At 38.8% G+C, this 72089-nt stretch overlaps 1 protein-coding gene and 1 non-coding gene across 3 annotated transcripts; both read right to left on the bottom strand.

The window, feature by feature from the left end:
- Positions 1-26097: 26097 nt before the first annotated feature.
- Positions 26098-64409, bottom strand: HNRNPLL (heterogeneous nuclear ribonucleoprotein L like). Of its 2 annotated transcripts, XM_044261721.1 has the most exons (13): positions 63915-64408; positions 53862-53980; positions 48715-48952; positions 47203-47288; positions 45426-45522; positions 45268-45340; positions 40984-41055; positions 35917-36134; positions 33288-33409; positions 32627-32828; positions 30033-30090; positions 29852-29950; positions 26098-26837 (listed from the first exon to the last, which is right to left on the bottom strand). In XM_044261721.1, the coding sequence occupies exons 1-13, from the start codon at positions 64101-64103 to the stop codon at positions 26782-26784; spliced, it is 1629 nt and encodes a 542-aa protein (XP_044117656.1). In that variant the 5' UTR covers positions 64104-64408; the 3' UTR covers positions 26098-26781. The 2 variants fall into 2 exon arrangements, with proteins under 2 accessions (XP_044117656.1, XP_044117657.1); XM_044261722.1 differs by lacking the exon at positions 40984-41055 and having other exon boundaries at positions 63915-64409.
- Positions 34004-34110, bottom strand: LOC122916657. Its single transcript, XR_006386278.1, has one exon. It is a non-coding gene; the product is annotated as a U6 spliceosomal RNA (small nuclear RNA).
- Positions 64410-72089: the final 7680 nt, after the last annotated feature.

Raw genomic sequence — 72089 nt, 5'->3', positions numbered from 1 at the left:
ACATCACACATTTGACATGACATGAATATTCTTTTAATTTTGGAAATGCTCATGATGTCTCCTTTCCATTTGCTAAAAGGAAGGCAGTTCTTAGGATGAGAGGCTCATATTTGGCACATCTACTGAGCAGGAGGAGATAATTTTTAATTTCCTAATCCCATATGGTCCAATTTTTCTCCATATGTCAATCTCCCTCCCAACCCGTGCCTCAGATTTTCCCATGGAAATACTGTTGTATCACTACAGAAATCATTTAAATTCAACCCCTCGTACCATAACATCATTCAAGTTTCGGAGCAAGGCTGCCTAATCGAACACCCTGTTTTAAAGGCTAAACCGGGTGAGGCTCGAAGGGATCGAGAACTTGTCAAAGTCACGTGGTGTCTCAGCAGAGCAGCTGGGTTACCATGGCCCCAAGCACCCCCCCCACCCCGCCCCACTGCAGGACGCACGCCCTTCAGGGCTCCGGGGTGGAGGCGCCCGCACCCAGGCAACCGTATTTTTATTGGAGGATTTAATGGAGTCTATTAATGTTTCTCAAAGACTGAAACAGGCAACGGTGACACTTGCTGCCTGAAGAGGGAACTCTTGCCACCAGACACCGAGTCCACAGCTTGTTTTCCTCAGGGCTGCTCTGGTCCTGCTTGCAGTTTTCTCTGCATCTGGCAGTGATTCCGGGGGTGAATGCGCCTCTTCCCTGACATGCCCACATGATGCCTGGCATTCCAGCGAGCCCTGGCCTGGAGTTGGAGCTGTTTACTATCTGGTTATATAAACGTGAAATCCACCAGGCATGGACAGAGAGGAGACCCTGGTCAGGAAGGATCCAGCTTACAAAATTTCCGAGATAGTTTTTACTGGGAAACAATACCAAAAAAAAAAAAAAAAAAATCTTATTTTTGCTATTTATCCAAAAACATATGAACCCATCATCACTAGGCCCATAGTGCCTTAGAAAAGGCCAGGCCCTGGCAAGTGAAGGGTGCCGAAGAATGATTTCCATTAGTTTCAGGGTAAGATCGCCCCTGGGCCATACACAGGGTAAAGTAGGACATACCAGGGGCACGCTTTCTGATCCCCCATGTGTATTTGGAGAAGCTGCTCAGACCTTTTGGGAGGTAGTAGCACAGTAACCAGAAGCCTCCAGAGCATTTGGGACAGTTCCTATTTCAAATATTGGACCAGACCTTATGTCAAATGATGCCTCTTCACTTTTCAAAAAAATAAAAGCATTATACCATTTTCCAAAAAATGTTATAGAGTGGAAGTACAAAAGACAAAGAAAACAAAGCAAACAAAACAAAACAAAAAACCAAAAAAGCCAACTCTCTTCCCTTTCCCCACCAAATGAGTATAAATGGAGAGAGAACTACCAATTGTTTCCTATGGATATTTTGTTTCCTGTCCCAGAATGGAAAAAACAAACCCAGGAAGTATAAGAACAGAACAGAACCTCTGCAGAGACAGAAGTTGCTGCCTGCTAGGAAAACAGCAGGAATCTTTCAAAAGAAATAATCTTTATTAGGTAGCAATAATTATGTTGCCAAGAAAACCCTGCCTCCTTCGAGTTACCTTGGATAAGAAGGAAAATGTATCCAGAAAGGGAAAATTGAATTCCAAAGACTGGAGAACCTTCTTCTAGTCTCTGTCCTCAGCTTTCCTTTCTGCGGTAACCGGACCCAAGATTTCAGAGCAAAAGACTGAGGCAGCTGCGCTGTGTAGGTCTCCCCTCCCCAAAGACACAGGCCCATTATTCCACGGACTTCTACGGGCCTGTCGGGGAACAGACTTGCAGTGAGAAGCTATTCTCCAAGCATTTATGCATCAACCAGGAGGGTCAGGGAAGAGGAGCTCCTTTTGCTTTCCAGGAAACACCCTCTTGCTGAAGGGCAGGTGATACGTATGTAGAACTTCCAGAGTTAGCCCAGAGGATTCCCAGCCCCTTCATTACAGTAAGAGTGATAATAGTCACAGCTGCAGTTTTTAGAGACGTTCTATGTGCTGTAATTGTATCATCTTGTTTCATCCGCATAACAACCCTATCATTATCCATTCCTATTTTACCTACAAGAAAATAGATTTAAAGATGTTAAGAAACATACCTAATATCGTACAGCTAGTAAGTGCTAAATAAAGCTGGTACTCAAAGTACTTCTATCAGACTGCAAAAGCCATTCATTTAACCACTGCGTTTTCCTATCTCCTTTAATGGACACGTGATGGATTTCTGAGTGATTAACTAGAAAAACAGAAAAACAGAAAAGGAGGAAGGGAGATAAAGAAAGGAAGAAAGAGAGAGAGTGAGGGAAGAAGGAAGAGGAAAGAAGGGAGGATGGAAGGAGGAAAGGAGGGAGGAGGGGGAGGAGGGAGGGAAAGAGAGAGAGGGAAGTAGGGAAGGAGAAAGAGGGGAAGAAATAGAGAAAGGAAAGGAAAAAGGAGAGGAGAGAAAAAAGATAGAAAGAAAGAAAGAGAGGGAGGGAGGGAGGGGAGAGGGAGGGAGGGAGAAAGGGAGGAAGGAAGGAGGAAAGATTCAGTTAAATATATCCACAAAGATTAACCAATCCCGGCTCAGTGGTGGTGTCAGCAGAAACTGCTGCGGGCCAGCTTGATTCCCTCACCCGTTCCAGCATCAGAATGACCTGGGCACACTCTGGAGAACAGCATGGCGGTTCCTCAGAAAGTTAAAAATAGAGCTACCTTATGACCCAGCAATTGCCCTACTAGACATGTACCCAAAGGATACAAAAATTCAGATTTGGAGGGGGCACGTGCACCCCAGTGCTCAGAGCAGCATTGTCAGCAATAGCCAAACTATGGGAAGAGCCCAAGTGTCCGTCGACTGATGAATGGATAAAGAAGACGTGGCAGATACACAATGGAATAGTACTCAGCCGTCGAAAAGAGTGAAAGCTTGCCCTTTGCAAGGACATGGATGGAGCTAGAGAGTATGAGAGTATGATCCTAAGTGAAATCAGTCAGTCAGAGAAAGAGAAATACCGCACGGTCACTCATACGCGGAATTTAAGAAAGAAAACAGGTGAGCATCAGGTAAGAGGAAGGAGAGGGGAGGGAGGAAAATAAACCACAAGACTCTTAACAATAGACAACAAACTGAGGGTTGATGGAGGGAGGTGGGTGGGGGATGGGCTGGATGGGTGAAGGGGATTAAGGAGGCATCTGGGTGATGAGCGCTGGGTGTTGTGTGTAAGCGATGCATCACTGAATTCTCCAGAAACCAATATGCTCTCTATGTTAACTGAAATTTAAATAGATGATAGAGATAGACAGATGATAGGAAGGAAAGGTGGGGGGGAGGGTTGGAAGGAAGGAAGGAAGGAAGGAAGGAAGGAAGGAAGGAAAATAAACCTGGGCAGTTAGGAAAAAGGCCAATTGTTGGGCCCATTCCGAACCTACTGAGTCAGAGTCTCTGGGGTTGGGGCCTAGGAATCCTCATGCTCCATGCTGCCACGATCTGTCCCCTACCCACAGGCAATTCTGCTGTGCTGCTGCTTGTGGGATGTGCAAGAACAGCTGCTGGCGGATGGCCATGCCTCCTGGTTCACCTTAAAGACCCACTTGTCCTGGTGTAAGTAGCAATAGATTTTTACTAATCAGCTGCGGCCATTTGGTTACCAGTTCCTATCGGAAAGGCAAGTTCTTTTCCTCTGCCATTTTCCAATTAAGGAGCTAGTTTAACAGTCATTGGGCCGAAATTCTGGAGTCCTTTTTGCAGTATCTGTGTCTGTGCGCTAACATGATTGGCAACCAGAAATAGTCCACCAGAAAAAGTAGCCATGATAAGTGTGGACCTAAGCTAACTAAAATTTTCACATCTGAACCTCAAGCCACAATCCTGTACTGCATTTCTTTAAGCTCAGGAAGTGCTTAAATAGCACTCAGTTTATGATAAAACACACTCTGTTGTCTCTCAGAAATGAGCTTTCATTAAGCAGAAGCAGAAGTGTTCTAGTTAATGGGCCTTCAACAAACATGAACACTGTGCCAAGCTATGGGACAATGATTGTGTTCAGAGTTTGACCTGTGGTAGAGTTCTTTAAAAAGGGTAACATCAGGGGCGCCTGGATGGCTCAGTGGGTTAAAGCCTCTGCCTGCAGCTCAGGCCATGATCCCAGAGTCCTGGGATTGAGCCCCATATCGGCCTCTCTGCTTGGCAGGGAGCCTGCTTCCTCCTCTCTCTCTCTCTTTCTCTGTCTGCCTGCCTCTCTGCCTAATTGTGATCTCTGTCAAATAAATAAATAAAATCTTAAAAAAAAAAAATAAGGGTAACATCATCACACAGTGTGGCATGTTCAACAATATGTGTCATTGTATCTGCCTTTCTTACATTGTCACTTTGACACTCCTGCCAGTGGGGGGGGCGGGGGGCAGTGTTCCCTTCCCTTGAATCTGGGCAGGCTTGTGGCATGACAGAAGTGACGCTGCATAAGAATATACCACCTTTCTTTATTCATTTGCTTGTTGACCGACATTTGATTGTTTCCAATTTTGTGCTATTACAAATAAAGCTGCTAGGAACATTTGTGTAAGTCATTGTGTGGACCTCTACATCCTTTTTCTCTAGGAGTAAATGGCTGGACCATATGGCGGGTGTATGGTTCAACTGTTAGGAAACTGCCAACTAGTTTTTGCAAAGTGTTGTACCATTTACATTTCTGCCAGAAGTATATGAGAGTTCCAGTTCCTCCACTTCCTCACCAACATTTAATTTGGTCAGTCTACTTAATTTAAGCCATTCGAATTGGTATAGAGTGGTATCTCACTGGGGTTTTAATTTCCATTTCCCTAATGACTAATAATGTCAAGCATCTATGCATGTGCTTATTGACTATTCATGTATCTTCTTTGGTGAAATGTCTATTCTAACATTTTTTATGTTTTAATAGGGTTTTCTTTCTTTTCTTAAAAATTAATTAATTAAAAAAATTTAAGATTTTATTTACTTATTTGTCAGAGAGAGAGAGAGCACAAGTGGGGGAGTGGCAGGCAGAGGGAGAAGCAGGCTCCCTGCTGAGCAAAGAGCTGGATGCAGAACTCAATCCCAGGACTCTGGGATCATAACTTGAGCTGAAGGCAGACACTTTACCAACTGAGTCACCCAGGCATCCCTTTTTATTTTTGTCTTAGAGGGAGGGAGAGAGAGTGCACATGTGTGCACGAACAGGAGCTTGGAGAAGGAGAGAGAGAATCTTAAGCAGGCTCCATGCCCAGCATGGAGCCCGATGTGGGACTTGATTCTCATGACCCTGGGATCATGACCTGACCCAAAATCAAGAGTCCAATGCTTAACTGACCTAATCACCCAGGTACCTCAGGGCTGTTTTCTTATATTGAGTTTTGAAGGTTGTTTGTATTTTCTAGATACAAGTCCTTTATCAGATATGTACATTGCAAATATTTTCTCCTAGCCCACGGCTTGTTTTTTCATTCTTTCTAAGAGCAGAAGTTATTAATTTTTATGAAGTCCAATTTGTGAGTTTGTTCTTTTATAGATCATGCTTTTGGTATCATAACTAAGAAATCGTTACCTAAACCAAGGTCACAAAGATTTTTCTCTTATGTTTTGTCTACAAGTTTTATAGTTTTAGCTCTTTCTTACATTTAGGTGTATGACACTTCTTGAATTAATTTTTGTTTATGGTACAGAATATGGGTTAGAAGTTCTTTTGTTGTTTTTTCCTTTTGTAAATCCAATTGTTCCAGCAACATTTGTGAAAAGACGATCCTTTCACCACTGGATTATCTCCCTTCCAAGTACTAACCAGCCCCGACCCTGCTTAGCTTCCGAGATCAGACGAGATCGGTTACGTTCAGGGTGGTATGGCCGTAGACATCACCACTGGATTATCTATTCATCTTTGTAAAATAGTCATCAATGTATGTGTAGATCTCTTTCCACAGTCTTCATTCTGTTCCACTGATTTATTTCAACCTTGTGCCACCACCCACTGTGTTGATAAGTTTGAAACTTAGATAGTTTTAGTTCTCCAATTTTGTTCTTTTTCAAAGTTGTTTTGACTCTTCTGGGTCCTTTGCATTTCATATAAATTTTTAGAATCAGGTTATAAATTTTAATTGGAAAAAAAGTCTGCCGGGATTTTGAGAGGGATTGCCTTAAATTAATAGATCAGTTGGCAAGAACTGACATTTTAACTATACTGAGTCTTCTGACCCATAAAAAGGACAGACTTCTCAATTTTAAATCTCCTTTCTCTCATCAGTGACTTACAGTTTTCAGTGCACAGATCTTAACACATCTTTTTTCAGGTTCATTCCCTAAATAGTTGATATTTTTTATGCTATTGTAAGTGGTACTTAATTTTTTTTCAGTTTCTGATTTTTTTTACTAGTATTTATGACTTTTAAATTTTGAGCTCTACTTTTTAATTTCTTCTTCTTCTTCTTTTTTTAATAGTTCTCTGTTCTTTCATTACTAAAAGCATTCCATGGGATGCCTGGGTGGCTCAGTTGGTTAAGAGTCTGCCTTCAGGGGCACCTGTGTGGCTCAGTGGGTTAAGCCTGTGCCTTCAACTCAGGTCATGATCTCAGGATCCTGGGATTGAGCCCACATCGGGCTTTCTGCTCAGTGGAGAGCCTGCTTCCCTCTCTCTCTGCCTGCCTCTCTGCCTACCTGTGATCTCAGTCTGTCAAATAAATAAATAAAATCTTTAAAAAAAAAAAAAAAGTCTGCCTTCAGCTCAAGTCATGATCTCAGGGTCCAGGGATTAAGTTCTGCATCCAGCTCCTTGCTCAGCAGGGAGCCTGTTTCTCTCTGCCTGCTGCTCTTCCTGCTTGTACACTCTCTCTGACAAATAAATAAAATCTTTAAAATAAAAGCATCCCATAATTGCTTCACTCATACAAAATCTTCTTATCTAAAAGTTTAAGTTTTTTTTTTTTTAAGATTTTATTTATTTATTTGACTCAGAGAGATCACAATTAGGCAGAGAGGCAGGCAGAGAGAGGGGGGAAGCAGGCTCCCTGCTGCGCAGAGAGCCTGATGTGGGGCTCAATCCCAGGACCCTGGGATCATGACCTGAGCTGAAGGCAGAGGCTTTAACCCACTGAGCCACCCAGGCGCCCCCACCACATGTAAATTTTCACTTAATTTTCGTTTTCAGTATTGTGCTTCAACTCTCATCCTCTCTGCTTTTGTTCCTAAGTCTGATGCTTCTCTAGTTGAATTTAAGAAAATAAATTTCCTTTCTTCTTCTGCAGTTTAGGAGAGGTAGTCATCTTTCAGGGTTGGGTATGGAAAGGAATCTGTGTTTAATTGTTCCTTATAAAGTCTTTCAACAAATTATCCTGTTAGGAGCCCTCTCTCCCCTCCAGCTATTGGAAGAATCCGGTGCTCGCACTTTCTGAATCTGACAGCGTTCTGCTGTACAACTAGTATGCCTAGTGGCATTTTCCTCTGTAAGCTGGTTGCCACTTGTCCATCTGCTTCCCATTTTCTCATGTTTATTGACATCTCTAATTCACTAGCTTCTCCTGTCCTGTGTGGATTTAAGCATAAACATGTTTATCCTTTGCACAAGTGTGTAGGCCACGACATTTACCTAGAAGTCAAACGGCTTTTGAATTATCATCTAATAACCCTATTTGGCAACAATGACCCTTCATCCCTTTCAATGAGGTCGTGGGGGTAAGTCTAATGGAAAGTGCGAGGCTGAAAGGTAGAGTCTGGGTCACTCATTAATTAGCAATTTTAAAACAGTATATGGTAGTTTGTAAAGATAGATAAGAAAATGTAAATCACTGTTTACACAACCTTTCTATAATGACAAACTGGTTAAAAAAATTGCAACAGAATGGCCCCAATATAAAAGGAATGAAACTTGTTTACAAGTTAATAAAAAGATGAACACCCAATAGAAACAAAGATGGTTAAAATATATAAAAATACATTGCAATAAATATGCAAATAAAAATACTATTGAACTAATTTTCACCTATAAAATTAACAAAGTTTAATAGTTCAGCCTTTCCTGGGGCACCTGGGTGGCTCATTTGGTTGAGCATCGGACTCTTGGTTTCAGCCAGGTCATGATCTCATAGGTTGTGAGATCGAGTCCCTGCTTGGGGCTCCGCAGCACTCAGTGGGGAGTCAGCTTGAAAGATTTTCTCCCTCTGCCTCTCCCCCACTCGTGCGAGCACACTCTCTCTAAAATAAACAAATCTTAAAAAAAAAACACTTCAATCTTTCTTGGGGTGAGGAACTCAATTTGACAATTCTGTCAAAATTGGAAATGTGATACTTTTTGACCGAGAAATTCCAATGCAGAGTATCATGAACATATAAATGAGTGCTTGAAAATGTTATAAATCCAGCACTGAATTAAATAAGTCACCATTCTATCTTACAGTGAATATTCTGCAGGAATCAAAGACAGTGAGCTTAGAGATGATTTTCTTTTGGCTACACTTTATTCGATTAGCATTTTTTGTAATAAGTATGTCTTACTTTTATAATCAGAAAAACTAAGAAAGCCATTTTTGATTCAGAAGCAATTTAAAATCGTGGTTAAGAGTACGACCTGGGGGGACGCCTGCGTGGCTCAGTTGGTTGGGCAGCTGCCTTCGGCTCAGGTCATGATCCCAGCATCCTGGGATCAAGTCCCACATCAGGCTCCTTGCTTGGCAGGGAGCCTGCTTCTCCCTCTGCCTCTGTCTGCCATTCTGTCTGCCTGTGCTCGCTCTCTCTCCCTCTATCTCTCTGACAAATAAATAAAACCTTTAAAAAAAAAAAAGAGTATGACCTGGGTTCAGATCCTAGCACTACTCCCTTGTTCAGCCTTCATCAAGTTGCCTCGTGTCTCTGTTGTTTAGTCTGCCATCATTATGTAAGGTTGTTTTAAGGAGTAAATAAATTAATATATGCAAAATGCATAGGACCTGTCTGGTATGCAACTTGATATGCACTACTTCCTATTTCATTTTGGAAAAACAAAGATTATTTAGTGATTTGTATTTAGATTGTGTCAAAACGTCTCCGATGTCAAAACAGCTGGTTCAAAATGTCAACAGTCAATGGGACAAGACACAAGCAAAATTAGTTTAAATATTAGAAAGAGACAAAATTTATTATGTTCAAATGCTTACAATTGTCTACCAAAGGAAATCCAAGATACTCAACTAAAAAATTATCAGTAAGAGAATTCAATACACTGGAAAAATAAGGGTTAAATATTCTGAATTCAGTAGCTAACATTACAGCAGCAGTAATTAGTCAGAAAGTATAATGAAAGAAAAGCTTCAGTTCACAGTAACAAAATAAATAAATAAATAAATAAATAAGCAAACAAAACACCTAGGAGTAAATTTTCCAAGAAACATATTACGGGGCGCCTGGGTGGCTCAGTGGGTTAAGCCGCTGCCTTCGGCTCAGGTCATGATTTCAGGGTCCTGGGATCGAGTCCCACATCGGGCTCTCTGCTCAGCAGGGAGCCTGCTTCCTCCTCTCTCTCTCTCTCTGCCTGCCTCTCTGCCTACTTGTGATCTCTCTCTGTCAAATAAATAAATAAAATCTTAAAAAAAAAAAAAAGAAACATATTACACTCCTCATAGTGTCACAAAAATATGCTGAAAGACTTAAAAGGAGACCTAAATCTCCTAGATAGAATAATGTAAATAACATAATAATAATGTAAACGTGTATTTATATATTCTATATTTATATTTTGCATATCACATTTACATAAGTATAAATATATAATAATGTAAAACTATGTTGATTCCTCTCAAAGGGTAAATCTAATGCAATTCTAATGAAAATTCTGGACTTAAAAATTTTTTTTTTAATTTTTATTATTTTTTTTAAGAATTATTTTTAAGGTTTTATTAATTCATTTAACAGAGAGGGAGAGTACAAGCAGGGAGAGCAGCAGGCAGAGTGGGAGGGAGAAGCAAGCTCTCTGTTGAGCCAGGAGCCAGATGTGGGACTCGATCCCAGGACCCTGGGATCACGACCTGAGCCAAAGGCAGTCGCTTAATGAACTGAGCCACCAGGCGTCCTGAAAATTCTGGACTTTTTAAAAACTTGACAGGTTGATCCTCAATCTAGAGAAATAAATACTTGAGAATAGGCAAGAAAAGTATAAAAGTAAGATGCATGAGGGTAGCTTATTCTGCCAGATACCAACTTAAAAGCATAGTACTGGTTCAGTGGGACAGATTAGAGAATACAAAACCAGACACAAGCATTATGGGGATTCAGCATATGGTAAAGGCTGTGTGGGATTATTCCAGAAACTGTGTTAAGACAGTTGGTTACATGGGGTGCCTGGGTGGCTCAGGGTTAAAGCCTCTGCCTTCGGTTCAGGTCATGATCCCACATTGGGGGCGGGGGGAGGTCGCTGCTCAGCAGGGAGCCTGCTTCCTCCTCCCTCCCTCTCTGCCTGCCTCTCTGCCTACTTGTGATCTCTGTCTGTCAAATAAATAAATAAAATCTTTAAAAAAAATTTTATACTTTGGAGATGTCTGACTTTTGTCTGATTACCTTTGAAATCAGGAAAAAAAAAAGGAAATAAAAAGTATATTATGTATTTGGATGAAATATATCAACACTTTCAGAAGACAACGAACTAGAACAAAGCTATGTGAAAAACGCTTCCATTTCCAATATATTAAAATTTGGTGAATCCTACACTTACCATTCTGCCATGTTCATTATGCTTGATTTACTCGGATTTGCTGATGACTTTCCAAATACAGCATTCAGAATTGACCTAATATTTCAGAAACCGTCTGGCCAACCTGCAAAACAGTGGTACCATCTGAAAACTAGCTGTTTCTCTCTCCTGATGTTGTTAGCGCTGTTTTCGCCTCATCACGGTGTGGTCTCAGGGGGGCAGCGCTCCTTTTGTTGGCTTCACTTGAGAGCACTTCGCAGGCACTGCATTTCTCACTGGTCGAGGTTTGGGCCCAGCCTGCACCCAGCAAGTCTGTCAGAGCCATTTTTCCAACAGTGTTCGCTCACTTCATGTCTCTGACACGTTTGAGCAATTCTTGCAAGATTTCTAACTTTTTCATTATTGTATTTGAATCGCTGCCATCTCATGATACAACTTGAATGGACGGGATGTTGCTTCTTACGGCTGAGCAAAGAAAGTGGTTTCTTGAGGTGGAAATTACTCCTGGTGAAGATGCTGTGAAGCTTGTTGAAATGACACCAAGGGATTTGGAATATGACATAAACTTAATTGATAAAGCAGCAACAGGGTTTGAGAAGATGGACTCCAAGTTTCAAAGAAGTTTTGCAGGTAAAATACTGTTGACATCACATGCTACAGAGAAATTGTTCGCGGAAGAAGAGTCAACCGCTGGGGCAAATCTCATTGTCTTATTCTACAAAACTGCCACAGCCAGCCACCCCCAGCCCGAGCAACCACCACCCCATTCGGTCAGCAGCCATCAATATCAAGGCAAGACCCTCCACTAGCAAAAAGACTGATTACCTGAAAGCTCAAATGATGGTTAGTATTTTTTAGCAATGAGTATTTTTAAATCAAAGTATGAACGTTGCTTTTTAAACACTTTTAAACACGTTGTTTTTTGCACACTTCATAGACTCCAGTATAGGGTAAACATAACTTTTATAGGCACTACGAAACCAAAAACTTCATTCAACTTGCTCTATTGTGATATTCTTCATTGTAGCGGTCTAGAACCCAAGCCGTAATACCTCTGTGGTATACCTGTATTTAGACTGTGGCCAAAAAAAAAGCCCCCCAGCCGTCCAACCAGGTTTCTGTTGGAAAACTAATGCAACTCTATTAGTTTTCTATTCTTGTCATAACAAATTGCCACAAATTTAATGGCTTAAACAATACAAATTTATTACCATACAGTTCAATAGATCAGAAATCTGATATTGGTCTCACTTGGCTAAAATCAAGGTATCAGCAAATCTATGTTCCTGTCTGGAGGTTCTAGGGGAGAATCTGTTTCTTTGCTCATTCAGGTTGTCGCCATAATTCAGTTCACTGCAGCTGAAGCACGGAGAACATGGTTTTTGCTTGCTGACTGTTCCCATCTTTAGAGACAACCCACATTCCTTAACTTGTAGCCTCCATCCTCCTTTTTAAAAACCATTAATAGCAGGTCAAGTTCTTCCCACATTCAAGTCTCTCCTCCTAAATCCTCCTTCAATGCAGATAGGAAAGTTCTCAATTTCAGAGACTCTTGTGATTAGAAACTCTCTAATATCAGATATACTCTCCCCAACATGAGGTCCGCAAATTTGCTCATATCTGCAAATTCCCTTTTCCCATGAGGCTACACATTGCAGGTGGGGGATTAGAACTTGGACATCTTGGCGAGCAGTTAAGCGTGTGTGTTTTGGAATCCTCAGGGGTTTGAATCTGATTATAACACCTAGGAACTGAGCAATCTTGGACAAGATTTATAAATTATAAATTTATAAATTTCTTCTTTATAACGGTATCTTCCCCAATTGACTCTCATAAGAACTACAGACTACATGTACTTAGCAGGTGCCTAATATACATAAAGGCACAATGAACTGTTCGCTATTATTATTAAATTTAAATGAGGAAACTTTTCTTACCTCGATTAAATTTCATCACACTATTTCCAACCCAAGGCCACAGCCTGTCAGTTTTTAATCTCAATTCTGCGGTCTGCAATATTTTAACTTACTTTAGATTTGTATTATCTTCCCCTTGATAAGCACCACTTGCGGCTTCATCTTGATCACAAAGTTAGTTAAGGAAGGTCAAGCTGTAGCTTTGGCACCATCGGAGACAGCTCTTATCTTTGAGAACAGTTTCACAGGAGAGAGACCCTGACCCTCTGGGTCAGGTGCTGAGAAGGAAAAGGAAATACAAAGGCTCCTGACCTTAACGCATTCCTAGTCTAATTAATGGTGCCTTTCAAAAATAAGAAAAAAAACAGGGTCATTGCAAATGGCATCCAAGGCCCACTCTAAGGCAATTTAATTGTAAGTGGATACATGAGATAAGGAGATATTAACATCCCCATTTTATAGATTAATGAGCAACTAAGGTTCCGGCCATTTTAAAGGACTTCCTCAGGCTCATATAGCTGATAAAGGGCGAGAGGGAGGCCATGAACCCAGGACATCTGACTCCGTACCGCACATTCCTGCCCCCTCAGCACTCTTCCTTCTAAGGGTTTGGAAACCAAAATGCAAACAGCTTCCTCTGAACTGGAGCAGGTACACCACTGGCATACAGTTCTGCTTGCCACATCCTGGAACCTGAGAAGCCCCAGAAAGGAGACAACTAAAGGATGGAAGATATCCTGGGCCTCTGATGAGAGAAGAGCTACTTCATTAGAATTAAAAAAAAAAAAAAAGAAAAAGAGAAACTGAAACTCTTCAGCTTAGAAATGTTACAGGTGAGAGGAAAAAAATCAATGCAGACTGACAGGTTGAAGACTGACAGGCCCTATTAGATCTAATCTATTTGGCACCTTTCAAATTCCTGTTAAAGTACTTCTTCACAGAGCAGAAATGGAGCCAACTCTCTACTTCCATGAAGCAGCGCTAGCCAGAAATACTCAGGCAATCAGTCTTCTTGACAATGGGTTCCCGAAAAAAATTTATAAACTGGTCATTGGGAATTAAAGTATTTTTCCCATTCTTTCCCATTTCCCAGTAGTATGATGAAGAGTCTTGACCAAGGGAGTATTATGTGCAATAAATGACAGATATGGGCAACATAGGTAAAAATCCAATATTATGACTTCAAAATTCCATATATATCAAAAGGATCAATATGTACCACATCCTGGTCGTGTGTGAGATCTCAATTTAATATGAGCATGCAAATATACTTAATTTATATATATTCAACACTAAAAGTGAAATTCTATCCCATAAACTTCTCTTTAATAGTTTAAATTTCATTTTACCTGTCTTTAGAATTTAGGCGGGCTTTTATGGACATCATACGAGTAAGTCAAGTCTTTAAGAAAACAAAAAAAACTGTCCAGAGAGGTTGTAAAAATTCAAACCACCAACTTGTTGGATTTACTATTATCTGAGCTATATGATATTTTAATCTATAAAGTCCATTTTTACTGTTGAAAAAGCCTCAGTGGAGCAGCTGACCATGAATTTGAAAGGGCAACGGCTGTGTTGTGACGGCCTGAATTTCCCTCCCCCGTGCCGACCCCAGGGCAGTGCGAAGGCCCTCTCCAACCGAAGTGCCCCCGATCTGTCCTGAAGATTTATACCACCACCAGAAGCACATTTTATATATATTATTTCATTGTGAGAGAAGGATAGATATTACTGTTCCCATTTTACATAAAAAAAAGACCTAAGGTTTAAAGTACCTTAAATGACTTTGCTCAAGGTCACACAGCTCAGTAGTAGAACAGCTGGGGCAAGAAGTCAGGTCTCACAAGTCCCGTTACACAGCGCTACCTCAAAGTTACTAGGCATTATTTTTGACTCATCCACAACAACCAGAATGTAGAAAGAGTTCTGTTTCTGTCCCTTCTTAATTTCAATACATTGTATTGAAATATATGTATCTTGTGCCTTACTTGAAAAATACCCCTCTTTGCCACAGCGTATCCAGTCACCTGTCTGCTAGGACAGAAAAGATATTTCTTCTAAGAATCGTTGGGAGTTGGCAAGATGTATGCATCACCAAAGCAGGACTTTTGGCTGATAGTCCAGACAGAATATAAAGCCAGGTCTTTCCAGTAAAGTGTCTCCCACTGGAGCTGTTTTTAAAATGCTTATGATCGCTCCCTCTCATAAGATGGCCAATGGCACAGTGAGATTTTATGATCATAGATGTCTAGATCTTTCTCAAAGCCACACAGTTTTGCGGGGGGGAAATCCAACTTCTAACTACTGTGCTTCTTTTTTCAACTCTGAGTTAGAATCTGGTGCACTTCAAATACATTGAAGGTATTTCTTCAAGCTCAGAAAGGCAAACCTAACACTGGGGAGTGCCAACACTATCATTCCCCACCCTCATCACAGCACCCCATCCCATAGCCAGGCCCCGTCTTATCTTTTCTTATTTTTATTTATTTATTTATTTGACAGACAAGAGATCACAAGTAGGCAAAGAGGCAGGTAGAGAGAGAGGAAGGGAAGCAGGCTCCCTGCTGAGCAGAGAGCAGGAGGCGGGGCTTGATCCCAGGACCCTGGGATCATGACCTGGGCCGAAGGCAGAGGCTTAACCCACTGAGCCACCCAGGTGCCCCTGGCCCCATCTATCTTACCCATAACTTGAATAGAGGTGGCTGGTGTCATTAGGGAATACCACGGAACAGGAGCACTGTTGCTTGGCAACGATCTCCTCAGCTAGATGGACACTGGGGAGGGTATGTGCTCTATTTCTTCCTCTTCTTCAAGTTACCTCTGTGATACGTACCAGCTTTAAGGATCCTCACATGAGCATTCATGATGCAAGAAATTGGAATGGCCCAAGCTATTCCTTTATTCACTTTGCTACAAGGGCAAAATTACTAAAGAACAAGAATAATCAATTAACAAAACCTATCTGGATAATTAGGACAAGAAAAAACTGTTATTTAAGAACAATTTTACTCATTTTATCCAAGTAATTTTGACAGTCCCTTTCCCCAAATGATAACTCCTGGGTGACAACCACCACCACATAGAACTGCTTTCTTGAGCAAACAGTGTCATCCAGCCTAAACCATACATTGTTATCGATGCAGAATTAGACCTAGGAACCCTTACTATAATCCAGGTCTCCTTCCTCACTGTCTCGGCCCTTTGCACTATACAGTTATGAGCTCTCCATGGGCAGAGCATCACAGCCCACCAAACAACCCTGGGTTACAGCTCAAGCCAATGTGTCACACCCGGTGGCAAGCAGCTTGAGGGTGGGCTCCAAAGGGGTTTCCCTGCACATTTTCAGCATCTTACTCTACAATTTAAAGACCATTCACACATAATGGAAATAACTCCCCAAAGCAGTCCTACTTTCTCAGAAACATAAATGAACTAAGGAAAATAATGGGTTTTACTGATTCTGAGACTGGTGTTTGGAGCAGAAGCTGTAGGGATTCCAGGGTTATTAGACAGCAGGAGGAGGTAAAACAGGCTATGTAACTATTTTGGGTCTTTTTGGTCCTGTGGTAGAAATTTCAGTTCAAATAATAGCACTTTGCTGAGAAATACTGTGGTATTAAATAATCGTATGAGGCCTTTTTAGAATACATCTAAAAATTATTTTTATTACCACATAATGTATTATTAGCCCCAGGGGTACAGGTCTGTGAATCATCACGCTTACACACTTCACAGCACTCACCATAGCACATACCCTCCCCAGTGTCCATAACCCAGCCACCCTCTCCCAACCCCCCACCGCCAGCAACTCTGTTTGTGAGATTGAGTCTCTTATGGTCTACCTCCCATCCCATCTTGTTTCATTTTTTCCTTCCATACACCCCAAACCCCTCACTCTGCCTCTCAAATTCCTCCTATCAGGGAGATCATATGATAATTGTCTTTCTCTGACTGATTTATTTTGCTCAGCATGATACCCTCTGGTTCCATCCATGTCGTTGCAAATGGCAAGATTTCATTAGAACACGTCTAAACTTGTACTAGCAACAGTACTGTAGGTATTACTTATCCCTACAAGAGTTTACCAAGAAAAGCTCTACCATGATTGAGGTCACTGATAGGGGAATCAGTCCTCTCGATTAATTTGTATTCGGCAGAAAAAGCTCAGGTTTTATCATGTATCCTACAGATGCATAAAACAAGATACATTAGCATTCTCATTATAGATAAAAGCCTCCTAAAGCCCTCTTGAGCATACTGTGAGCAAGAATTTATATACTATATACATAAACATTTTTGGTTTTATGTATTATTTTCTACATAAATCAGTCTCAATTTCTCAAAACTTTGAAGCAGCTATGGATGTAACATATGGATCAGCCTAAATAAAATCAGGTAGACTAGAAAAGATAGTCTATTAACTTTCAAGGAAATTGGGTATATTCATAAATATGTCTGCCTGTAGTCTAGGGCTTATTAAGAGAAGACAGCTCAAAACTTGGTATACTGAGTCCCAGCAGAACCTGAACTGAGCAGCTAATGTACTACTCTGGTTTAGAAATGCAGAAAAAATTCTACTTTTTACTTAAGGAATCATACTCTCCCCTTCTCAAACTCTCTTTCCTAACTGCTCACTGTTCATAAGACCCCAGTGGGTTCTCTTCCCTGGCTCCAGCTCCCCTGCCCCAAAGTGCAGGATGACAGAATAGAAGCAGCCAGCCATGAGAGCAATAGAACCATAAGCCAGATCTAGAATCACGTCTTTGGTTGGTGTTGGGTGAAATTAACCCACATTCTCTCTCACCCCCCTTCCTCAACCTATCTAATCAGCTACATGAATCCCCTCACTCTACTGATGCTTGTTCTAAACTGAAGGGCTGCTGGGCCAGATCTTTTTTTTTCCCCCTCACTGTTGTAAAATACACGCAAAATTACTGTTTTAACCATGTTTAAAAAGTGTACGATTCCAAGGCAGAATCTCCCAATTTGCTTAACCATCACTACCATCTCATTCCAGAGCAGTATCAACCACCTCCAAAAATCCTGTATCCATTAGCCATCACTCCCCATTCATCCCCCCAGCCCTCGGCGCAACAACCACTTAGTCTGCTGTCATTTGCCACAGCAATGAAGTTCGGGCTTCATAGCTAATACTGCCGGTCACTGAGAAGGACCAATTAATTCAATGAAGCAAAAGGGCTTTTTTGTTTATATAAGAATTTTAAGGATTAACATCTGGATTCTAAGCCCAATTTTTTTTTAAAGATTTTATTTATTTATTTGACAGACAGAGATCACAAGTAGGCAGAGAGGCAGGCAGAGAGAGGAGGAAGCAGGCTCCCTGCAGAGCAGAGAGCCCGACGCGGGGCTCGATCCCAGGACGCTGGGATCATGACCTGAATCGAAGGCAGAGGCTTTAACCCACTGAGCCACCCAGGCGCCCCCTAAGCCCAATTTAACTTCAGGTCATAACCTCCCTATACCTTTTTTTAAACTTTAACAGATCACAGTGTCTGGCTCTCATCACTTTGTTTTCCTCCACACTCCATGCAGTGCTAATAATCACTCCTTGACCTCATTTTTCCATCTTACGGAATTCATAAAAGATCAGATTTAAGTTATATTACTCAAAGAATAGAGATTTGCTAATCAATTTTGTTTAAGATTTTTTTTATTTATTTGTTTGACAGATAGAGATCACAGGTAGGCAGAGAGGAGGAAGCAGGTTCCCTGCTGAGCAGAGAGCCCGATGTGGAGCTCAATCCCAGGACCCTAGGACCATGACCTGAGCCGAAGGCAGAGGCTTTAACCCACTGAGGCACCCAGGCATCCCCGCTAATCAATTTTTAGTTCCTCCTTCTTAGGAAATAATGTTTCCTATCTGGGAAGATATCTTTGCCATTCTTCTGTTGGTTCCTTTGTTAAGCTCAAATTAACCCACTGACTTTTAAAAGGTAACTGTCTGCTTGAACTTTCAACATCTGGTATATTCTGTGCACTTAACAGATGTTAAAAAAAAAATAAATGAAGTCAATGTTCAAGAAGCCAAATGGTTGCAAGAAGCCAAATGGTTGCAAAAAACTTCTGGAACGGTTTTTGTAGAAACTGTTATTGTTAGCTCAGATTTTTGTCATTTGTCCTTTGTGACTCTAAGTAATAACAAAAATCTTATAACTACATTAATGCCTTGTGACATCCTAAAATCATAAACATAAACTTCAGGGACGCCTGGGTGGCGCAGTTGGTTAAACGACTGCCTCCGGCTCAGGGCGTGATCCTGGAGTCCCGGGATCGAGTCCCACATCAGGCTCCCAGCTCCATGGGGAGTCTGCTTCGCTCTCTGACCTTCTCCTCGCTCATGCTCTCTCTCACTGTCTCTCTCTCTCAAATAAATAAAATAAAATCTTAAAAGAAAAAAATAAACATAAACTTCAAATGAAAAGCAATGAATATCATACAATTTACTTTGACTATTAGAAACACACATACATAGTCCAATTTGGTCAAAATCTGCAGATGGACCAGGACAACAGTATGATCTGGTTTGTACCAATGGAATCATTTCCCTCCCTCAACCCACCACCACCACCCCACTTCCCCACAAAATCCTCTTTTCTGTTCCAAATCACTGTCAAATATTACTGGGCAACACAAGCATCATCTACCACATGTTCTTCTCCTACTGTCTTTTAAGAAAAGGGTCATTTCAAATAAACAAAACCACATCCATAATCATCTTAACAACCTAAGTTTTACAATCCTAAATCGTAATCAAGTTTCAAGTCCCCAAATTATCCCACTGGTATTCAGCTGTCTAATCAGCTACATTCAAAATTATAGTAATAATCACAATATTTCAGGCCATTTACTGGCTTACTTTCCAGGCTCTCAATAAGCATAACTATTCCCCTGAAAGGACTAAGATTGCTCTTGATTTCTCTTGGTATTTCTGGGGTAGGGGTGGGATGATAACCAAATTAACAAAACCAACTCAAAGCAAGCATTTCAGGGTTGTTGAGCAGCTCTAGCCTATGTGATTACTGTATCACAAAATTTCTGATTTCAAATCAGAAATTGCCACTAATGGGAGGCCTTCGGCTCAGATGATGATCCCAAAGTCCTGGGATGAGCCTGCTTCTCCCTCTGCCTGCTGCTACCCCTGCTTGTATTCACTCTCGCGCTGTGTATGTCAAATAAATAAACAAAATCTTAAAAAAAAAATACCTGGGGCAAATAATATATATGTTAATAAAAATAATTAAATTTTTAAAAATAAAAATAAAAATAGGGCTACCTCTCAACCAATTCCCAGTGTTCTTCCATGTGATTTTGCAGTTTTACATTACAACAGCTAAAGGTGAGATTTAGGCACTTAGACATTCCTAAAACATCTAGTCAAGACTTCAACCTGAAAAAGGAACTCTGAAGACAGGAGTCTACTGAGCATGATCAAACTAGCCTATGCAACAATGCTTTCTACAAGCTGTCTAAATTAAGGGTTCTTTAGTTCTCTCTTGTTACTTTTTCTCCCCCAGCTGGTTTCTCTCAAGGTAGCAAATTGGCAATAGCAGTCTCAGGTCTACTCCACAGATGCAGGCCATACCCCTTTGGGAGAGCATCTCCTCGTCCATCTTCAACAAATCCTAGGCTTCGCTATCTTTGGATCAACCTAGGTTTACCTGTTCAACCCAGAACCAGATTAGTTTAGGGCAACAGTTCCCAACCCAGACAATCTGATATCCTTACATTATGCTGAAATAAAATTCCTTGATAATACCTATCTACTACACACACACACACACACACACACACACACAATTTGAAAAAAAAAACATAAAAATGTAATTCTATTGCTAGAGGGAAATAAAACTTATAATAAATGCATACTGTGATACATACATGATCAGGAATAACTACAATAGAAGGCAAAGAGATGAGTAGGACTGTTGCAAATGGAAACTGACCCTGATGTGCTATAATGTCAACTCAAATACTGTAGTGACGATTACCCAAAATAGCAAACTCTTGGAAATATTCCAAACAAAACAATCATCTTTCCTTGATTTACCAGGCAGTTGCATTGCTAGAAAATTCATTGTACTGTATATAAAAAGACAGTGTTTACAGCTATAAAATAGAGTTTATTCTAAGATCAGATAATATCTGATGAGATACTGGCAATTCATGTAGGACAAAGGACAATTCTTCCTAGTCCCTGCCCATCAAATATTTGTAGTATTATCCCCCAAACTGTGAAAAAGCACTCCTACAAACTGATAAAATGTTCTCCAAGGGGGCATTAAGAGCCACTGGGCTGCAGGAATCAAACTAAGTAAGGATCACTCAAACCTCAATTACTCTACAAAATGAAGAAAGGCAAGAGATAACAAAATTCATACATTCATGAATCATAAACTAAAACTAAGAATCTCACCCAAAAAACAAATACAATTAAAAAATGGGCATAAGACATGAACAGACAGTTCTCCAAAAACATACAGATGACCAAAAGACACAAGAAAAAATGCTCATTATCACTTATCACCAGGAAAATGAGAATCAGAACTATTTCGCAACTTGTCAGAATGGCCAAAATAAAAAACACAAGAAACAACAGGTGTTGGTGAGGATGTGGAGAAAAAGAAACCCTCTTGCACTGCTGGTGGGAATGGAAACTGGTGCAGGCACTCTGGACAAAAGCATGGAGAGTCCTCAAAAAGTTAAAGACAGAACTACACTACAACCCAGCAATCCCACTACCGGGTATCTACCCAAAGACTACAAAAACACTAATTCAAAGGGATACATGCAACCTGATGTATATAGCAGTATTTACAATAGCCAAATTATGGAAACAGCCCAAGTGTCCATTAACTAATGGACAAAGATGTGATAGATCTATATATATATAAAGGAATCTATATATATAATGGAATATTATTCAACCATGAAGAAGAAACCTTGCCATTTGCAAAGACACAGCAGGAGCTCGAGTATAATCCTCAGTGAAATAAGTCAGGCAGAGAGAGACAACAAATAAATGATTTCCCTCATATGTGGAATTTAAGAAACAAATGAGCCAGGGTGGGGGGGGTGGGCAGAGAGAACAAACGGAGGGTTTATCAGAGGGTGAGGTGGGTGGGGAATGGGTTAAACAGGTGATAGGGATTAAGGAATCCACTTGTCATGAAGAGAGCACTGGGTGATTAAAAGCTTAAGAACAAATGAAGAAAACACAAAGAGATTTTCAAGCACTTCCTCAGATGAAGGGCTATTCGAGAAATTTCTACTAGTAAAACAAAGTCTCTTATATTCAAGTTCAAAGCATGTTAAAATTGAGATGGCTAGAAAGATGATTAGCTGAATAAAATGTATCAGTTCTGAATTAGCACTTGAATCTGTATGGTAGACAAGCAAGGTTTTAGGAAAAAAGCAATGACATTGCTTTTATTTACAAATTAAATATCCACTAGATTTCAAATTCCCAATAGTTTTCTTGGCTTTAAACAGGAATCATGTTTGCACATTCACCTGTTTTTTGGTTTACATTGGAAAGCATCATAGTAGAAATAATTTAGAAAGAGTAAAACATGCTGAAGGACAGAACCTATGAACCTTAATTTGTTTTCTCTAAATCCTTTTTTTGGGAGGGGTGATTTAATTTTATGAGCAAACAAGTGGTACTATGAATAAAAGACTTGCTACTTTTTAAAAAGATTTTATCTGAGAGAGACACATAGCAAGAGAGGGAACACAAGCACAAGGAGTAGGAGAGGGAGAAGGCAAGAGAAGGGACTCCCATATGGGGCTCGATTCCAGGACCCAGGGATCATGACCTGAGTCAAAGGCAGATGCTCAACTGAGCCACCCAGGTGCCCCAAGCTTGCTACCTTTTTTAAAGATCTTATTTATTTGAGAGAAAGGGAGGGAGCATGAATTGGGGAGAGAGGCAGGAGAGGGAGAAACAGACTTGTCACTGAGCAGGGAGCTCGACTCAGGGCTCAGTCCCAGAACCCTAGGATCATGACCTGAGCTGAAGGGAGATGCTTAATGAACTGAGCCACCCTGGGAGCCCAAGAAGGCTTGCTACTTTACATGGCCCCTTAATGGACAGTCTCTTGAGCCAAAAGGTCATATGGAGACAGGAAAATTTATTGCAGTTATCTCTTACAAGGACCTTTGTCACCTGAAGAACTTTTTACTTTTTTAGATTTTATTTATTTGTCAGGGAGAGTGAGCACAGGCAGACAGAGAGGTAGGCAAAGGCAGAGGGAGAAGCAGGCTTCCCACTGAGCAGGGAGCCGGATGTGGGACCGGGTCCCGGGACACTGGGATCATGACCTGAGCTGAAGGCAGCTGCTTAACCAACTGAGCCACCCAGGCATCCCTGAAGAACTTTTTAAGCGAAGCAAAGCTCCTTGAGCTTTTGATTCTTAATTATGGAAGAAGGTTCTACGGCCAAAATTGCTTTGCTCTAGAGAGGAATGCAGTATCACTGGTAACTACTAAAAAGCAGTTACCTAACAACCTATCCCTACAAATAAAATGAGTTTAAAATAATGAAACAAAACTGACCCTATTTGGTCATTTTTATTCTCAGTCCAGTCCTAGAAAACAGTCTGGATAACCAAATCACTATGATGCTGGTCAGTCTCATGTCAGCTCCAACGGCAGCTTTGTTTTATTTGGGGTAATACCCTCAGCAGGGAAGTGGGGACCTTAATAAGCAGCTTATATTCCTTAACTCGGTTATACAGACGTATTATCAAATATTTAATAGATATGGAATAGGATTTCAATACTCAAAAAACAAACTCAGGGGCACCTGGGTGGCTCAGTGGGTTAAGCCGCTGCCTTCGGCTCAGGTCATGATCTCAGGGTCCTGGGATCGAGTCCCACGTCGGGCTCTCTGCTCAGCAGGGAGCCTGCTTCCTCCTCTCTCAGCCTGCCTCTCTGCCTACTTGTGATCTCTGTCAAATAAATAAAATCTTTAAAAAAAAAAACAAAACAACAAACTCAAAGCTAGTATTATTTCTTTCTAGCTATAGAATATGCTCTTTCATGTTCTCCTAGTAAAAGTGGAAGGATACGTTGTTGTTAAGGCTAAGGGAAAAGAGAACATTGCCAAAGCCAATTCCATTCTAGAATCAGATAATACTGGATATAAACAACAGTGATGTCCAAGTAAAGTGTCAAAGACAATACTGATAGCAACAGTATAGGGCTGACATACTACAGCCCAGAGCAGCAAGGTACAACTTAACATACTTCAGGGGCGCCTGGGTGGCTCAGTCAGTTAAGCGGCTACCTTTGGCTCAGGTCACGATCCCACAGTTCTGGGATGAAGCGCAACATCGGACTCTCTGCTCAGTGGGGAGTCAGCTTCTCCCTCTGCCCCTCCCCTGCTCATGTTCTCTGAAATAAGTATTTTCTTAAAAAACATACTTTATTCCTTAAGAATTTACTCATGATTTTGTTGGGGGAAAGAGTATTAAGAGAGAGTCCGTAACTAAAAATCAGTATCCTTCAGGGGTGCCTGGGTGGCACAATCGGTTGAGCTATCAACTCTCCATTTCAGCTCAGGTCATGATCTCGGGGTCTGAGATCTAGTCCCCCATCAGCTCCATGCTCACCCTCTGCCCCTCCCTTCTGCACTTTCTCTCTAAAACAAACCAACCTTTTAAAAATTTTTATAAAAAAATTTATTACCACTTAAACCAAATCAAAATTAAATAAGCCCTGTCACAAATTTTTGTTTCCTAAAATTTTAGATACAAAATAACCGTAACTATTACTATTACTTTTCAGAAGAGGGGAAGAGAAGGAGATAATTATTACATGAACTCAGAAGTTACTTTTTTTTTTTTTCCCAGAAAGTTACCTTTTAAAATGAAGACATCTTAATTTTGCAATGAATGTGGAAAAGTATTTATAGGGGAAGGGGGGGGAAAGTTTTGTTTATTGTAGACTTAGGTAAACTTGGGTATTATTTGGCAATGAATGAATGAGGAATGTATGTACACAACCCAGTACCATACTCAGTTCACACACAAAGTTACCCTTGGCAAAACATACTGTGTTCATCATTAAGAGTCTAAAACACCTCTAGACTGAATTTAATTTTTTCTAGGTCTTTAGAGAGCTAAAAGGACACTGGTCCACAGCTATTAAAATTCAAGGGGAAATAAATGTTAATGTGTGTTTAGGTTCCATCTTAATTTTCTATTCAATAGCTCTAAAACTTTTTAGACCCCTGTCTGTCTCACTTTATAAGAGGATTAAGGCAAACTGTCATTTTTTAAAAATTTATTTATTTATTTATTTGACAGAGAGAGAGAGAGATCACAAGTAGGCAGAGAGGCAGGCAGAGAGTGAGAGAGAAGGAAGCAGGCTCCCCGCCAAGCAGAGAGCCCGATGCGGGACTCGATCCCAGGACCCTGAGATCATGACCTGAGCCGAAGGCAGTGGCTTAACCCACTGAGCCAACCAGGCACCCGGCAAACTGTCTTTTTAAAGTTAAAATTCAAAATAAAACTTTTACAAAACATCTAAATGGAACCTCTATTTGTAAAATTTGTTTAAAAGTCTCAAGATCACAAAATTGCTATTGCCAATATAAACTTCTGTTATTTTGGGTAGATGAAACATTCTTCTTTTTTTTAAAAGATAAATATAAAATGGCTATATCACATTTTTATTATAAAAAAGCTATGAATTTGGGATACCTGGGTGGCTCAGTTGGTTAAGCAACTGCTTTGGCTCAGGTCATGATCCCAGGGTCCTGGGATCGAGTCCTACATTGGGCTCCCTTGTTCAGTGAGGAGTCTGTTTCTCTGTCTGCTTTATGTGCTATGTCAAATAAATAAATAAATCTTAATAAAAAATGAATTTGATAACAAGTGTGCTGAAGTCTCTCTTTTTTAAAAGATTTTATTTATTTTTACGAGACAGAGAGTGAGAGAGCACAAGCAAGGGGAGAGGCAGGCGAGGAGAGGGAAGCAGACTCCCCATTGAGCATGGAGCCCAAGGTAGTACTTGATCCCAGGACCCTGAGATCACGACCTGAGTTGAAGGCAGATGCTTAACCAACTGAGCTACCAAAGCACTCAAGTGTGCTATAGTCTCTTAATACCATGTTTACACCTTCCTTATTAAATATTACTTTAATAAGGGAAAAAAAAATATTACTTTAAAAAGGGAAAAAAACAGATCCAGTGGGAGAAAGAATGTTTAATAAATGGTGTTGAAACAAATAGCTATCTGTTCGGAATAAAAATAAAATTAGATCCTTACACCTTGCACCATGTAGAAAAATACATATATTACTCATGGATTCAAGAGTATAAAATAAAAATGCAAGTACCCAAAATTCTACATACAATTTTAAGGGGTTCACGGACTCCCTACAGCCCATTCATGGATTTCAGATTAGGAACTGTTAAGCATTAACTTCTATTAAAATCTTAATGCCAAATTCCAGATGTGTTTTCAAGATCAAGTCACATGCAACAAATGAAGATGAACACATTAACTCATTGTTGTAACTTTATAAAATCTCCAAACTGTAACTAGAAACAGAGGCATGTCAATACAAATGGACAATGACTTAAAAAAAAAAAATACATCAATTTAAATAAGTTTGAGTGCATACTGTACAAGTGTATCCATGTCTGTTAGCCTTTCAGAAATATAAAATCAGCTAAATCTTTAGTACTTAAAATTCATTATGTGCAATGTTATTCTCAAACTTGATTAAAATACTTAATAAATACAAGTTATGTTTAATATGAATAACTGCAACATACTTAAACATCTAAACATATTATAGGAATTCTATAATATTAAAATGCAATACTTTCACCTGCATTAATCTCATACACAATGGAAAAATACTTGCAGATAATCAGCATTAAGAATGCAAATATATTTTCACTGTGGAAGAAAAATAATAAGATTAGAAATCATATATTTGTGTAATCTACAAGGAACCTGTAGATAGTCTACATTATGACATTCTATTTTAAAATGAAAACAATTCAATATTTAACTTTACAACAAATTTACTCAAGGCAAAATATCTGTTTATTACGGAACAGGATCTTAAGTCAAAGTAAGCAAGGCAACATTAGATCAACCATCTTAGAATTTTTTTTAATGAAGTGTAGCTTTAAAATTGTAATAAAGGTGAACATAAATTCTAACATGCTCTTCTCTTCTTATAAATGGGATGATGTAGAAAAGCAAAGCTTCAATGTGTAGGGATTGGAACCATCTGCAAAAATTAAAAAACAAAGTTAACTGTTCACTTCATCAACCTTTCAAGATTATCCTGAATTAGCAGAGTAAATTTTTTCACCTTTTTATAAAATCCGAAGCAGAAACGTAAGAAAGGAAACTTTCTAGGTAAGGTAAAGGTAAGATTACATTTGTACATCTCTACCAGCAGGTAAGTTACATGAAGGCAGGGACTTTGTCCACTGCTACATGCCTACTGCTCTAAACCTTATCTGACACATAGACACACTCAGTATTTCTTAGTGAATTAATCATTACAGGTGAACAGTACGGGATTAGGCTTATGTCCATCAGCAAAGCTCACTCAGCAGAATATATCAGAATGGCAATCGCTCTATAAAAGCCAGTTCAAACTGAAAGGGAAGGAATCAGAGAGGGAGACAAAAAATGAGAGACTCTTAACTCTAGGAAACAAACTGAGGGATGCTGGAGGAGAGGTGGAGAGGTCAGGGCATGGGGTAATAGGGTGATGGGCATTAAGGAGGGCACGTAATATGATGAGCTCTGGGTGTTATATGCAACTGATGAATTACTAAACTCTACATCTGAAACTAATGATGTTCTATATGTCAGCTAATTCAATTTATTTATTTATTTTTAAAGATTTTATTTATTTATTTGACAGACACAGATCACAAGCAGAGAGGCAGGCAGAGAGAGAGGGGGAAGCAGGCTCCCTGCCAACCAGAGAGCCCGATGTGGAGCTTGATCCCAGGATCCTGGGATCATGACCTGAGCTGAAGGCAAAGGCTTTAACCCACTGAGCCACCCAGGCATCCCAGCTAATTTAATTTAAATTAAAAGAAAAAAAAAAAAAAAAAAAGCCCATTCAAACACAGCCTGGAAAACGGTGTAAGAATGGAATGTACAGGAAGATATTAATAAGTTGAAAAAGTTCCAGGAGATCTAGTATTAAATTCTGAAACTTCTCCAAAAAAAACCCAATAAAAACCTCCACAAAAATTTTTCCATTTTATACATTTCTAACTTTTCAGACCAGGCAGATAACTCCTCCTCAATTAACTGTGCAAAGAAACAATCCTGGTATCCTAATGTATTAAAAAAATTCTTAATCCCTATAAAGGAAAAAGCACATAAATTAACAAATACTTGCATGACACTGGAGAGGATAAAAAGATAACCACTCCTGTCTGAAAGGAGTCTAAAATACATCTTGAGTATGTCTCAAATATGCATATAATTTTAAAGCCTTTAAAAACCGTCTAACACATACTAAGCTTGATTTACTACTTAAAATTTACTTTTGTGACAGAAAGTTAAATGAAAGGAGGTATTCCTGGTTTTTATCCTTTAATTAAAATTTTCAAACATAAAAAAATATATAGAATGGTATGATAAACCCCAATTTATCTATCACCTGGCACCATTTAGATCCTGGATCAAAATAAAGTACACAGGGGGCACCTGGGTGGCTCAGTGGGTTAAAGTATGCCTTCTGCTCAGTTCGTGATCCCAGGGTCCTGGGATTGAGCCCTACATCAGGATCTCTGCTCCACCGCAAGCCTGCTTCCTCCTCTCTCTGTCTACTTGTGATCTCTGTCAAATAAATAAATAAAAGCTTTAAAAAAAAAAAGTACACAGCACAAAGCTTCAAAAGTTAAATACTTGAGTGTACTTTGTGTGGTAGAAAAAGAGGCCATTACCATTCTGGAGAGAATAAACTGTGACAAGTTCATTTAATAAAAATTAAAACAATGGAATACCATTTTTCTTCTAACATACTTGTTAAAGACTGAAAATCTGACAAGACTCAGTGTTGGTAAAAAGAGTATTGGGAAACGGGCATTTTCACACACCACAGGCCGAAATGTAAATTGGTGCAACCTTTTTAAATGGCAATCGAGCAACATCTATCAGAATATAAACCTTTATGTTCTCCAGTACTAGGAAATTGCCCTACAAACACAAAATGTGCAATGATAAGGATGTTACAGTAGTAGAAAAAATCAATTGGAAAAACTGTATTCATCAGTGGGGAAATGGGTAAATCAAATAAACTGTGGTATATCTCTACTATGAACAGCTACTCTGGGGTGCTTTAAAAAAAAAAAAAAGTAGTAGCTTTGCATGTGCTAATATAGAAATAGCTCAAAGACGTATTAAGTGAAAACAGCAAGGCACTGAAGAGTATGTATAGAGCAACCATTCTGTGTAACTTTTGAAAATGTAGATATACATGCACTGAGGAGGAGGAATGAAAGGAAGACAAGTAGGTTAGAAGTTGTAGAAAGCTTTAACTTTCATTTTGTACCCTCATGTGCTGTTTTAAGTTGTTTAACCATATAAATGTATGTATGACTTTCTTCTAGAAAGATGAACAGGACCGTGGGAGCCAACAACCAAAGATGGCCCCAGTGATCCCTATCTTCCTGGTATTCACGGCTCTGTAGAGCCCCCTCCCTCACTGTACCATAGTTGGTCTGCGTGACCATAAGAATACAGCATAAGTGACAGTATGTCACCTCCAATGTTAGTTCATAAAAGACACTGTGACTTCTGTTTTAGTCTTTTGCTCTCATCCTTCTTGGATCACTCACTCTGAAGGAAACCAGCTACCATGACGAAATGGCCCATGTAGCTTCACTGGACTTGCAAACCACATAAATTTGGAAATGATTTCTCAATCCCCAATCATGACTTGAAAGGACTGTATACCCAGACAATAGCCTGGCTGCAACCTCAAGAGACCCTAAGTTAGAAACACCCAGCTCAACTGCACACAGAATACTGACCCTCAGTTTGCTGTTTAAAGCTGCTAAATTTGGTAATCTGTTATGTAGTAAAAGGTTAACTAATGTAAGGATTGTGTGGGTTGTGGGATTTATATGCCTTTTTTCTTCATACTTCTCTGTATTTAAAAAACAACAAACAAACAAAAAAACCCCCAAAACCCGTAAATGTTATTTTAAAATTACTATCGATGTTTTTAAAGTAACGCCTACTGAAAAATTATGGCACAATTTTACTTACTTGGAACTCTTATCTGGTAGTGATTAAGTGCTGTAAGGGCTTCTACGGCATCAGTTTTGCACTCCCATTCTAACAACCCAGAAAGCGTTTTGGCAGAAGCTAAAACAAAACAAACACAAGTCCAGTTATTTGCTTGTCATCAGCTTAACCAGAAACCTTAAAAAGAGGAATGTGCACTTACGTTTTGCATCAAACACTTTATATTTGATGAATGTAAGAACTTCATGGTCATTACATAACTGTCAAAGAAATGTGAAACTCCATTAAAAATATGGCCAAAATAATATTCCTGCCTTTTTTCTTTTAGAAAGCAAACTTTATGGGGGCACCTGGGTAGCTCAGTTGGTTAAGTGTTTGACTCGTTATTTTAGCTCAGGTCATCATCTCAGGGTTGTGAGCACTGGACCCCAGCAGGAAGCCTGCTTAACATTCTCTCTTTGTCCAAATGGCCAAGAGACACATGAAAAGTGCTCAACATCACTCAGCATCAAGGAAATACAAATCAAAAAAACCACAATGAGATAACATCTCACACTGGTCAAAATGGCTAAAATTAACCAGTCAGGAAATGACAAATGTTGGTGAGGATGTGGAGAAAAGGGGAACCCCTCCTACACTGTTGATGGGAATGCAAGCTGGTGCAGCCACTCTGGAAAACAGTATGGAGGTTCCTCAAAAAGTTGAAAATAGAGCTACCCTATGACCCAGCAACTGCCCTACTGGGTATTTACCCCAAAGATACAAATGTAGTGATCTGAAGGGGCATGGGTACCCGAATGTTTATAGCAGCAGTGTCCACAATAGCCAAACTATGGAAAGAGCCTATCTGTCCATCAGCAGATGAATGGATAAAGAAGAAGTGGTACATATATACAATGGAATATTACTCAGCCATCAAAAAACTGGAATCTTGCCATTTGCTATGAGATGGATGGAGCTAGAAGGTATTATGCTAAGCAAAGTAAGTCAACCAGAGAAACACAATTATCATATGACCTCACTGATATGTGGAATTTGAGAAACAAGGCAGAGGGCCTTAGGAGAAGAGAGGGAAAAATGAAAGGCCTTAGGAGAAGAGAGGGAAAAATGAAATAAGACAAAACCAGAGGGAGACAAACCATAGGAGACTTTTAATCTCAGGAACCAAACTGAGGGTTGCTGGACTGGAGAGGGGGTGTGTGTGATGGGGTGGCTGGGTGAGGGACACTGGGGAGGGCACGTGCTATGGTGAGTGCTGTGAACTGTGTAAGACTGATGACTCACAAACCAGTACCCCTAAAACAAAAATACACTATTAATAAAAGTAAATTAATTTAAAAAAAAAAGCGTCCGACTCATGATTTCTGCTCGGATCAAGATCTCAGGGTTGTGGGATCTAGCCCCGCCTCAGGCTACATGCTCAGTGGGGTCTGCTTGAGATTCTCTGTCTCCTCCTGCCCCTCCTGTCCCCCACTGAGGTGTGCACACACACACTCAAGTGAGTAAATCTTTAAAAAAAAAAGAATTCTGCCTCTCGCTATGCCCCTCTGCCTCACCCCTGTGTGCACACAAATGTGCTCATGTTCTCACTCTCTCTCTAGAAAAAAGAAAAAGTGATCCATATGGCAGCATTTAAGTCTGGCATGAATGAATGAAATCAAACATGTTTTAGGTTGTTAAGTTCTATGAGAAAATCAACTTTAAAAAGGGATGTTCAATGAACTACGTAAATAACTTCGTGCTATACAATAAAACTACAGATTTATAGATTTATAACTAAAATATGTATTCTCAGAATTTATCTAGTATCTAAGGTAGGGAGTGGAGTTCCAGAAAAATCATTTCTTTTCTGAAGCATTTCCTACAGTTTGGCAAAAAAGAAGGGATACATAAAATTTTGCTGTGGGCAAGATTTTGTTTCTTAAAGATTTTATTTGTTTTCACAAGACAGCATGAACATGAGTAGGGGGAGAGGAGGGGCAAAGGAAGAGGGAGAAGCAGGCTCTCTGAGCAGGGAGCCTGATGCAGGACTTGAAAAAATGACCCTGGGATCATGACCTGAGCTGAAGGCCGACACTTAACCAACTGAGCCTCCCAGACGCCCCCTGTTATGGGCAAGATTTAAGGGCATATAAAAGAGTTGTTTTTTTTTTTTAAAAGATTTTATTTTTATTTATTTGACAGACAGAGATCACAAGCAGGCAGAGAGAGGCGGGTGGGAAGCAGGCTCCCCGCAGAGCAGAGAGCCCGATTTGGGGCTCTATCCCAGGACCCTGGGACCATGACCCGAGCGGAAGGCAGAGACTTTAACCCACTGTGCCACCCAGGCGCCCCATAAAAGAGCTTTCTGAATGGAGAAGTCAGGTATCTCATTCTAATTCCAGCTCTCAAAAAGACCAAGCCACAGGGCGCCTGAGTGGCTCAGTCATTAAGCATCTACCTTCGGTTCAGGTCATGATCCCGGGGTCCTGGGATTGAGTCCTGCCATCAGGCTCCCTGCTTGGTGGGAAGCCTGCTTTTCCCTCTCCCACTCCACCTGCTTGTATTCCCTCTCTCTGTGTCAAATAAATAAAATTAAAACAAAACAAAACAAAAAAAGAGCCACAAACCAACAAAAGACTAAAAAGACTAATGCAGATTGGGGACCAGAAAAGTCCAATGGTCAAAGAGTAATTATAAAGACCGAAATAAAAAACAGAATACTGATAACATCAAATGCAGACGATGAATAAAGCAAGACTTTAAAATGAGGCTAAAATATTATGAATTTTAAAATAAGAAATAGGATTTCTTTACCTTTGTGAAAGTCTCCTCTGTGACACACAATGGGACATTATAATAATGCAACACACATGAGGGTGGTTGGATTATATTCTTAGATGCTTGACCAGCACTTGTAAAGCGGTTATTTTTGCTCATTGCAAAATCTTTGTAGCTACTTGTACCATCCTCCAGCTCAAATATTTGACTGGGAACAACTGAATGTTGTTTAGACACACTAAGGATTGGGAAGGAAAAAGGTACAGAACATACCTTGTTAGACAAAAAGCAACAAGTAGGCAGTGTCAAAATATTAATATCTAAGCCTGCATCAATTCTGACAAATAAGACAAAAGTAGATATTTAAATATGATTTATTTAATATTTTAAACATTTACTTGAATGTTTAAGTTATGATCCATCACTCTTATAGTTTAGGTATATTCTCAAATTGGGAAACTTTACATAAAACTTGCCCATTTTTAACATGCTGTTTTATCATAACATTAAAAACTAGGTGTAGGTGGGCAAAACCTGAATTATATGACCCTAACATATTTTGTCTAAAATGGTAACATTATAGGTGCTAGTTTCAAATGTGCTCTCAATTACACATTAAAATATTCTGAAACTGAAATTAATATCTAGTAAAAATGATTTTTTAATACTTTTTAAATTTACCACTTAAGATAATTACCAAACATTAAGTCTTTTCCCAAATAATTTGACATTGTTAAGATGTGTGACAGCTCTTTCTACAGCATACTCATCACCCATTTCTACCAGTGCTGTACCAGGAATGGTCTTCATAAATTTTACCTGTAAATACAAAAATCCCAAAAAGGTGACTATTTATGTCCCTTCTACAGTCACAGAATTTCTTAAAGAGAGTATGATTTAAGTGGCTGAAGTCAAATACAGAAGATCATCTGGCATCTTACTTTACTCCGCTGTGCTATTAGACCCTTGTAATTCAACAAAGTTAAAAAGGAAGACTATAATTCCATTGTGTCGCACAATGAAGAAGAGCACAGGTTTGCCCTGGCTCTGCTATTTATTGTATGATTTGGGGCAACTTTTTTCTCTGAGTCACAGGCTTCCCTATAAAACAGAGATAATGATAGTATCTGGTAGGGCTCATCAATATTTATTCATTCAACAAGTATTTATTAGGTGCCTAAAATGTTTTGATAAACATTGTGCTGGGTACTAGGGATTAATGGTGAACATAATAGACACGGTCTTCTTGAAACTTTTATTCTGGTAGGTAGGTCAAAAAATTTAAAGTAAGTAATAATTCCCAACTACTCAGAATGCTGTTAAAGCAAAAAACAGGATGCTATAAGAAATAATGCATGATGGCCTGGAGACAGCACTGCCAGCAGAAAGGCTTGTACAAGGTAGGGGCAGTTTCAAAAACAGGCATACTTCACAATATTTCATGACATCTTGGGCAGAGGCCATGCTTATCCTCTTATACCATTCTAATTTTAGTAGATAACACGATCATAATGAGGGTTAAATGGGTAAAGTATGATAATTCAGCTAGTACCTACTTTTTAGAAACTCGTTAAATAGCTATTCTGTACCACTAACATTCATAACACCTTGAACATACTTATTTGTTAGCCTTAAAAGAAAACTACAAATGTATTTACATAACACATGCCACATAGCATTTATATCCACCCTTGCAACTACCAATTTTAATGGGCTCTCCCAATGTTTTTATACCATACCTGTACTTGAACAAAACTTGGTGGTAGCACGACTTTTCAGTCTTACTTGAAATCAGAGCCCAAAATGGGGATCGATCCCAGGACTCTGGGATCATGACCCAAGCCAAAGGCAGAGGCTTTAACCCACTGAGCCACCCAGGCGCCCCTATACGGGTCTTTTAAAGGATTACCATAGCTTAAGTTTCATGTATCATAATTGTTTAAAATACAAAAAAATTTTTGACATGTGAGACTGTAATTGTTCAAGTTTATTAAACAAAGTGATTTAGGTTTCTAAATCTAGAGACAACTAGTTCGTAACAGAAAAGACAAAGATATCCTAAAGATGTTGATTAAACTGATTCTGATTGTCTACAAATGTGAAAAGCACGAACAGAAAAGTAACATTACATGGTAAGATTAAAATACATATTAAAGCCCATTTAGTTAACAAACATGCAGTCTCTAAACCTTAACTAACACCTAGGTGTCTAAGATAAATGTCTGTGTGAAAAAATCTGAACTACTTCTTCCAATGTTGCTAAATCTGTTCAAGTATTCCTGGCAAGTTACGTAAGAAGAAATACCCCATATGTTATCCCTAGACCAAATGTGGGATTTTCTTTTTCTTTTCTAAATGCAGTCAAATGGTTATGTTGAGGAAATTCTTGTTTCAGAGAGTTTCTGAGTTGCTTTCTCAGTTCAAGGAGCCTTTATTTTGGAATTAATGAACCAAGAACTCATAGACCAACTTTTCAAGCCATGCTCCTGCTCCCACACATTTATGACTCACATGCTTATACCTTTTATTATTGTGAAAAGAACACTAAAATCACTTTAAACAAAAGAGAAAAATAACATTATCTCAGTACTGAAACTCACTGGCAAGTGTATCAAAGAAGTGGTAACTTAAGATGACCAATCACTTCCCCCGTTAAATTTTCCATGATTCTAGAAAATAGTTTATCTACTTTATGATAGGAACTATTTTAGATATTTATGAGATATCAATGAACAAAACATCACAGATCTCGGGAAATGGTTGTCTAATAAAAATAAGGTCATAGCTTTAAAGATCTTTAAAATATGTAAAATTTAAATGTTTTGCTGCTTTTTGAGTATAAGCCTCCAGATATAGTTTTGGATACAGTCTTTCAAAGGGGGTCAGTTTCAAATACTGATAGAGCTAAAAGTACATTGTTCCTCAGAAGATACTGGAAGTCTAGCATTTGGGAGGTAAGTATTCAGGAGAAGCTCCATTTGCTCTTTCAAATTCTATAGTTCAAATGTTAAATGTTAGAAACACTTGGCAATGATAAAAAAAATATATATATATATATATAGGCTAGTAACTGTCTAAACTATTGTTTTGGACTTCCATTTACATTAGCTATTTTTTAAAGTATTTTAGTATCAATAACCTACACTGATCACTTACCAACAAAAAACAATTTCTGAAGTTCCTACATAATAAAGTTTTAGCTTATGTGGGTTAGTACTGAAAGAACTTTTATGTTCCTAATACGAGAAGACATATATATTTGCTGTCTTTTCAAACTTTCCGACTAGGTATCCTAGTAAAAGAAATTAATATAAAACGAAACTTACCTTTTCAATATTTCCGTATAAGCAGAAAAGGTTGAACACTCTTGAACAATTCATTTTTAGCTGATGTAATCCACTAACCATTACAACTGACCCAGAGGGGTTTCCTCCATGCATGTAAGAGGAAGAAGCCTGTGGTAACGGATATGCAACAAGCTCAGGCGTATCTCGAGAGCCCATTCTGTAACGACTTGGTAAAGGCAACAATGGACCATGGGATCCTATAAAAATGATAAACAAAACAAAACACAACTTAGCAGATACACTTCACCACTAAAAGTAAACTCTTAGTGTTAGCTAGTTTGATGTATGTCCAAGGAAAACTCAAACGTATTAATATCCAAATATAACCTGTGCGGATTAATAGAATCTGTTTCTGTGTACCAGATCCAAGATACACTGACCTGCACACCTCTGCATATACATCAGGCTTAAAGTTTATATTTTTAAAAATACTGTTTTAACAAAAAAGTATGTAAGATCAAGCCACAGATAGCAGGGATGGGGAGAATCAGTATAAAACTTTGGGCCACTGTGTATAAATTATATCTCAAATTAAAAAAAAACAAAAACAAAAAGCCTTCTGCCAACATCTTTTGGAGGATAATACAATAAAATATACAGTGAAATCTCAGAAACTATCTCTATACAGACATTTTTAAAAAGAACACCTCTTTAGTTTCACTGAAAAGCTATCTCCTTGAATATATTTTACTGTAACATGCTTTCCAGTATTTTATTACCCTAATTCTAATTTAGGAAACAAAACCCCTAATTTCATTAATATCTTATCAACTCAAAGGTATCATTTATTCAGCACCCTGCATTATCTGAAACAACATCAAGAACCCAGAATAATGCCTGAACAGCTGAAACTGTTGTCACAAAACACACACAAATCTATGTCTCATGCTGAGAATCCTTATTAAGAACTAACTTTCTAATTTTAGAGTAGTTCTAAACAACTTTGATTTATCCAGTTTTCCCATCTGTAACAGATTGGAAGTAACAAGAAAAATAAAGCTAAAAAGTCAATGGAACAGACACAAATGGGGGAGTCTGGAGAAACTGATACTAAAAGCAGGCATAGGGCACATTCACAACATCAAGAAGAGAGAGTCCTAAAAAATGAGAAGCAACTGAAACACCAACTCATAAACTGGTGTTTGTCGGAGGAGAGAAAAGAGGGGGTGAAACAGAAAAAGAGGATCAAGTATCAACTCTCAGTACAAAAAAATAAGCCTCTGGGATGAAAAGTACTGCAGAGGGAAGATGGTCAGTAGTACTGTAGTAATGCTGTATGGTACCATATTATCATGGTGAGCACCGCACACAGCACAAAATCATCAATCTCTCTGTTGTACACTCAACTAATGTCACAGTGTATGTCAACTATACTTCGACTTAAAAGCAGCAACTAAAATGGATGCATAGCTCAGAAATATAAACCCACACGTTAGATACTCCTGAGTTAGTGATTACAGAAGCATACTCTTGTAACATGGAAAGGTCCTCCTGATGTTCAAGAAACCAATCCAAAGACCCCAGTCTTTTCTTCATTTCTCAAGAAGAATATGTAATGCTACTGACCCTCATTTTTATGTAAAACTAAGGGACACCTGTTATCCACTAAGTTACCAAGAACTACATTTTGGTATTCATAGCATGCTATTAGAGCTTATGCGGACTCCAGTGCAGTATTTAGTATTCTTAATATAGCTGTCATTCATAACAACACAGCAGCATTGGTGGTTCAGTGGTAGAATTCTCGCCTGCCATAACAACACAGCAATACTACCAGTGAGCATACACATGGTGTGAGTTCCTACGATTTCATGGAGGAAGAAACACTTCATTAATGCATCATCAGTGTTGCCTTAAACCTTCAACTGCCCTTCTTGCTGATGATTAGTAGTTTATCAAAACAATAGCTCTAGCTCATGGTGAGTTGTTAGTAGCAACACATGTTTTGAGTTCTAATTTAAACTTTATACATACGTTGGGGTCAAATATCAATCCCTCTTATCCCTACTGCGGAAGTACATATCCATGCTACACCATCCCTTTGCTACCACCGTTTTAAAGACACTTCACTACTGGGGCGCCTGGGTGGCTCAGTGGGTTAAAGCCTCTGCCTTCAGCTCAGGTCATGATCCCAGGGTCCTGGGATTGAGCCCCTTGTCGGGCTCTCTGCTCAGTGGTTGTGATCTCTCTCTGTCAAATAAATAAAATCTTAAGAAAAAAAATACACTTCACTATTATCACTAAATTTTCTTTTTCACAGAAAGTAGAAAGATGTGTCGTGGATGGGCAATGGAAACTTGCACTCTGCTTAAGTTGGTCAATGTCCAAAAATGTTGAGATCCACTACCATAGGTAACAAATGAATTCAGTGCTAGAGAATATAACTGATGTTTGTAATTATGACCTCAGCCCTCAGGATTAAATTATGTTATCTATACTATTTAAATTGTTGCCTATATTGTTTAAGAAGAAAAAGTAGAAATCTTTCTAAATGTTTCTATACATAAAAATTCATACAAAATGTTTTGATGCTTAAAAAGCTAATACTTCAGGTATTTAAAAAATTCGATTATGTGGAAAATGCTACATAAATGCATTATCATCTGAAAGGCATTTCTCATCCTTATACTTTAAAATCTCTGGTCCAGGAGCCATATCCAAAGATGCTAGCAATTAATATACAAAATTTTCTTAGACCCACAGAAAACAAATCTGTATAAAAGTGGTAAAAATAATACTTTTCAAGTATGAGGGCATCTACCAGTTCACCTCATAGGATAGTGCTTCCCAAAGTAAAAGATTTAAAGAATTCTGAGAGCACAGATTTATACTACTATAATCAACCAATTAGTAAATCTAATCTAATTAAGTCATTAAACCTTTTCTATTCCCTCATTCTCATATCCCATCATAAAGGAAAAGCCAGGGGCGCCTGGGTGGCTCAGTGGGTTAGGCCTCTGCCTTCGGCTCGGGTCATGATCTCGGGGTCCTGGGATCGAGCCCCGCATAGGGCTCTCTGCTCAGCGGGGAGCCTGCTTCCCTACTCTCTGCCTGCCTCTCTGCCTGCTTGTGATCTCGGTCAAATAAATAAATAAAATCGTTTAAAAAAATAAATAAATAAAGGAAAAGCCACCTATTATATGACACCGAAATGCAAAAACACCTATTTTGCTGAACTGCTGATCTGAAGGGATACAGATATGATCTGCAGTTTTTAAACAGGCTCAATATGTCACTAGCACCTACTCCCATCTTGCTTTTCCCCCAATTTCCTCACCCTACTTCTCTTTCTCTACCTCTCTGTATTCATCTCTCACTCTTCCTATACTCTGTTCTGCTTACTCCCCTAGGAAAGTAAAACAAGTTATCCTCGGAGAGTTAACAATTCAATGGATATAGCTCAGAATGGCTGTCCCTACACAACCCCACAACCAGTCCTCCTCAGCAGGACCCTATTTAACTGCCAATGCAAAGAATTTTGCACCTCTCTTTAGTAAGCTTACATTTTAAAATTTACACACACACACACACACACACACAATCAATTAGGGTATGAAACTGACAAAGAATTTCACAATAGGCTTTTTAAAAATATAGAGTTCTTCTACACATGCATATAATATACTTTTATTTATACCAATTTTCAGTAAGATGTATTTTATGAAGGCAAACCTGAAAACCCAGAATGAGAAAATAGTCTGTGTCAACAATACCACAGTAGGGTTCTTTGTCCTTCATTTATTCTTTCACATACTTTTCTAGACCCCTTGGCAAAATATTTAAACAATTTTTAGCCTTCCGCCAACTGCCATGACATATATACTCCACAACTACACTACAAACTTGTGATAAGCAATTCTTTGTAACCTTCCACTATGGAAAACACAGTCGGCTCCTAATAAGTGTTTCTTTAGTACAGAAGCAAAACTATCTACATGACCAGATTTAATATTTATGGTGTTAAAGAAACAGCTAAGAAAAATGATCAAGGAACTCATTGAAACCACTGGAGGAAGATTTTCATTATATACCACACTTACTATTTTGACAACAAAGAGATTATTTCAATCACTTCTTCCAGACAGACTACCATAGCAACCTTAACACACACACACACACACACACACACACACGTAATAAATCCCAGAGTTCAAAAAAAGACACTAAGGAATAAGCTAAAATTCATGGCTAAGAATAGTCATCAAACGTATAGGCAATCTGAAAACATTATGGACAACAGGCAACACCAGGAGATTTTAGAAGATAAATCCCAAGAGTACAATATAGCAATTTCTATCCTCTACAGCTTCTAATAGCATTGTACTTCAGCCTTAAACCACAGACTAGGTGGGGTCAATAACAACTACTAAAAACTAAAGAAGATCTAAAAACACAGAACTTATAACCAGTTATAAGTCTTATCAATAACAATTCTCAACATCTACCCCTACCTACAAGAACAATAGTCTGATGCCTAACTTTTTCCTGGGCAAGAATATTATTTAACCTTACCAACATAGCTAACATTAAAACTGAGAAGTTTTAAAAGAGGAATTAAGTACAAACAAATTTAGCCAAAGCCAAAATACCAACTGTAGAACTAAAGAATTAGGCTCTAACCAGAAATGTGTTTCTTTTTGACAAATGCCCCATTCTTTCTGCCTTTATTACTCAAAGTTCCTCTTTGTTCCTAATTGCTAGAATGGAAGAAAATCTACTTACTGAGCAATAATATTTCCTTTTGGTCCTCTAACAGACCAGTGCCCATTACTAATCAAAACCAAACCAAACCAAAATGGTAAAAAATCTTTCAACCCCCAACCAACAGCTCTCATTTATCTCAAGGATTAGGTGATAAATCAATATCCTAAGAAAACAAAGGATTCTGGACAACTCTTTGGGAGTACATTATAAGGGACTGATCCCCTATAAACCAAGTCAGGTGAGCAGGAAAAATAGAGACAAGAAATGTGCCATTCTTCATCAGAAATGCAAAAATTCTAATAGTTTGTCTATACTACCTTCCTTCTGCCTTGACAAACTTACCATAGCCATCATGTCTAAACGAAGAAGGGTGTTCTCCCAAAATGGCTTGTCTCTGGCGACCCTTTCCTCTATCTGACACAAAAGTAGAAACATGGTTTTAACAATTTTGACCCAAGTACTTAACAGAGTACTCACATGGGAAACACCCATTCAAAACATCCATTACAATTCATGAAAGAAATAGGATTCCTGGTTAACTTTAAACATCCATTCATATCCAATTTAAATACAAACACCAAGAGTTTAAGGAAGTAATTCTATCTAACAAATTCCACTTAGCTTGAAAATATCTTTTTGGCAAATGCCAAATACAATCACACTTTCAAATTTAAGGAAAGAATGGATACTTTTCAGGAAGTGAACATACACAATGCTAGAGTTTGACACTGTACAGAAGTTTTTACCAATACATGTCTTTAAAACAAGCTTTAAGTGCAGTACTTTTGAAAGACAGTACCTGAATCATACTATTAGCTTCAACAGCAACACATTTTCAAAGTGGGCTTCTTTCAAGAAGTTCAGCATAAGCCAACAACAACCTGTATTACATGGTTTCACAATCAGTAAACACAGAGTATTTTGTATGTATATACACATATTTACAAACACCTACTGACTTGAGAGCTGGAAATGTGCACATCACTGGCCCATTTTATATCATGGATTGGTCATTGTCTATAGACCTTAACACCAGGCGGGACTATGAGCACCCCCCCAAAGTTTAAATATGCCAAGATAAAGCTAACCAAGGGGGCTACATTATTGGATGAGAGTACTACAATACTCCTAAAAGATAATTTTTATGCTAGCTATGTTTTCAGGAAAGGCATGCCAATTTTCCTAAAGTTAATTTGAAACATCCAAAAAAAAAAAAAATTACTTGTAAGTTTCTAAAATAGCACTTCCTATGTTGGTTGATAAATTTTAGAAATTACTGTACAATACTTTTATAACAAGTTTGCTGATCAAATTATAATACCAAATAAGATTTTTTAAAAAGTATATCTTACGAATCTGGTCATTCTAATCTTTGAAAATTCACAGAAAGGCTTTCTATAAATCCTTAGTCACCTAAACAAATGAGATTTATGGGAGATGAGAAATAATTTTCACTTCAGCCCAGAGAAGTACCATTTTAAGTACCTATTCCAAGTTTGCATAGCATTAAAAGGGACCTAAGAGGTCATCTAATTCACCTTTTATTCACTGTATAAATTCTCTTTACACCATCCCTATCAATTGGAACCATCTAGCCCTCTGTTTACCCAATACCAATAACAATGTACTTATTACCTTCATTACCTTCCTTTACATTTTCAGTTGGTCCTAAATAATGAGATAATTTTTGTATTGCATATAAATTGGTCCTCTACCCATTTTCTATCCCGTTTGGGACTCACAGACTTAGTCTCTCTCCAAAAACCCTCTCAAATGCTTCCAAGTTATTGAGATCCTCCCTCCATTTCCCCAAAGTCATTTCTTCTCCAGTCATTCACAGTTCCTTCTTTCCATTACATGGATTCTAGCATCATCATTTAAGTCCCACTCCTCCTGAATTAATCCAGTCTGCTAATCCCTTCTGTTAATATTCCTCTACTTAAGCATGCCACAAAACACTACATGCAATTCCTTATCTAACTAAGGAATCTTAAACCAAAAACACCATAATGTCTTCATGGCTCAGTTTTACTGATACAGTTAACAGTGTGCTATATAAAGGAAAGAGCTAGATTAGGAATCAGAAGATTCCAATTTAACCACTAATTTGCTGTATAATCACAGAAACTGACACTTCATTCATAAAATGAAGGAGTTAAGAGTGGATGGTCTCCCAAGGTATCTTTCAGCCAAACATTCTCATTATTAATAGTTCTCTTCATCTGAAGCATTCGCTACCTAATATAAGGTCACATGAAACAAAAAGTGTGCGAAAAAGTCAAATGCTGATTACATCAGTCTATATAAATAGTGGTTTGTGACTTTTCATGAATTCATCTGAAATCTGATGGAAGCTATATACCTTCTCCCCCAAAAATGCACATATACACAAGTTTTGTTTAACATTTCTGGAATGATTCTCTGGAGTCCAGACTAAGAACTTTTTATACTAAGTGTAATTTGGGCTGAAAAGGACTTTTAAAAATGAGATTGTATTTACTACAGAGTTCCTTTTGGTAGAAAAACTTACAATTCAGTATCAACTTGAGTGGAAGATAAAGTCACTATAAAAACAAGAACAGAAACTGCTAGACTTAGAAAGCAAGAATATTTTCCCCTTGAAAACTAACTGAACTTCTGTTTTACTTCTTTATATTTCACTATTTTAATATCTACCTCACACATTTCTAACCTTTTCTGATTATAATTCCTTGTATGAAAAACTAATCTAAGCTGGCTCTGTGTAAACTTTAGACCGTCTTAAAAAAAAAAAAAGATGTAAACACTATTACAATAAGAAGCACATCTACAAATGTTTTAAAAGACATTAAGAGAAATGTAACCAAAACTGTTTCGAGTTAAAAAATATATATATTCAATAACAGACTGTAATTTCACAGAAGTGAGAGATTTCTCATCAACCACTTGTTCTGTTGTTTGAGTACTAAGGTTTTGTTTTCCAGTACTGTGCTCAACTGTAACAAGCCTATGCCAAGCAGATTTGTAAGGAGGGAAAAATGTGGGGTCCAGCCAAAGCTGCATCACAATACAAACCTGTCTGCAACCCCATGCATAAGGTAAGATGGTTTCCTAAGAATTGAGAATTAAAGGGGCCAATCATCCGAAGTTCTAAATATAGCAACATGCAAAGGATCATATCGTCTTTTGTGATGTTTTCTTTTGTTAAGAATACATGCACTATGGAGTCCCTACTGCCCAAGATATTCTGGGTGCCATAAGAGTTTTTCCTACTTTATGGACTTTTATAGATATGCTCATCTTGGTGAGTTTTTCAACATGTGGTTCAAACACTGATATTGTAGTTGAGGTGTAGCCAATACTGCAGCCCCCTTGTTTTTACAAGATCCACATTTTAACTTATATATTCCAGAATTGCCACACAGTTAGTTGAACAATTTTATCAGTCAAACCTATGCTCATGAAATTTATAAGTTATAGGTGGAAATGCATTTCAAGTGAAATGCTCTTATTTTAAGATTTATCAAGTTTAAATATAGTCTACCTTGAACAGACATGTTACTTTCACCTACATTTGAAATGTCAAAATTTCTAGTTACACAAATTAACATGAATGATAACCTTAAATTGTTACAAAAAGTGACAACTTATAAACAGCCACTTTACAAAAAAAAAAAAAAAAAATCAAACCACACAGAAACCATCTTTTACATATAATGCAACTTTTCATCAGTATGTTAATGTGCTCAATGTCCACAGTTAAGGAAAAAAAACCCAAAGGAGTAAATCGGAGTGCAGCAAATGTGCACCTTTCTAAACCTTTTATCTTTAATATCTGTGTGGATTGGTTGAGCATTAGCAATTCTCAAGACCTATAGATAAACTGGCCCTGGTTACCTGCCAATTAACAATTTGAATCTGAGCTGAAAACAGTTACATTAATGGGCATTAAGATTTACAACATTGTAAATAAAGTCTAGTACCCGTTAGTGAAAAGTCTTAAATTCTACAACTGGAACCTTAAGGGAAATCAGACCAGTATACACATACAACTTGAATAAATGGGCACAGTCTATCATGGTGTTCATCCCATGCAAGTCTGAAGTACTGTTAAGTGTCCTCCTTTAAAAACTTGGGGTGATGGTGCATGCAGTATGCAGTCAAGGTGAATTGCAAGTCTGAGTTTTTCAGAGGGCTTTTTGCTGATGCCGATGTTGTGCATGATGAAGTGTAGAGTCAGCCTGTTGGAGTCCTCTATCCTTCTTAATGCCTCGTCCAGCTTGGGGGAAAAGTTCTTTCCATAGAGAAGCAGTGTGCAAGTTTGCAGTTTGTAAGGAATATTCTGAATCAGTTTCCTCTCCTCCAAAGAGAGAGAGCTGCTTGGAGAAATGCAAGTCCTTGAACTGCGGGCGTGCCTGTATGTATGGGCTCCTTGTTGAACTAAATATAAATAACTCAGCACATACCAGTAGGGGGCACTAATTTCAAGGTTATTTTCCAGCATTACATGGCCTTTCGCAACAAAAGCGTTCACCAACAAGATTTTCATTTAAATGCACTAGCTCACCTCAAGAAAAAGGAATCTAACTGCATGTAAAAATCTGTCAGCAGATGTTAAGTACATTCTAAAATGCATAAAATACTTACCTCGCCTTCCCAAATATGGTTTAGTGTAGTCCCAACTGTCATTGTCATTCCTAATAACATTTAGACGAGTTGGCTGTTAAGATCAAAAAGAAAATAAGCTCAAACTGCATATCCAAAGCATAAATATTTCTTTGGCAAAGTGGTGAAAATATATTTACCCTTGCATATTCGATTTTTAGTGTGCAACATCCAGCATAAATATCTGCTCCATTGAGTGCTGCTTTAGCTTTCTGGGCACAAAGGACTGATTCAAACATAATCTCTATTAAGGAAATTTGGTTTAAAGTGTCCAATATTTAATCATTATTCACTGCCTAAGAAAAGGACCGAAAAATAATCAACTATAACTCTCACTTCCAGAAATGTTTTACCAATAAAATTTCTAGATGAATTTTAGGTCAATTTATTTTTAAGATCCAGGGCACCAAAGAAAACATAGTAAACCAAACTATCTACATTAATCCTTCTAAATCATCCAAAGAACTTTATAAACTGAAAAGAAGATGGGAAATGGAGCATGATCCAATTCCCTGGCAAATGATGACAGTCTGTTTTCTTGAAACTGGAAATATTTTACTCTTAAAGGAGGAAAAACATTACCAAAAAAACCCAAACTACATACAGCAAATATTTGATTTTTATATATTTCTGAGAAGGCAGAGTTTTATAATCATTTAACTATCTTCATTTTATTGGTTTTAAAAAATTACTTCGGCCTATAGTTGTTTAAGGAAAAAAAATCAAACCACCAAAATGGTTAAAAAAAAGCAGGGAGCAAAAACACCTTGCTTGAGGTCAACACCATTAAGAGTTTGCTGTATACCCTCACCTTTCTCTACGCATACACATGTACACATAGGTGGGGGGGATAGTTATTTTTTTACATAGGATTATACAATACATAACTTGTATGTATCGCCTATATATTTGCAATTTGCTCTTTTTACTCAACAACAACAACAACAAAAAGTTCTTATATAAACTATGACCCATTTGAAAAATTCAACAAAAAAAGGTAAGAAGAGCTTTATATTACTGACTCTCTAAAGTTCTGGCACTTCCAAACTACCTATTTTAAGGAGAGAGTCAGAAAAGTCCATTTGGGATACATTTTTAAAAGGTACAAATGAGCACTGGGTGTTATACACAACTAATGAATCACTGGACAGTACAACAAAAACTAATGATGTACTATATGCTGGCTAACTGAACACAAAAAATTTATTTTTTTAAAGGTTTTATTTAGGGTGCCTGGGTGGCTCAGTGGGTTAAGCCGCTGCCTTTGGCTCAGGTCATGATCTCGGGGTCCTCGGATCAAGTCCCACATCGGGCTCTCTGCTCAGCGGGGAGCCTGCTTCCCTCTCTCTCTCTTCCTAACTGTCTACTTGCAATCTCTCTCTGTAAAATAAATAAATAAAATCTTTAAAAAAAAATCCTTTAAAGGTTTTATTTATTTATTTGATAGAGAGAGAGAGAGAGATCACAAGTAGGCAGAGAGGCAGGCAGAGAGAGGGGGAAGCAGGCTCCCCGCTGAGCAGAGAGCCCGATGTGGGGCTTGATCCCAGGAACCTGAGACCATGACCTGAGCCGAAGGCAGAAGCTTAACCCACTGAGCCACTCAGGTGCCCACCAACAAAGAATTTTAAAAAATAAAATAAAAAGGTACAAATGAACACATTATCAAAAAATGTTATTTTTCCCCTATTAAAAAGACAAAGAACACTATGAGATGAAGTATGGGAATGTTTTTAGGTAGCAAGTTATTCTTATCTGTGGGTACTACAGTTTCATTTTTTAAATCTAAAACAAGTAGGTTTTTGGTGAAGAGCAGAGAATAAATACCACTTGTCAAGATATGATTAAGCAGGAAAAAGTAAGATCATATTACACAGCAATCTTCTACATCAATAAAAAAAATTTCTATGTAAAGGATATTCAACCATTGCTTGTATCCCATTTCTCTTGAATATAACAATACGTTGTACTTTTCCAACTGGGTTGCATACAGTATATAAAACATCCTATGAAGGAAAGAAAACAAGATTTTTTCACATTTTACATTTGGAAAAACAAGAAAATGATACCCTGCTTTCTTTAACTTAAAAAAAAATAAACACCCTCAAGATGTCATTTTTATCCATTACTCATTAAACTTTTAAAAACTGTTGTACTTCTAAAGTTATTTCCTCACCCATACAGTATAACAAACATCAGAAAAGTTACAATGAAACATTTCAAAAGGACTGTTACCTTTATCTCTCTCCAAAATCCTTGATTCTTACTTTAACAGTTACCTAAAATAATGTCTGACAACACACAGTTAAGTAAACCGAAATTATATTCAATTAATTTATGTTTTGTTTTCCAAAGTGACTCAGGAATATTTTAAAATCCCCTGAATTATAGAAATAAATATTTATTAAGAAGTAGTAACAGATAAACTTGGCATTTATTTTTCAAGGGACAATGACTATATAGAGAAAAGATTCCAGAAAGATCATTTATACAATGTTAGATGTCAGCAAACAAGATCCCTGAATTAAATGAGAACTTAACATACTTAAGAACAATTCTTCAACTACCAAGAAATTTCGAGCACCTACAATTACACAGAGGCACCATTAGGTTCTAGGGATACAACCATAAACAAATCAGACTACTTGTACTAGATTAGGTACATTCTTTCTCCCTGAACACAAAATACTGTAATTAATACTAATTAATACTGCTTATTAATAAGTCTAGGGATATTATAGACTTATTAATATCTGTATTCTTATATCTGTATATCTTGTATATATCCGTATATTATGCTTTATGTCCCAGTATCATTAAGTCCTTACTAGAAGTCATACTAACTGAAGCTTCCCTTACAGTTATATTCTATTCATCGCAAAAAATAAAGTGTCCTTGTCACTGGCTTATTATGAAACAGCATGTGATTATGAAGTAAAAAACCTAACTGGTTCAGAATATGAATCCTTTGTAAAAATTCTGCTAATATCACTGTTTTAAAGGGTGAAACAGGAAATTTTAAGTAAATCAGACGAGTTTTTAATAAGTTATCTCAAAAGCACTTACAATAATATATACATCTTTGAGATTCTGTCCTTACCTAATAGATGGTCTTAACACATGTGCTGGTACATGAGTGAGAGAAATTTCTTAGATTATTTCTAACAAGTCTAATTCCTTATTAGAAATAGTTAACACTGATGCTAAATAATACAAATTTTGAAAAGTGCTTATTTGTTACAACTGCACTTCTGACATTTTAACCTCAGTGCTCACCATTTCTTTGTTAAGCACGATATATTCATTTTAATAATTCTTTAAAAAGCACTATTTTCAAATATCTAGATGGCAGTGAAGAAAACTACAGGTTAGTCACTCTAGAGGCAATTTTCAAAATCACTTTTAATTTAGTTTATTATACAAAATGCATACCACTGTAATTGGATAAAGAGGATTCTGAATTGATAGGAGAAGAACTTTGTTGCCTCCTGATGGATCATCAGTATTTCCTGGCCGAGTGATCCTCTTGCTTGTAGAATAGTTGAAAAACGCCTGTTGACCAGCAATGTAGACAGGTTCATCCGCAGCAAACGTCACACATTCTTTGGCACTATCTATGTTTTCAAATTCCACTAGAGCCTGCCGTTTAAATGGCATCATCATAACATAGCTGAAAAGGGAGATTGGGAAGGAATACCCAAATATAATAAATTCAGTTAACATTATTTTATCTCAATCAAGGAAACCAGACTTTAAAAAAAATATGTCAAATTATACAGATTAGTATTCTTCACTACATATATCTAATGTTAGTCAATTCTTAAATCATCCAAATAAGCTGTTGTACATCAGGTAGATGATGCATAGTTGCAAGCTTATCCTCCTGTGACTGAGAGGTTTTCCACCTTTTGCCCTCCTCAAGCACAAGTCTCTGTTAGTTACTAATGACACCGTCCCCTTTACTCTTCAGGTTGCCACTCCCAAGCAATATTAGAAAATATCTAGATAGAGGGCGTCTGGGTAGCTCAGAGGGTTAAAGCCTCTGCCTTTGGCTCAGGTCATGATCCCAGAATCCTGGGATCGAGACCCACATTAAGCTCTTCTGCTCAGCAGGGACCCTGCTTCCTCCTCTCTCTCTCTCTACCTGCCTCTCTGCCTACTTGTGATCTGTATCTGTCAAATAAATAAAATCTTAAAAGAAAGGAAAATATCTAGATATAGAAATCAATGGAAATAAAACTGAACAGAAGATCAGCATATGGGAACTCTAAAAACAGAAACTACTACCTCTATCGATTTTTCCAAATAAATAAGTGCCCACACTAATAACTAAGAACTGACTATACACTTTCATTTATCTTACTAAAAACAAGAGAATCAAAAGATATAGAGAAGGAACTCCAAACCAACCAATTTCATACAAATAATCTCCTCCAAAATATTTTTAAATATTAAAGAATCCATGAAAAATTATTCACTGGATTATGGTAATCATAGTTGCCCATGAGTAAGAGGGTGAAGTTAGTCACATTTCACTGTATACTCTTGGGCAAGAACATATTTTAAATAAACATATGAAATAATAAAGCAATGAAGGGAGGAAGGGAAGAAAGAAATCAAAGTATGTGGATCACACCAGGGGAAACAATAATCTCCTCTGTTCATAAGAACAAGCCCCTTAAAAATGTTTTAAAATAGAATCATCATGGCTTTATAACAGTAGAAGTCTGCAGAAAAATCATCACGCCAGGTACTCAGTGACAGCAATGCTTCTCAATAAGCATCCGGACCTACCGCTACCCTTTAGAAAGTGGCAAATGGTTTATTAGTAAGAAAAAGACCACTTTGTAACCTGGCAAATTATGTAATTTCTTATGAATTTCAGCTTCTGCATTTATAAAACTTGAAGGATTGTTGTCAAGATTATGTTACTGCATACAAACTGCTTGCTTTGCCTCATTTTCATATCTTTAGAATCAAGAAAACAGAGCTGATGTGTAACAGGCATTCAAAAATCAGTATTCGTTCGTCTATGAGGCTTGTTAGCTCTCCCACCCACATTGTTCAAAATTAAAGAAAATAACAATAGACCTTGAATTAAAGATTTACCAATTATGAATGCAAAATATAAATACCAGGAGAGAAAAGCATTCCTTTTAGAAATTTCTTGCTAACATTCTGATGTCTTACATGAAAAACAAAAAACCCTGGAATTAGGACTATGCTAAAGAAATTAAGGAAGAACAAACATTCTCCTCTCAAATATATATGTTGGTTGAATAGCTAAATGGTATTACCATGTAGATAAGTTAATAATGTCCTTTGATCCTTTGGCACATAGAAACTTATAAAGGTTCAAAAATAAATTATTATTGGCCTATTACGGACTTGGTCACAGTAAAACTGCCTCTCTAACTATAGTAAGTGAACTAGAAACACAGTTGAAAGTTAAAAAGTGCGGCCTGAATGGCTCAGTGGGTTGAGCCTCTGCCTTCGGCTCGGGTCGTGATCTCAGGGTCCTGGGATAGAGCCCCGCCGCCTGGCTCTCTGCTCAGCGGTGAGCCTGCTTCCCCCTCTCTCTGCCGGCCTCTCTGCCTACCTGTGATCTCTCTCTCTCTCTGTCAAATAAATAAATAAAATATTTTTTAAAAAAAAAGTTTAAAAGTGTCATTACATGAAGATAAAGGGGAAATTAGAATGTTTCAGACATTTCAGAATGCATCTAAACTGCCTGGCACATAATTTATAAGAAATCTTTAAAAGCACTAATATGAAGGAGACTGGAAGACCAAAGAAAAGAAAAAAAATATAGACAACGGGACTAAGGGACATAGTAGGGTCAGTGCTTTCAACTTATAACTCAAAATACATTTACAAATTTTTAAATGAAAATTAGGTCCGGGGGCGCCTGGGTGGCTCAGTGGGTTAAGCCTCTGCCTTTGACTGAGGTCAGGATCCCAGGATTCTGGGATAGAGCCTCACATCGGGCACTCTGCTCAGCAGGGAGCTGCTTCCCCCCCCCCCCCCGCCTGCTGCTCTGCCTACTTGTGATCTCTCTCTGTCAAATAAATAAATAAAATCTTAAAAAAAAAAAAAAAGAAAGAAAGAAAGAAAAGAAAAGAAAATTAGGTCCCAAAAGTTTTGTTTAAAAAAAAAAGAAAGAAAGAAAGAAAAGAGAAGAAAATTAGGTCCCAAAAGTTTTGTTTTAAAATTTTAAACCAGGGCGCCTGGGTGGCTCGGCTGGGTGTCAACCTTCAGCTCCAGCTGTAGTCCCAGGCTCCCTGCTCCACAGGAAGCCTGCCTCTCCCCTCTCTTACTCTCCCTGCTTGTGTTCCCTCTCCTGCTGTGTCTCTGTCTGTCAAATGGATAAATAAAGTCTTAAAAAATAAATAAAAATTTAAACCAATACAGCTAATTATACCTAGCATCCTCTCCTTTAATGGGAGGGGGAAAGGTAAGAAGAGAGACTCAGTAAAGATTTTTAAACATTCTTTTGATCCTAATACATGGATACACTACAGAATAAAGACAAAAAATATATAGAATTTCATTAAATTGACACAACCAACACCATATTGTAATTGCTCCTAAAAACATCTAGTTTTTAGGTATAAACTTACTACATGTTGAATTTAGCGACACATCTTTTTAATATGAGCAGTTTCTATGTAATCTTCATAATCCCACACACACCACTCAAGAAATAAACAGAAAAAGACCCTAAAATGCAACATTCTGAAGCAAAACACCTCTTCCTCATTGGAGGCTATTCAAGGTTCTTTCAGCTTTAAAAGCAGCCACCTCTTACTCAAGATCACTTCATACAGTTAAAACTCCTATGGCAAATATTTATGCCAATCAAACTTCTAATTATATACCAATTTGTTCCAATTATTTCACTTTTTTATCCACAAATCCTGAGGGCAGAATTATGCACTATGCAAATTCACTGAATTATATTCACATATAAAACACTTTACCATGGACTAAATATCAAAGAGTATACAGCTTAAAGTAGACAGGCCACTCAAAAGTGATTCAAATAATTCAACTTCAACAAACAGTCCTATTTCTTTAATGCCCCACATTCAGGTCATGGTCATAATTAACATCAAAGTATCAACACGGTTATTATTTCTCTAAAGTTTCCACCAGTATTTGCTCATCAGCTGGTTTTCTAATATTGCTTCAGTATTTCTTCACTTTAAGGAAGTAACTTTAAAAGCCCAATATTTTTTAAAAAAGTGGGGGGGGAGAATAAACCAGAAATAGCCATCTCTTTCTAACTTCATGAGACAATGCAACCCATAGGGCTAGCCTAGCACTAACATGCAAGGTCTAAATAAGGCTAAAGGTCTGCTTCAATAAATGAAGCTCCAAGACAAAAACTTAACTTCCAATATCCACTTCAAATGACTAACAAATGATAATCATCTTAATGACACTTTAAGAAATGGGCTTTCTTCTGCTGTGTAGATTGCCAATTCATACCTCCAAGAATAAACAATATGTAACTGTGGTTTCTGAGGTTCGTTAAGTTTAGGATAACAGGTTCGCCAAGTTATCCACCCCTCTATAAGGTCATCAAGAAAATTAATAAAAAAGACGCCATGATGGAAGGTGTCACTTAACACTACTATTACTGCTCCTTTGAAGCAACGATTCCTGTCGGACATCTCTAATCACTCTCTCACCATCTATTTATGCATCCTTTCAAAACTCAGAACTTCACATAAATTTTTATAAGTTTGAAGCAATCAAGCAATCAAACAATCTCAGCAAATATACTGAAATTTCTTTGCTGTTTGTATATTTTAAGTTAGTCTGTGCCTGATGCCTATAACCAAAACCCCAAACATAGTCACCAAGGAAAAAATAATAAAATCAACTCCAGACTACCCATACTAAGAAGAGAACAACAGCCGGGCATACTCCAAAAATAATTAGAATTTTTGAGTGTCTATTTTTGGCAGCAAATTCACTTTTCTGATTATGTTTTCACTTAAGTCAATATTCTCAAGCATACAGCAGCTGTGGGAAGTGAAAGGAGGAGCCTGAGTGAATACAAAACACAAAATAAAACAAACTAGGATAAAACACTGATTGCTCGTGGTCTGCATAAGAACTCAGCAACACAAACCTACACAAATCATGCCTACCCTTAATCTACCCCCTTTTACTTACCAATTAATTCTTAAATATTTCAAAATAAACAACCAAAAATCAGTTTTTAAGCACCACTACTTAAAATTCTAAAGACGAAGGGTGTAATCAACTCATTTAAACATTAAAGCAGTGTTTAACAAGGAATCATGGACTCATTTGAAAATCAGATGAAAGGTGCTGTAATCTATTTCACATACAACCTGGCTGAGGAGTGAAAGGTGATCATGGATCCACAAAAATACATCCATGCATCATCCCAGAAGGTTAAAACTAAGAGGTTTAAAAGAAATACAAAGGTTCTAAACAAATACAATCACAGGCAAACAATATATACTATGGCACCAATATATACTTAGACATCAAGGCTTTTACCATACTGTTTTCAATCTGCATGAAGTCCCTATGAGCCTTACCATATTGTCCCAAATTTCTCCAGAGCCTCCACAAGGTCTGCTTCCACCACAGATTCACAGAGTCCTCGAACATGGACAACAGGTGAAACAGAAACTTTGTGATGACTTCCACCTGCCTCCTAGCAAAAGAAAATAATTTATAGTTAAAAACTTTCATGATCTGAATTGCATCTTTAGTAAATTCAATCCTGCATTAAAAAGCAAGAAAAGAAACAAACAATACCCCAAACCAAATTGCATTCACAAGTTAGCAAAAGGACCTGAGAAAAAAAATCATCAATTAAATGTTCGGCATGAAAATTTTGATTTTTTTCTTTTTTTAAGATTTTAATTTATTTGACAGAGAGAACACGGGCAGGCAGAGCAGCAGACAGGGGAGAGAGAGAAAAAGGATCCTCACCGAGCGGAGAGCCCCCCACTATATGTTTGTACATATACACCAAAAAAATCTATTAAAGGTTTTTTTCCTCCTACAAGCAGACTAATCTAAAAGCACAAATGTTTTAGCTTTAAAACTTAAGAATCATTTTAAGAAAATTAAATCTCTTTATGGCTATTTTAAAAGTGTCTTTTTACTATTTACTTTATAACTTAAAAAATTACAGCATGGCTTAAAGAAAAGAGCTAATTTAAATATATAAAGTAACCACGTGACTACTCTCACACTATTGTCAAATTCAACAAATAAATTCAGTCCTCTGCAAATACTAATTCAATACTTGGAATGTCATTTGAATTGCTTATGCCAAGTCTTTTCTACGGTCAAGCAGATATTCATTACATGCCACTAAGTTTGAAATGAATCATTCTGATTGTACACCATGTAACCAAACACTCCATTAACAACCTTAACAAATGAGACTCTGCCTAAGTAAAACTCAACAACCAAATGTGCATTATCATCCTTAAGCTACTAAATATAACTGAACAGCAATACAGGAAAAGAGCTCTAAATCATACCTGAAAACTTAGTTTGGAACATATATTTAAAGTTTAAATAATAAGTTTTACTCTAAAAATAGTGAGACAACAATTAACTTCAAGAAATAAGTCATCTTTGCTATCCTTAAAAATCAGCTGGTGAAGGTAAATGTACAGAAGAAAACTACATTGGCCAAGACTCTTCAAAAAGTTAGTATAAGAAAATAGTGGAAGATTTTAGCTTAAGACTAAAGAGAGACAACAACCAAAGGCAATACTTCAATCTTTATAATAGTAAAAACTGGTATAAAAGACATCTTAGGGATAACTGGAGAAATTTAAATACAGACAGGTTATTATATTAGGCATTAGAACTACTGTCTTAGGTATACCATTATAATGGTAAAGTTTATGTGAAAAGAATATCCTTATTCTTTTTTTCCCCTAAAGATTTTATTTATTTATTTATTTGACAGAGACATAGATCACAAGTAGGCAGAGAGGCGGGGTGTTGGGGGGGTGGAGGGAAGGTTACCTGCTGAGCAGAGCCTGATGTGGGGCTTGATCCCAGGACACTGAGATCATGACCTGAGCCAAAGGCAGAGGCTTAACCCACTGAGCCACCCAGGTGCCCCATGAATATCCTTATTTTTAGGAAAGCTGGGGTATTTAGGAATGGATCGTCATGATAAATGCAACTTACTTCCATAGTTTAGGGGGAAAATGTATATAAATATAGATATACACATATGGAGATGAAATCCCAAATGGCAAAATGTTAAAAACTGATTAATCTAGGTGAAGGACATATGTAATTGAGTATTTCACAGAATAAAAAGTTGGCAAATTATTTTATTATGTAATACTTAAGGCCTACAATAAGGTATGAAGAACAATATAAACAGTCATTAACTCACCGCTCAGTTTAAAAAATAAAACACTGCCAGTCAGCTGAATATATCTACCTCCCTTCCCATCGTGGATATTCATTATCTTGAATACAATGCTTAAAAGAATGACCATTTTTCAAACTGGTCTTCTCTCAAAGAAATGGATTCCAGGACCAATTTTTTTAAATCCCTCAAAATACCTTATGTTAATATATTATTATTTAGTTTTATTTCCTAAATGGAACAGTTCAAAATGTAAGTCATTCTTCAGAAGCTAAAAGCTATTAAATGTAAACACTATGCTACTTAGAAGAAGATACAATTATCTCAACTTCAAGGCAGAAAACATATTTTGTCCCCCTTGTTATTTCCCTAATACCCACTCAGTGAATCTGCCATTCATGAGTTTATCTACCTTGATATTTCTCTCATCTTTGTATTACGGCCCCTTTTCTTGAACTTTTTTTTTTCCATCCTTTCTGTGAAAATAAAAGAAAACCCCCCAGGGTTGTTTCCAAAAATAAAACTGATATACTAATGATATCTTTTCAAGCAATATTTTTACCACCCCCTTTGCCCCAAATGTTAAAAGTTCTGGGGGGGATTTTTTTGTTTGTTTTTTTTTTTTTTGTTTGGAGAACGAGAGAGCAAGTGTGCACAAGCAGGGGAAGGGGGAAGAGAAAGACGAGCAGGATTCTTAAGCAGGCTCCACACCCAGCGCAGAGCCCAACACTGGGGCTCAATCATGACCCAAGGCAAAAATCAAGAGTCAGATGCTTAACTGAGCCACCTGAAGCCCCCTAAAACTTTTATCAGTATTTTCTTATCTCTACCTATCCTATATACTGGTGGTGAGAAATCTGAAATCAGTTGTACAATTTCTTTTATGTACCCTAAAATTACCTCTTTTGAAGTATCATACTATGCATCTAACTACTAATTGGTGAATAAATCAGTATTATTTACCCCATGCATGTATTAACACTTTGTCTTCTCCAGTTCAAAAGTTTCTTTTTAAAATCCTTTCTCATACAGAAGCCCAAATTCCTTCCATTTCTAATTATGTAGTTATCTAGGCTCCATACTGATCTATTTCAGACTAAAAACAATATTCCACGTGAGCACTCAGCAAATGAAGGCATGCCTTCATTTTACATACACTTTTTAAAATTTTTTAACTACTCTATCCCTTCCTTATGCAAACTTTGTCAACTATAATGGAGGCATTCTCTGGTCCCCTTCCCAGGCTATAGCCCAGTCTAGTTATAACCACTCCAAACTCCCAGCCCCTTAAGGCTATCTGAAGGACCAACTCTAATAACAACAACTTTAAATGCGAATTTTGACTATTGTTGATTAAAGAGCACGCTCTTCTGAAGAGAAGGGAAGCTCAGTAGAGTATAAATGAAGCTTCTATCTGAGAAAAATAAGAAGGGCCCATTAATGCCTCTTCACATAGTAAAGCAACAACTGTAAACCAGTAAAGGCAGGCACAATGTCCTTACTAGGCTTTTTTGTTTTCCCAGCATCTCCATGCCCAACACATGCTCAGCAGCAACTGAACAACCTTCTTCTGCCCTCTTATAACTACAGGATTAAAAAAGTCCAACCTCGGGTGCCTGGGTGGCTCAGTCGGTTAAGTGGCTGCCTTCAGCTCAGGTCATGATCCCAGGGTTCTGGGATGGAGTCCCACAACGGCTCCCTACTCCACGGAGAGCCTGCTTGTCCCTCTCCTTCTGCCTGCCGCTCTGACTACTTGTGATCTCTCTCTCTCTCTCTGTCAAATAAATAAAATCTTTTAAAAAAAAAATAACTCCAACCTCAAACTCAGTAATTCATTTGCCAGCACCAGACACAGAACCACTGCCAAGTGATTATCCAGCTTCTCCTTACATACCTCTAATGACAGGAAACCATCTACTCATGAGACAATCCATTATATTTTTAGAAAATTCTTGCTAATGTGCATCCAAATCACCCTCTCTGTCGTTTTGTATCCAAAATGGCCTTTGAAGTCAGACCAGCATTGGAATCTGGACACTTATTGGCTCATTGATCTTAGGCTAATTACTTTGCCAAGCCTCAGTTTCACTATTTAAAAAAATCCATATCATGTTAAGATTACTGTAAATAAATATACAATATACTAATATAAAATGTGTAGCACAGTGAGAGATGTAGTTATTTAGCAATGGTTCAAGAAATATTAAATGGTGCCACCTACCCTTATCTACATTTCCTTCTTCTACATGATAACCTTCCAATTATTTGTAATGATTGCTCACACCACACTTAAATATACCCGTCAGGCTGAACAGCCCAGATTCTTCTGTCATTCCTCTTATAATGAGATTTAAAGTGTCTTTTCCATTCTGGTAATCATTCTCTGGATGCCTCTTAGAATTAGAATTTATCAACATTAAAGAAAGAATTCTCTCTCCCTCTCTCTGTCAAATAAATAAATAAATCTTTTTTAAAAGGGGGGTGCATCTGGGTGGCTCAGTGGGTTGAAGCCTCTGCCTTCGGCTCAGGTCATGATCTCGGGGTCCTGGGATCAAGTCCCACATCAGGCTCTCTGCTCAGCGGGGAGCCTGCTTCCCCCTCTCTCTGCCTACTTGTGATACCTCTCTCTCTCTCTTTCTCTCTCTGTCAAATAAATAAATAAATAAATCTTTTAAAAAGGGGGGAAAAAAAAAGGAAGAACAAATTTATCAGTATTGTACCAAGAAATGAATACAGTATTTCTAGATACTAAGCTATCCCTTTTATTTGGATAGTTCATACAAATCAAGGACAAAGGAGTTTTAAGAGGGCAGCTGCACAACATGATTTTTATTAAACAATCACATCTCTTTACTTGCTCTTTTTTTCTTTAGAGAGGGAGAAACATGGGAGACAAGCAGGGAGGGGGGATCTTAAGCAGGCTACATGCCCCGCAGGGAGCCCAACAGGGCTTGATCCTACCACCCTGAGATGACGACCTGAGCCAAAATCAAGAGTTAGACACTTAACCGACTGAGCCACTTAGGCACCCATTTCTCTCTTCCATTTTTTTTTTAAGAAATAATACAGCAGATCCAAAATATGGGAAACCCTTTAATTTTCTTATTTAATATTTTTAGGTACATCTGATGACATAACAAAAATTAAAAAGAATGGGGCACCTGGGTGGCTCAGTGGGTTAAGCCGCTGCCTTCGGCTCAGGTCATGATCTCAGGGTACTGGGATTGAGCCCCACATCGGACTCTCTGCTCTGTGGGGAGCCTACTTCCTCCTCTCTGCCTGCCTCCTTGCCTACTTGTGATCTCTGTCTGTCAAATAAATAAATAAAATCTTTGGAAAAAAAAATTAAAAAGAACAGCCATATGCTTCAAATAACTTTCTAAAAAAATCTTTGCTTTTTTGCTCATGTAGTAGAAATTATTTGGTTTTGGCCAACCAGAACCCCTTTCCCCTTCTTTCTTTCTTTCTTTTTTTTTTTTTAAAGATTTTATTTATTTATTTAACAGAGATCACAAGTAGGCAGAGAGGCAGGCAGAGAGAGAGGGGGAAGCAGGCTCCCAGCTGAGCAGAGAGCCCAATGTGGGGCTTGATCCCAGGACCCTGAGATCATGACCCAAGCTGAAGGCAGAGGCTTTAACCCACTGAGCCACCCAGGCGCCCCCTCCTTCCCCTTCTTCTGGTTAAACACACATGCACGGACACATGGACACATGCACACTTGTGCGTCTTGAATGCTGTTGTCCCACTGGTATTCTCAATCACACAGTCATGCACACAGAAGCAGCCCAGTGATTAGCTGCAGGGAGAGAGAAGATAAAAAGTGCTGATCAGAAGGGATATATATGGGGGCACCTCAGTGGCTCAGTGGGTTAAGCCTCTGCCTTCAGCTCAGAGTCCTGGGATCAAGCCCCGCATCTGGCTCTCTGCTCAGCGGAGAGCCTGCTTCCCTTCCTTTCTCTCTGCCTGCCTCTCTGCCTACTTCTGATCTCTGTCTGTCAAATAAATAAATAAAATCTTAAAAAAAAAAAAAAGAAGGGAGATATATATATATATATATATGGGACTCTTCTTCCCATATATATATATGGGAAGAAGAGTGTTCTCTATTTGCTAGCTGTAAGAATGTAAGTCTAGCTTTATAAATACATAGAGGAAACGGGGCATACAGAAGCAAGTCTCAGTGACATCATCTAAATCCCTAGACCCAGCCATGCCTACTACTGCCACAACTTGGCTTTCTCAGGGACATGGGCCAATAAATTCCCTACCTCTGTCTGCCACTTTTTGTATTGCTTAAGCTCACCTGAATTGTTGCTGTGACTGCAACTACAAGCTTTCAAACTTGTTTTCAATTCATAGAGGCAAAAAAAAGCGCTAAATGAATCACAGATTCTTAGATATGGAATTTTTAACTTTAATATCTTCATCACGGAGAACAGCAGCCAGCACATATAAGGGTCTCAAGCATTGTTTTTTGATCAGTTAAGAGATCACAGTGTTCATCTAATCTAACCTCCTCATGAGATAGTTGAGTTCCAGAGATGTTAAGCCACAAAGCATACTGGTAGCAGATCCAAGAAACCTGCCTTGGTTGGGCTTATGGTTCTACTAAGAGCTCTTTCAACTGTATGTACTAACACAAAGAAATATAGTCAATTATTAAAACCAAAAGATAGTAAAACCTAATATTTTTCACTTTTTCCCTAATACCAAGCCAGAAAATCCTCACCTCACTCTACTGGAATACCTTAGCTAAAGGAGACAGAGAACATTATTGCTATAGAAGCCTCAAGACGCTGGCACTTACCTCCAGGGAACACACCCTTTAACTTTTTTATTACCCAGAGTGTAGTTACTATGCTGTCAGCCTCTAAACTTTTCCTATGGGAGCTAGCTAACAAAGTGACCTCATCTCATCTCCTATCCTATATTTATCCAATAAGCCATCATAATATTCCTATACATCTCTGTAATTCAGATCCTTAAAGTATAGGTGTGTGTCTTAAATTCAAACTAGATTCTCTACCTAATATATATCATTAGGAAATCCTAGGATCTACATTTTTATCTTGGCATTTTGCCGTTTTGTAAGTCTATTTATTAAAAGTTGAGAAACTTAAATTTTCACATCAGCAAACAAACCATTTTAACAATCTGATTTGCCTCTTGAGTCACTAGCAGAAAAGAATAAAAGAAAAACTTGAAAGTCTCCAAAATGAATTAGCACTCCATAAATCTTTATTGATGCCAGTCTTTTAAAAAGCAGATATTTCTATATAACCTCCCCATTTAATTCCTCAATTGGTTTTGCCAAGTAAAACTCCAATATTTGGGAGTCAAGCTGCTTTCTTAAAAATAAGTAGATACAAAATTTACCATTAATATGATCCTGAAGGTCCTGACTGCTAAATTTAAGACAACCACTCAGAATAACTAAATGTATAATGCATCACAAACCTCCATAATCCAGCTTTGTTCAACAATGCAGCCCAATGAATCTGAACACTCTAGGAATTTCTGATCTTCAAATTAAGTGCCAGAAGCCATAAATTTGAAGACTGTCTTATTTCTCATACCAACCTACCACCTCATTTCTTTTTTTCCTAACTCATTTCTCCATGCACCTTAACACATCATGACCATTCACAATCATCAACTCATTTTTAAATAGGAGCATCTGTAAAAACACTGATTTCCTTTTTTTTTTTTTTTTTTTTTTTTTTAAGATTTGACAGAGTACGCAAGAGGGGAGGAGCAAAGGGAGAGGGACAAGTAGATGCCAGCTCAGAGGCCAAGGTGGGGCTCCATCTCACGACCCTGAGATCAGGACCTGGGCAGAAATCAATAGCTCAGATGCTTAACTGACTGTGCCACCCAGGCACCCCAACACTGCTTCTCCTAAATACTCACTATTGTCTTTAAATCTAATTAATATATTATTAAAGCACTAGTGGGAACTTAATTATCTGAAGCTAAATAATGTAAATCTTTGAAGTCTTCCTTTGCACCTTACAAACCTCCAACTGGAATTGAAAAGATTGCTTATCATTGTACCTAACCTGCATTTACTGTTGTTTAACGGTTTGACCACAAGGTATTTTCTTCTCTGGCTGGACTGGAGGACAACTGAGGTTGAGCCAAACCCATTTCAGTTAGATGAATTACCGTATTTCTGGCTGATGACGCACTAGACATTAAACTTCTATCCAGGGAATGCCCATCCTAATAAAACTTTATTATGTGCAGGTTTCCACAGCTGCAATAATTTCAAAATAGCACCACAATTTACATGAATAAAAAGGTTTAAAAACGGGAAAAATAAAACTTCATTAAAATTGACAGTGCAGTATTGATTCTACAGTTAAATAAAAGCAATTCACTATCTCCTAAGAAACAACACAACAGTAAGATAAACAAAAATTAGAATTTATAACTCAATCTGCAGGTATTAGTTTCTGCCTGGGTAATTTAAAAGCTGCATTACATTAATCACCAAACTACAACTTCAGGTATGGAAAGGTTCAACTTTTATATTTTACAGACTAAATGAACTCAAGAATAGTAATTAAGGGACTTCCCCAAAGGCACACCGACCATATGATAGCTAAGACTTCTGACTCTCTCTAAGCCCTGCCCAGTGCTATTTCCATAGCTATCACTCTAGATATATTAATTAGGTATTATTTTCTTCCCAACATCCAAAATAATACCACTGTCTTAATATCAAATCTATTTTTCAAAGAAAAAAATTTTCATAAAAAAATTAAAGTATCTTTCCAAAACACTTAAAACATTTCATGCTACTACACAAAAAACTCAAGACTTCTGGCAAAAGAAATACACTGATCCATCGGCTCCATCTAAAATATCAGTTATTATATTCCTGCTTCCAAATTCCACAGGGGAACTGGTTTTGAACTGAAACTTTAAGAAAACATGCATTTCCTTTATTCACATGTTCAAGCCACATTTTGAATATTCCAAATACCTAGGCACAAAAAATCAAAAGCCATATCTAGCCACAAGGAAACACTTATTTTGAGGAAGAAAAAGTTCCTTTTTTCTAATGTGTTGAAACCTGTGTGTCACTGTTTCATATTTGGAAACTCTAACACTGGGGACTACTGACTAGAATTTTTCACATAAAAATTCAAACAACAGCTAAAAGGCTTATAATGTGCCTCTTATAAAATGATGAAAAACATTCTGAGTAGAATATATGTGTATAATTTCTCAAACTTCAGATAAAGCTTCTTTTAAAAAAATCACAATTAAAATGTGATAAATGTTTAACCGACATCTAAGCCATTAAGACATCTTAAGTGCACCAAAAAAGGGCAAAAACTTTTGCTTTGCTTCGTTTCCTCAAAGTCTCCACGCTCTTAAGCTGAGTTACCACTGCTTGCTGTGGGTTAAGACGATTTTCACATTCCTTCTGCCTCCACCTAACATTTCTGATAAGAGCAACAAGAATGTAAGAATGTGTGTTTAATGCAGTTCCGAGTTCAGTTCCTCCTTTCGTGGGACAAATCTGGTAAGATCTGTTTTACCTGAAAATAAGGATGATGTTAACAACTACCAAACACTTTTATTTTTTTGATCGAAGACCTAAAATCTGTACTGAGCAACGATCTTAAACCTGGGTAAGCAAAGCATGCACGCCATGCCTGCCAAGAGTAAAAAATTTTGAAATTAAACCTTCAGGGGAACTAGGGTGTGCGCGCAGAGCCCAATAGGTCATTCGGTTACAGATCTGCCCCGGACCCAGATGGAGAGAGACCCCGGCAGAACCCACGCAACCATCCTGTGACCGAGACTGGCGCGCGGATGCTGCGGCCACAGGGGCAGAAGGGAGAGAAAGGGTCGTCCCGAAGCCGGCCAGCCGCCGGAGGAGTTAAAGTAACAAAGAGCTAATCGCGCCCCAAAGCCCCCCCGGAGCGGAAGCAACGCCGCCCCGCCGCCCCCGCCCGGATACCCTCCCCAAGTTCAGGGCCGGCAAACCACTCGCACGCGGGGCCTGCAGCCAGGCCGGAGCCGGGTTCCCGGTTGGGATGCGGGAAACAGGTAGGGCAAAGAATAAAAGCTCTAAAGAGAGGAGCCGGCGCTTCCCGACTGGGTCAGCGCAGCAGCGGGGGGGGAAACTGGACGCGCGGAAGGCCCCGGGGCCGAGTCCCCGCCGCCGGGCCCTGCTTCCCGGGGAGCCGCCAGGCACAGGGGACGGGGCGCCGCGCTTTGTTACCGGCTGTGAGAAGCTCCGACCGCCGCCGCCGCCATCGCCCCCGCCCCGGGGCGTCGGTTCCCGGCGGTTCTCGCCTTCCTCGGCGGAGTAGTCGATCTCCCCTTCCTCGGTCTTGAGGCGCTTGGCCTGGCTCTCGTACTCGCGATCCTCCTCGTACGTCTCCCTGGGAGAGGAGGAGGAGGAGGACATGGCGGCGGCCGGAGAGACCGGCGGGCAAGCGGGTGGGGGTGGCGGCGGGGCGCGGGCCTCGGACGCCGCCGGCCAGTCCCCTCCACTGGCCGAGTGTCTTCAGCGAAGGTCTGCGCTGCCGGGCCGGACTCGGGGGCCAGGCGCCCAGGAGCCGGGTGGGTGCAGGGAGCGGGTCGGGATGAGGGGGGCGCCCCGGGAGGAAGCTCCGGAGCAACCGCTCCTCTTTATTACGGAGCCAACATTCAGCCTCTCCCTCCTCCTCCGTCTCCGCTCCCAACCCGGGGGAGCGAAATCTAAGGATGGGGACGCGACCGTGGCTTCCGGTCTTCCCTCCTCCCCTAATCCGCTCCCCGCCGCCCAGGCCGAGCCTCCGCCCCCGCCTTAGCCGCCGCCGCGGAGGATCGAATCCAGCCGCAGCCCGCGGGAAGCGCCCCTCAGCCTGGGTCCTGCTCCCTATTGGCAGGGGGAAAAGTCGACCGGGCTTCCAATTGGCCGGAAAGGCTGTTCGTCAAGAGCCGCCCACGGCTCGGCCTCGCCCCCCTCCCTGCGCCTGGTGAACTAGCCGCTGGCCTGCGAGTCCCGAGCGCCCAACGCTCGCCGCGCGCTGCCCGGGAGCCGTTGCTGCCCGGCGGCCGTTAGCGCTGTTGGGACTCAGCCGAAGGCAGGCGCCGAGTGAACCCCAGCGGGTGACGAGGCGTGCAGTGGAGCCAGGGTTGCGGGTGTTAACCGCCCTCCCGCTAATTTAAATGCTTTTATTACTTCTCTTCAAGAGGATGAGGAAAACCTCTAAAATCCCTGCAGATAGACCTCGCACAACCCTTAAAACTACAGAGGTTGAGGGGAGAAAAGGGCTCGGAACCATGCAAGTAGGGGTCTCCCTATGCTTTGTGCAAAATCTAATGAAAGTGGGTGCCCTCTCCCCCACCCCCTCAAACTGGATTTTCGAGAATAGCAGTCAAGATTTCCATTTAGCAAGGTGCAAGTCTGAAGAAGACGCTGCACGCGGAGGAATGTCAGTTTGATCAGTCAGCACTAGTCAGTCTAGTTTGCCATCTAGACCCCTCTTTCCCGCCAGTTACAGGGGACTGGTTTGTGTAAGTTTCTGCTCCAGTTAAATGTGTTTTTAAATCATCCATATAATACGTCATCCTTCATCCCAACCCTTTCCTTTCGGGAGGATCTGTTCATTTCACATCATCATTTATTTTCGGAAGATACAAAAACCGATCGAAATTCAGTTTGCCCTTCAGACCACAACTCACTTCCTCCGTGGTGCCCTGAGGACTCTTCCAAGCTTCTAGTTGCTTTCTCTTTTTCCAGCAGGTCCCTTTACGCTTACCTCTTAAGGGTGTTCTGTTTTAAAGACCAGAAACGCTTGAAGACGAACTGTGCTCTTTTTCACCTTTGCAAATCCAGTTCCGGCGCAGATCCCTGGCACAAGTTAGGTACTCAACATTGCTGAAGGATCCGTCCTTGGGAAGTAAAGGTCCAGTATCTTATTAGGAAAGAAACTAGCAAATCTAACCCAACCTGACTACCCTCTGTGACTTAACCCTTGGAGAACTGCCTAGGATGTAGATGCCTTAAGTGTTTCCAGGGATCAAGATGCCTTAAGTGTGTCCTTCGTCTTTATCCCTCAGACGCTCCTCTAAATGTGGCTCTTTCCTTTCCTGTATGGACTGTTTCCTCCTTCCCCCTCGTTCTTCCTCATTTCCAAAGTCATTTCTTCCAAATAAGCAATTTTTATTTATTGCTGGCAGTACTTTAACATACACTATTTTGTACTTCATAATTTACACTGCCTGTCATTTGGGGGAAAAAAATTGCAAGCTTTTCACAGCACCGCAGAACTTATAATCAAATTTGTGTGCAGCTGCAAGTGTACACTGACAAAATAGAACTAAAAAAATTTTGGAAATTTATTTTTTAAATTAAGATAGAATGGAAATGGACAAAAGAAGGAGGGAGCTACAGTGCCAGCTACATGAAGAAACATTACTGGCAGAGCACTGGGAAGAAGGAGAAGAGCCAGAAGGAAGGCCTTATTCAAACTTTCCAAATGTTTTAGAGTGATAATGAAAATGTTAAATTCTCAAAGCCTACCTCCAACTCCTAGATTATACCAGATTAATATGTGATTCTCACATTACTCCTTAAGGAAACCCAGCCTTGCTGAACCTTGTCGCTATACTCAGTGTTTACAAACAGAAGGTAGGTAACTTTGATAAAGTTTATTCTATTTATCAAAGTATGGAACTTAGTTCTTTTTAGGGATAGCTCAGCCAAATTGTTCAATAAAAAAAACTGAAGAAGTAAAATGTGGAAAGCATGTTTAAAGGAGATAGATCAGTACACTGACCACGGGTTATCTGTGAGCTTGTTGCTGATAAGTTGTTCAGAGACGTTAAGTCCTTTGATAAGAAAAATGTTAGCCAGCTCATCACTCTACCATGAGAAGAGTAAAAGAAGAAGGGCATAAATTCTACTCTGCATGGTTTAACTTGGATGAGATTAAGAAATTATATACCACCCAGTAGCCAGAAATGCCTAAGAAACCCAGAAACAGCTCCTAAATGCCACAACCATCTGGAATTTCTGTAGCACTCCATATAGCCTCAGGCCTCTGGCTGATTGTCTGAATGCTTGATTGGTTTGGCTGCTCTTGATTAGGGTAAGAAATGGCCAAGAACTACCATTGCCACAAACTCAGGGGCCCTATTAGAGTGGGATACAGGTCCAGAGCAGCCCTAGGGAAATGTCAAGGTCCTTTATAATCTAACCCTGAGACGCCCTTTAGTTTTAAATCTCAGGGCTGACTCTGTAATTTTTAACGTAGTGTGCTGAGTGATGAAGGGACCAGAAAACTGTATGAGATGGTCCCTGGGTTCTCAAAGTTTGCAGTCAAATTGGGGAAACAAGGGCACGTGGGTGGCTCAGTAGGTTAAAGCCTCTGCCCTCAGCTCAGGTCATGATCCCAGGGTCCTGGGATAGAGCCCCACATCAGGGTCTCTGCTCACCAGGGAGCCTGCTTCCTCCTCTCTCTCTGCCTGTCTCTCCACCTACTTGTTATCTCTGTCAAATATTTTTTTTTTTAATTGAGGAAACGAGGCACATATAAATATACATGTGATAAAAGTAATTCACACTGTGCCAGGCACTGTGCTAACCGTGACAGAAGCCCTCTAATAGGCATTATTGTTACTGTGCCCACTGTAAAATTAAAAGAAACAATCCAGAAAGGATTAAGGACCTGCCCTAGAGACAAAGTAAACCAGAGTCAGAATCAGAATCCAAGCCATCTGATTCCAGAGCTAGTACTCTTCATCAAAAAGAATGATTTAATTATTGTTTTATTTTTACTGCCACAAACACAGGTCTTCTAGTCACTTATCATGATACCAATTTATTCGCTAATTTCTACCAGGGCTTATGCAGAAAGGGGTGAATATAGTTTTCACCATTTTCATTGGTATAAGGAAATTTTATTAGCTTTATAAGAAATTATAAATTAAGCTGTTTTTATGTTCATTTTTAAATTTAATTTCTATAAAAAGGCTCAGAAATCATTAGAAAAGTGTCTCTATTTTGTGATGGATGCATAATTTGAATAACTGGAGATACAGATTATGAACTTTTCACACCCAGACTCCATCCCCAATATTTTGGCTACTTCACTGAATATACAAAACTCTTGTTTCCTGCCCCAGCTCTTACAAAATCAGATGATTAAAACCCTTAAGCACACCATGATTGTGAGCCACATTTCCAAAGGACTGGAACCGTAAAGGTGTATTTTAATTAAGACCTGTTTCAAGGGACGCCTGGGTGGCTCAGTTGGTTGGACGACTGCCTTCGGCTCAGGGCGTGATCCTGGAGTCCCGGGATCGAGTCCCGCATCGGGCTCCCAGCTCCATGGGGAGTCTGCTTCGCTCTCTGACCTTCTCCTCGCTCGAGTCCCGCATCGGGCTCCCAGCTCCATGGGGAGTCTGCTTCGCTCTCTGACCTTCTCCTCGCTCGTGCTCTCTCTCACTGTCTCTCTCTCTCAAATAAATAAATAAAATCTTTAAAAAAAAAAAAAAAAAGACCTGTTTCATGTGAACAAAGTCCCTTCAGAGACAAATCAATTAGTTCCTATGAAACTTTGTCAAATCCAGGGGATATCTGTGATGGTACCACTTCCATGTTCCATAGAGATCCCCCAAGAAAGGGCACCATGGTGCTGTACCCAACCTAGCCCTTTTAATTTGATCTGCATTGGGTTTGTTGTGGTGCAAAGAAGCCACGGTTCCAAGAGGATGCACGGTGTAGGAAGTGCCCTGCGCACTATTAGTCAAGTGTAGTCAAGTGTAACCACAGCGGTATTCTTTCAGGCATGACTGTCTTGCACCTTGCTTTGGGGCTACAACTGCCACCATGTTTGGCCTCTTTAAAAAAATAAATAATGATAACAATTTATGATAAATCAGCAAAAATAAAATAGATTTACCTTAGAGGACTAGCTCATCTACCAAATAATGACAGGTAAAATTCAGATTCTTATTATCACTGATAGCCACTTAGTCTTAGAAATAACACTTAAGTTATTTCCACTTCTAACTCCTGTGAATTGAGAGTACTTTAGACATCTTTAAAAATAATTTTAATAAGCAAAAAGAGTAAAATCATAGCATTTCTATCCCCAGGTGAGAGTAAATAGAATTTATCAAAGTAAATTCACCTTACATATGAAAATACAGTAAAAATTAACAAAGTAGTTGCTTATACTTAACAAAATGGTACTAAGTGCTACTGATCATTCCCAATTGTATAGAATGTGAAATAATGGGGAATGATCAGTGCTACTTAATACCTTTTTGTTGTTAAGTATGATCTCTCAGTTCTTCTTTTCTGTCTCTAATTTGAGAAAATAAAAATTTTACCCCATCAAAAAAAATTTTTTTTTACCCCATCAAGGAATTTTCCTTGGTAAGCAAGTTAACCCATTCTTCTTTCCCAATCTTTGATGCTGGGAACCACTATGAAAATGACAAGGAACACCAAGATAACACATAAACTAGGTTTTTTAGATCTCCATTTTTTTTTTTTTTAAACCTTTCCTATCTTTAGCTTTCTTGGCCTGGCAATGTCTTTGCATTCTGAATATGTTAGGGGACATTTAAATCAAAAGGAGTGGATTTTTAACAGAATTGTATAGTAGTTTCCCTTGATACAATGTTAAGTTCCCAAACCATTGTGGCACTTTCCCCACCACCACCCCTAAAACCAGAGGATCAATAGACCACCTTTATTTTAAGAGAAGAAGAGTGTTTGGCCCATGCATCCTAACCACATGTCAGCTTTTGAGTTTGGCTCCACCTGTGCCTTCAATGCAGTGGCCACTAGACACACGTGGCTATTTGCATGCAAATTAGTTAAAATTAAAGAAAATGCAAAATTCTATTTCTGAGTCACACTAGTCATATTTTAAGTGACCAAGAGTCACATGTACAAAAGGCTGCTGCTTTGGACATGCTGGACCGGAGTGTAGCCTAGAGAATGACTATATCTCATTCATCTTTGTGTCTTCATCACCTAAAACACTATACATAGTAGACACTGTCTAGACATTTGTTGGTTGAATTAAGCTCCTCGTTCTCACAGCTCAAGAAAAAGAAGCACATAAAATAGCACATGTAAGCTTTGCAAGTTATGTCTATGTATGTGTCTCAAAGATTGATCTCTAATTTGATTTGCTCCTCACTCATATTTGAAATGAGATCATTTAAAAGATGTCATTACATTTTTCAACCAACTAAGCTCATTTTGTACACTGGGTGTACCAAAATGTGTATGATTTAAATCTGTCTGTCAACCAATAGTATTAAATGAAGCCATCTATTGAAAGATTTCCAATTGTGAATATTTTTCAAAAGTGACAATTCCTTTCACGATGAAGTCACTCTCTGATTTTTCTTTAAGAATGCCATTACATGAACGTCAGAATTTGCACTGAATTGAGAATTAGGCAAGCAAAAATGGTATCCCTTAAAGATACTATCATAAGCATCCAATGTTAAAAGTTTGTAAGATAAACTTACTATTACTAATTATAAATAACCAGCACTGCATAGAACTTCACTATGTACAAAGCAGTTTCACATACATTGCCTTATTTGATTTTCACAGAAACTTTATGGGTAGACAGGACAAGTCCTTACTGTCTCCATTTGGTAATGTTCAGAAAAGCTAATATTTTCCTCTAAATTCCCATCTTCTTTCCAGTATACCAATGAGGACATATGAACTATTATTTATAGTGATTAGATTGGAATTGGAACTTTCATTTTCCTGCCCTATTTGGATGGAACTACTTTCTTAGGAATATAATTTTTCATTAGATATAATATATAAAATGTAATACATATAAATACCTATTCAAAGAAAATCCTCAATAAATATTGTTAAATAAATCAGTGTATACATCCATGGTCCTGAAAACAGAGCTGACTATATAAAAATTCAGTTGCAGAGAACAGAATTCATCCAGTTAGTTTAGACCAGAAGTATTAAATACTTAAAGAATAACTGAGGGTATTAATGGAATGATTCTCTTTCTTTCTCTCTCTCTCTCTCTCTTTTTTAAGAGGATCAAGCAAGTTGTGGGGAAGGGGCAGAAGGGAGACTCTTGAGCAGGCTCCATGTCCAGTGTGGAGCCCAATGCAAAGCTTGATCTCACGACGCTGAGATCATGACCTGAGCTGAAATCAAGAGTTGAATGCTTAACTGACTGAGCCACCCAGAGACCCCCAATTTTGCATTTCTAACAAGCCCTAAGTGATGTTAGTGCTGCTGATGTGAGAACCGCATTTTGAATACCAGCATTTTAGATAAGTCTTCTTCAATCAGGCTGTCGAATGAATGGAGTGTGCCAAGGCAATGATTCCCTTCAACCCTTGGGACAGTTAGGTGAGGCCAGGGGCAGGCAGAGCCTCCAGGCCAGTTGGCCCCCCCTTCCATCAGAGTGCCATAGAAGCACTAATATTTTCCACCTGTACTGTGATGTGGGAAGCATTGCCCTCTTTGAATAAATATGTCTATTATTGAGTCTTTGTCAAGTATTGGCCAGTACATGCACTCTTTTTGGACTCTTTTATTGGTAGCAGAAATTTTTTTAAAAATGTGAGCTATTCTGGCAACAAATGTAGAGAACTAAAGATAGCTCTGGGCGCCTGGGTGGCTGAATTGGTTGAGCATCCAACTCTTGATTTTGGCTCAGGTCGTGATCTCAGGGTCGTGGGATAAAGCCCCACATCAGGGTCTGCACTCAGCATGGAATCTACTCAAGATGCCCTCTCTTTTCTTCCTTTGGCCCCTCTCCCTGTTCACTCTCCCTCTAAAAACAAGTAAATCAATCTTAAAAAAAAAAAAAAAAGCAAGAAGTAAGATCGCTATAATCGAATTGTGTATCATCAAGCCAACTCTTAAAAAGATTTACAGTGAGAAAAGATAGTAGTGGGGTACCTGGGTGGCTCAGTTGGTTAGCAGTCCAACTGTTGATTTCAGCTCAGGTCATGATCTCAGGGTCATGAGATGGAGCCCTACGTCAGGTTCCGAGCTGGGCATGGAGCTTGCTTAAGATGTTCTCTTCCTCTCACCCTGCCCTGCCTCTACCCTGCCCCTGCCAACTCCCCCAGTGCACATATACATACTCACTCTCTCAAAAAAAAAAAAAAAATTCTAAGATGGCTTCAAAATGACCATAGGAAGAGAAGAAAGTCCATCTGCTTGATTGTTTCTTTTTTTTTTTCTTTAAAGATTGTATTTATTTATTTATTTGACAGACAGCGATCACAAGTAGGCAGAGAGGCAGGCAGAAAGAGGGAGGAAGCAGGCTCCCCACTGAGCAAAGAGCCTGATGCGGGGCTCCATCCCAGGACCCTGAGATCATGACCTGAGCCAAAGGCAGAGGCTTTAACCGAGTCACCCAGGTGCCCCTGCTTGATTTTC

This window comes from Neovison vison, chromosome 8 (assembly GCF_020171115.1).
Source record: "Neovison vison isolate M4711 chromosome 8, ASM_NN_V1, whole genome shotgun sequence".
NCBI classification, from domain to species: domain Eukaryota; kingdom Metazoa; phylum Chordata; class Mammalia; order Carnivora; family Mustelidae; genus Neogale; species Neogale vison.
This window is presented reverse-complemented; position numbering and strand designations above follow the sequence as displayed.

Coding starts and splice junctions, on each gene's coding strand:
- HNRNPLL (XM_044261721.1), bottom strand. CDS start 64,103: ATGTCCTCCTCCTCCTCCTCTCCCAGGGAGACGTACGAGGAGGATCGC. Junction 48,953..53,861: donor GAGAAATTTGGGACAATATG/GTAAGGCTCATA, acceptor CTCCCTTTTCAG/CTATGTTATGATGATGCCAT. Junction 33,410..35,916: donor TATACGGAAATATTGAAAAG/GTAAGTTTCGTT, acceptor TTGTATTTACAG/GTAAAATTTATGAAGACCAT.